General features: G+C 32.1%; 2 pseudogenes; both read left to right on the top strand.

Moving 5' to 3' along the window:
- Nucleotides 1-24983: 24983 nt before the first annotated feature.
- Nucleotides 24984-26824, top strand: LOC114180981 (receptor-like protein kinase FERONIA pseudogene; annotated as a pseudogene).
- Nucleotides 26825-28081: 1257 nt separating this feature from the next.
- LOC114180979 (receptor-like protein kinase FERONIA pseudogene) lies at nt 28082-30926 on the top strand (annotated as a pseudogene).
- The last annotated feature ends 31986 nt before the right edge of the window (nt 30927-62912 follow it).

Genomic DNA, 62912 nt, shown 5'->3' with positions numbered 1-62912 from the left:
CGCCACTTCGACACACACGTCGATGTTCGAAACCCTAACCCACGGGAGGCATATAGGGCGCCATAACCAACTCATCCAAAACAATAAAAAAATACAGAAAAAAAACCATGAACCAGTGGTGATTTCAACGTGCAGCTCGCGACCTCCCTCGTTAAACAACAATAACAGTGGTGGAATAGGCGGTGGACACGTGATCTTACATCGGCGGGAACGACGGTGGCAGTGGATGCGGAGGTAGCGGGAACGGCGCGCGCAGAGGAGGGATCTTCTTTCTCTCAACGAAGAAGAAAATCACGCGAGGAAGAAGAAGATCTGTCCCAATTTTAAACCCTAAATAAATGTTTCTGCCTCGGTTCAATTACAACCGAGGCATATACAACCTTCTGCCTCGGTCTAGTTACAACCGAGGCATATACCACCTTCTGCCTCGGTTCAGTTACAACTGAGGCATAAACCTACTGCAATTTAATTAAAATAGTTTTTATTTTTTTGAAATTAATTAACTTATATGTATCGGGTAGTAGACAACTGAGGCCATAAGCCCTTTATGCCTCGGGTATTTAAAAATCGAGACATAATCTGCAACGTCCAATTTTAAAACGTGAAAAGAGCGGGAGTTTTGAAATTATTTTTCAGGCTTTATGCCTCGGGTGGATATGAACCGAGGCATATAAGCTTTTATGCAGCGGTTATTATTCGAATCGAGGCATAAAAGTTCGCTAAAATTTCAAAAATGCCACCGCGTTTTGATATGCCTCGTTTTTGGGGGAACCGAGGCATAATAGTCGAAGTAAAATGTCATTAATGCACTAGTGATATTGATGATGTATCATAAAGGTATAAAGTTAAGAGAAATAAAGGTAAAAAAGTTTGAATGTTATTTTCGATTTGAGTTTACGTTAGGAACATCCAGGGACATTGAGTCTCTTATTCATACATGATGGATAAATTCATTAGAACAATAGATATTACTACAATTATTTTTAATATTGTACTATAATATCGTGTATATCTAAACAAAAAAAAGAGAGAAGAAAATGGGATATAAGTCGAAAGACCTTAATTTTTTTTCAATTAAATGGAACTTTTATAAGATACACGCGATTATTTTATTAATAAAAATTTTTAGTATAAATGGAGTTTATTCTTATAAAAGTCACCATCTCTTTATAAAGAAAGAAAAGACTATCCTTATATCTATCTTCTCGCTAAGATATCTAATCTTCTATCCATTTGTTTGAAGAACGAAGAGCATTGTAGGACTCTTGACATCGAGATCTACCTTTCTATCCAATTGAATTGTTGAATAAAGTAGATCTTCTTTTGATCCTTTTAGAGTCATTTGTGTTTTGGTATGCATGTGGGGGAAATTAGGTTGCTTATGTGGTTTGGGGGCATTGATGAATGATGAGTGCATATTTTTGCCCTTATTTAATGTTTAATTTTGGGTATTAATGAAATTTTTATGCTTAAAAGATTGATTTAAATAATATTTGTGATAATTGGACTTATTGAGTTTGTGAGATAAAAATGGTTTAAAAAGTGATTTTAGTTGCATAAAATATTCTTGAATATTCTAAACGTTTGTTGATGCAGCTAAAGTTAAATTTTGTTAATTAAAGATGTGAAATTAAATTGTTCCAAGTTAGCCAAAATCAGTAAATTCCAGAAAATTATGTTCTACACCTCGTAATTTATTGATACACTTTCCTACTCAAATGGCATATACAAAATTTGTCTTACACTCCTTTAGCTATTGTTTCCACCCCTCTTACCCCTCACAAAGCAGCCCAACTAGAGAATGTCAGATGACCTATATACACTCACAAATCTATCTAATATGATGTTGACAAGTGTCAACATCTTAATTCACAGAATCATTTTGACACACTATAAGAAAAGTGGATATTACAAATGAATATTTTTTTACAGATAAATCCGTTGATAATTGTTACTTTTCAATGGATTTATCGACGGATATTCAGAGGGAACATTACCGGCGAATTATTTTGTTGGTAATGTGTTTGTGAAAATTGTTTATTTATTTACCGTCGGAATTATCTGTTGATAATGTTCACAGAGATTGTTTACTAATTTACCGACGAAATTGACTTCTTTAACGATGGATTATGTCTTTCGGTAATCTCCTAGCTGAAATCAAAATCATATTTCATTGATTTTCTTCTCCCAAATCAGTTTGGAAGCAAAAATGAAAAACGAAGGCAAAGTGACACAGAGCAGCGTTGCGACAACCAATTCAACCTGATTTTAGAGTCGACAGTGAAGCTGTGCTGACGCGACCTTGCCATCGTGAGTCTTCATCGACCTTGCAGTCACGTTCGTAGGTTGGGTGAAATCGAAATGATTGATCTCTATCTGGCTTGCGTGTTCTCTGTCGATGTCACCGTCGTAGTGGTAAGGCGCACTGTCCGTAGTCATGATTTGATTTGTTTATCCCTCTACCTATTCTCACTTTCGTTTTTGTAATTGGTAAGGTTAAGGGATATCACTATCGTTGGATTGTGTTCACCACCTGCGTTGAAGTTGTCGGTTTTTTGGGGCGTTTACGCGAGTCTGAGCCATTGCTATGTATGAGCTTTTTCCCTTTCTCTCTAGAGCACTAATTGATTGATTGTTTTGTTTGTTGGTTCGATTAAGCTGATTGCTGCTATGTGACACCCCCATTATCACGTTGCATGTATAATATTTGGTTGTTTCTTGATCTGAAGAGATATCATATTCATTTTAGTTAATATTATATAGTTGTTAGTGGAGGAAAAAGAAAAAGAGTAGAGAAATTATGGTGGAGTAGAGTAGAGTAAGTGTAGAGTAGAGTGGTAGTACTATTCTCCCTTCTTTTTCTTCTTATGCTCCTTTGATTGACCAAGAAGATCCTCCAACACCTTATCATCCAAACAAGGAATCTGAAAAACAAGCCTTAGAGTTAACATTACTAGGTGGTGAGTTTGTACAGTGAGGTTTCTGAATGCCTTAGATGCTTATATAAATAGTGTGTGCGTGAAAATGTGTCAAATATGAGGAAAATAGTGAACAAGATAACACGTTAATGAGATCATTTCTGAAGGATTTACCGACACACTAGTCCTTCGATAAATTTTACAGACGGATTAGGGCCGTCGGTAATAATCGGTAGATGTCAGTCGTCGGTAATTACTGATGGACAAAGATCCGTCGGTAAATATTACAGACTAACCTTTTACCAACAGTGTCCAAATTTCGTTGGTAAAACTGCATTACCGACATATATTGTGCTTTTGTGGACAAAATATGACTGTTGGTAATCAATGTTTTTTTTTGTAGTGACACATTGCTAGTGGAAAACGGCAAGTGCACCGGTCGCACTAGCAAGTAATAAATATCGTTCTCTCCATAGGGACTTGTGTAACACATGACAACTCTCGCAATTCACGACTAAATTAGACAACAGAGTTCACAAAAATAGTAAGAAAATATTTTTGAACATTTATCAAACAATTAGTGTGCAACATAATTTTAACATAGAATATTTACAATTGTTAAGACTATATTTCATTCACTTCATTCTCATGTATTCATAAGCATCTCAATTCCATATTCAAGTCATTATCAACTCACAAGATTACTCAAATCCTATTCCTAGTGACTTTAAGCCTATAATAACTCATCAAGTTCCAATTCCTTGAATCCTAAATAAGTGAAATCCTGCATTATTTTTTTCTACGTCATGTGTCAATTTATGTTTTTATTTTTTTTTAAAAAATTGTCACGTGTTAACTCATTGTTGTGTCATGTGACAATAACAGTGTGATGTAGCATTGACAGTGACATGTGTCACTATCACACAAAGTGTCATTCTTTTAAGGTTTAATTATGCCTTTGGTCCCCATTTTCATAGTGAAATCTCAATTTGGTCCCTGTTTTGAGAAATTTGTTGCAATCAAGTCCTTTCCATTAGTGGTACAGTAACAACGTTAAAAGGGGTGCCACGTGTCAGTATTATGTCAGGTGTCATTTCCACATTCTCAATTTGGTCTCTTTATTTTAATTTTTGTCTCAATTTAGTCTCAATTTTTGTAAAAATGAAGCAATTTTGTCCTTCTCCAAATGGAAATAAAATTTAATTTCTATATAAATGTACACAAATATTTCTATCAAAATTGATATTTCAAGTAAATATTTTTAACAAAATTAAATTTATTGAAATTTATATTTTACATTTAACTTTATTTAAAATTGTTTTAAAGTATTAATAGAAAAAATTGTTAATAAAAAAAATTCATAAATTATATTAATATTTTACTACATTGTACTTCAATATTGCCTTTTATTTGAATTTGTATTTCAAATAATTGTATATTTTTAAAATGTGTAAAGTTTAATAATTTCTATACAAATGTTTTGGTTGGTGTAAAAATAACAATTATAAAAATTTTAATTTTTTTTAACTAGTTCATGTAACAATAAAAAACAAATAAATTTAAAATCTGAAAACAATTTTAAGTAAAGTTGAAAGTGAAACACACATTTAAATAAACTTAGTTATGTTAAAAATATATAATAAAAATATCAATTTGAATAAAAATATAAAATTTAATAAAAATATTTGTATAACATTTATATAAAAATTAAATTTTGTTTCAATTTGGAGAGGGACGAAATTACACAATTTTTACAAAATTGGGACTAAATTGATACAAAAATTAGAATACAGGGACCAAATTGAGAATGAAGAAATAACAACTAGCATAATACTGACATGTGGTAGTGTCATTGCCGCATCACTTTGTCACTGCCACGTGGCACGATGACAGCTTGACACATGGCAATTTAAAAAAAAAGTGTTCCTACAGAGAACAAACAAGATACGTTAGGCACAAGCGTCACCTTACCCATGTAGTCCGCTATCTCCTCAGTTGGCCTCTTCCCAGTTGATACATGTCGGCTTGGACCCAGGAGGGGTTACCTGCAGAAGGGGCTTCGAAGCTCAAGTGAGTCAAAGCTCTCAAAAGGTCAAATCAGGTGATTAATTGAGTAATGAATGCGTACCTTTAATTATTGGGGTCCACGTGTATTTATAGAGCATTAATCATGTTTGGCTATGTCGTGGGCCGGGCCCTGGCTTGGGCCTTAGCTTGGGTTGTAAGTGGGCCTGGGCCCTAACCCAGGCCCTTAGGAGGACCCATTGAACACCAAAGGGGCTTGGATTTTATTAAGTATATTGGAGTAGCCGGCCTAGGCCGACTACTTTCCTTGGCGGTTTACGTTGGTCATGTGTTGTCCTGTGCAGGTTGTTCCTCTAAACGTTTAGGTTATCGAATTAGGCTGGTAAGGCTCAGGCCAACTCGGCCTTGGTTGACTACTTGACTGCCTTGGCATATATGTATCATTTTATTACTATTTGGTCAAGTTGGCTAGGTGTGGTACACCAGTCCCCCAGCCTTGGCTGATATAGGTGTCGATCAAGGGTGATATGTGTTAGTATCTTAGCGGGGTCGGCTGGGTGTTGTACAAAATTCAAAAAAATAAATAAATAAAAAATTCAAAAAAGGATTTAATGTTGTTATTGTATCACTAACGGAAAATACTTGATTGCAACAAATTTTCTAAAATAGGGACCAAATTGAGATAAGAAAAAATAGAGGGACCAAATTGAGATTTTGCTACGAAAAAGATGACCAAAGGCATAATTAAACCTTATTTTAATCTCAATTTGGACCCTCTATTTGTTATTTGAATTGAATTCAGTCCCATATTTTTTTTTTTGTAAATTGACCTATTTCACCCATCTTCAAAATGATACCAAATTTAATTTTTATATAAATGTTATAGTGATATTTTTATTAAAATTTAGATATTTATTAAATAATTTTAAAAGGTTAAGTTTATTTAAATTTATATTTTACATCAAACGTTATTTAAAATTGTTTTAAAATTTTAAATGTATTTGTTTTGAATTGTTATAAAATTGTTTTTAAAGTTTACATTTGAATTTATAAAATTTTTATTTTTAAACCAACTTTAACATTTGTATGGAAAATATGTAATTTTACACATTTTAAAAATATACAATTATTTGAAATGTAAATTCAATAAAAAAACAATATTAAAGTATAGTGGAATACAATATCAATACAAATAAAGTTCAATGTAAAAAATAAATTTAAAAACTTTGGCGCTTCAATGTCAACTAGAAAAAGCGTCCGACAGAAAAAAAAATTAACGTAATTGGATTAAAATGACTATTTCCATTCATTTTTAAAGTTTGAGGACCGAAATGTATCAAAGTTTCGGATAGAGAGGAATTCTAATTTTGCGTCAAAGTCCAAGGAATAAAAATACACTTAAGCCTTTATTAATGGAAGGGTTAAATATATTTTAGATCCTTTAACTTTCACTAAAAATTGGAATTAGTCCCTCTTTGAAATTTTAGACAAAATTGGGGTCTTAATTGGGTCAAAGTTTCGAAGATGGACTAATTTCAATTTTCACTAAAAGTTAAAGAACTAAAAACATATTTAACCCTTGATGGAACAACGTAATTGTTAATTTTTCTTAATATTCTATTTTCTTTTTATTTTTTGATTGATTTTTATATTTTATATAATCTTTATTCTCTATCCTTAATTTTTTTTCTTTTGTAGAACTTTTTGTTTTGCTCAAATAATTGTCATTATCTCAATGTACAAATAGTTTGATATTTGAAAAATTGTTACATTTTCAAGGTACTTTTTATCTTATCATACCTTTATTTATACATTTTTCTCCTTTTGAGCGATTTCTTTTGATGGTGTATTTAATCGTTTGTAGGGCACATATGATCACTTTATTTCTTTTCAATATTTTATATGTTGATTTTTTATGATGTAGAATATTGGTTTATTACACTTTATATATATATATATATATATACATATATAAACATTATTTTCTAACTTATTATCATAAATGTAATTTTTTCACTACAATTGTATCAAGACCTTTAATTTATTATAATACGATAATGTAAATCCATTATCTTGAAATTCAAATGATAAAAGATCTATGTCTAAATTCAAATTATTATTAGTTTAATTTTTTTTTCTACATGTGATTTCATTTAAGTAATATATTATAATCTTTATTAATGCGTAAAAAAAGAGATTGACTTACAATTTAGAGAAAGGAAGTAAAGAGACACATTTTAAAATTTTAATTTTTTTTTCTTTTTATAAGATTCTAAAAATATCTTTTAAATTTATCAACTTTATTTCATTAACATTTTCAAAATTTATGGATGTTAAGTTAATTTGAAATTTAATTTATATGTAATTATGTAATAATTGTGTGCTCAAATAACTCACGCTAAACTTTGGCACTAACATTGTCTTTGCGAAAAAAAAGTCTATATGCTCAAATAGCCTACACCAAATGTCATTGCTAACATGCCTTAGAGAAAAAGAGAACCTATGTGCTCAAATAAAGCTTACAAAATAATCATGATTTACCTACCGATTATTACATACGAATACAAATTTATAGGTAAATTGAATATTGCATACAAATATTACCTATCGATTGTTGTCTATACATTATTTAATTAATTGAGTACATTATCAAGTTCTATTAATACAAAAATATGTACACAAATTTACAATAAGGAAGTTACTTAAATATTAGTTTAATACGATATTACCTATAAATCAGATCATTAGGTTATTACCTATGCATTTGATTAATAGGTAATTACCTATAAATTCGTAGGTAATTACCTATTGATAAAATCCGTCGGTAATTATATATTGATATGGTTTATAGATAAGATTCATAGGTAATTCATTCGTAAGTATGATTCGTAGGTAATTTATCCATAGGTAATGTTACCTACGAGGGATTTACCTACAAATTGTCTTTAGATTTTAGTTGTGATGAAGGCTTGATCCTTACCAAGGATGATAGCTCATGACACATGCTTAGAAGAAAGAGAGTTTCTTGAGCCCTTCGTTTGCTTTTATTTTCCTTAGTTTGAATTCCATGAAGTTGACTTAGTTGACTATTTTAAGTTGACTTGTTGACCTTAACCTTAGGTTGACTTGCTAATCCCTTTTTTTACTTGTTTTGTAGGTTGTTTAAGAGGTCATGCAAGAGAGGACAAGTGGCACATTTAGATGGTTTTTGGAAAGCATGTGTGGACGAGATAGAAGGAACATAACTTTCTAGAAACATCTAGAAAGGATGACCACATGCCTTGGCCACCAAGGAGTCTAGAAACATTTAGAAGGAGCATGTACCTTGCCTTGGCCAAGAAGGCTTCTAGAATGTGTCCATGTGCTCCTTTGTTGACATACTTTCTAGACTCTAGGTTTTGTTATTTGAATTGTAATCCTTTTTAGAAATTTGTTCTTTTTCTTAGAGACCCCTAAACATTTCTATATAAGGGGTCCTCTAATACTTGTAAAGGAGCTTGAACATTTTGGAGAATTAAACTTCTTTATGTATCAATCATTTGTGAGAGTCTTTCTCCCTAGGGATTGGATATTTTTAAGCCTTATCTTGCATAATAAGTGGTAGTACACATCCACCCATCTTCAAGGTTTTCATGGCTTCTAGCCTAGCCTTTCCTTTCCATTTTATGTTTTCTTCTTCCTTTAATTGTTATCGGTTTTTATGGTTTATGCGCATTCTATTTCCTTTTTGTTTTGAATCAATTCATCATCTTCTTCTCTTGAGCTTTATGAAAGGAACATTCACATCTAGATAGCATGTTATCTTAATGTCCAGTGGGGATTTCACTTAGCTTTCTTAATCAATTCACACCATATTCAATAATCTTAAAAAGGAACAAGATAATCCTACATCAAGTTGTGAGTAATTGTCTGTTTTCTCGTAGAGTGCTAAACAAGCAATCATGCTAACATAGTGGTCTAACAACTCCCTATCAACGCCAAGGACTAACTCAACACCACATTTCATGTGTCTTCCTCTCAACACCACTATAGTGCTCCCTCTCAACGTCACTGTATCCTTCCATGTGTTTTCATCTCAATGCCATTGTCTACCTCTCAACACCATTGTACCCATGTACCCCCCTGCGTCTTTTTCTTAACCCCACTACCCTCCCTCCACTAGTGCGAAAAAGGGATATTAAATTGGTTTTGAGCGTGTATTAAATTGGTTCAAGAACCGATCTAATATAAGGCGATGTAATATGTTTGTCACATATTAGATTGGTTATTCACAACCGATCTAATGTCTTAATATTAGATTGGTTTTTGATACCCGATCTTACATTCTTTTCCATGAAGGCATCACGACGAAGTAAAGAATTAATTGACAAATTAATTCTATTATGTGACTCATTTGAAATATTATGATGGGTCTAATTGTGATTTAAAAAAATTTAAAGACCTATTGGTTATTGTGGGAAGTGATAATAAAATAAAATAAAGATAACATAAAAATCAACTTGATGGACGTTGGTTTATAAAAGGGAGTAGGGTTCTGTGTCTGGCCAAAAAGTTCTTTTCACATTAATCTATCAAGAAGGTGTGAGAAGAGGAAACAAAGGCAAAAAGATAGATTGGGAAACGGTGGTTGGAGAGCACACAAATTACAAACTAAAGAATGCATGGATGTCATGGATGTCTTATGAGTCAAGGTTTGTGCTCTATTATGTTTTATTGTGTGAGAATCTTACATCTTAAAGATCCTTAATTGTTTTAAATGTGGTACTAGAACTATGTTATGAGATTTATGATTCTCCTATTATGTGATGTTTTTCCTTTATGATGTTTTCTCCTAATGTTACAAATTCTAATTTAAATTTATCCCCAAAAAATTTTTCACGAACCCTAATTATTAATTGAGGGTTTGTGATCAAACTGCCTTTATGAATGTATTCAAGTTGCGTATGTATGATTCCGCTGCCATTGAAAAATTACATCCCATTGTGTTATTATGTGCTTTTCACTGTTACGTGTATGTGATCAAGTGCATTGAAAGCAATTCACAAGTAAAATTCACTGTTACATGTTTTTATTTTATCAATTGCATCTAATTGGCATTTAATGATTTAATTGCAAGTTGAATGAAAGTAAAGTACCGAATATTTACGCTTTTCACAGGTGCATCAATGAAATGTAATTAATGGCATTGTGTTGAATTGGAAACGCACCTCATTGAAATTAAAACATCAACGTGTGCTTCCGAGGTAGGCAAATATTCCTTCCAGTTAGAATATTTTAATTAAAGTAAATTTAAATTAAAATTAATGAGTTTCAATTTATTTATGGGATATAATATTTTTATTATATGAATAATTTTATTTTAATTTATAATAATATGTATGTTTGTTATTTTTAAATTAAAATTAATTAGAATGTTAGGTAAGCTTTATAGCAATTAAATGTGTATTTATTTATTTGAAATCAAGTATGATAAATTTTGTTAGTCACCAAAGTAGTCAAAATTTTCAAGTTTTTTGTGATTTCAAATTATTAAAGATTTTATTTCAATTACCCATAATATGAATGCTAATTTATGAATAATTGATTTATGGGTTAATTGAAGTTTATTATTATAGGACATTTTAGAATCGTCCAAAGGTTGATTAATTGTTCTTATAAGTAATGAGCACATTTGTAGATAATTTTATATGTGTCACTAGTTTTATTTATATACCCAAAGGTAGTAGGTGATTCTAGTTTATGCATATTTTAATTATCAATAATGTTATAATATGATTAGCATAATTATGTTTATGTTTGTGTATTAGTTGATCTCCCAAAGGAGAATATTAGTATGCATAGAATGATTGTTTATTTTGAATTTGTATTTACATTTAGTTTTCTAACTTAAAGCATTAATGTTAGACATGTGTTAATTGCAGTCTCTATTCCAGTATCTTTACACTCGCACGTTACGTCTGTTCTAGTCTTTAATAGGTTGAATTTCACTAACAAGAGTGAACAAGTCCAATTTCACTTAGGTGTGTTAGATCTTCATTTGGCTTTTCAAGTTGAAAAACTGACTACTATTACGGATGCCAGTAGAAGTGAAGAGAAAGCCCATTACAAAGCTAGGGAAAGGTCAAACAGACTTACCTTAATGTTTATGAGGATGAGCATAGTCAGCAATATTAAGTCAGCTATTCCCAAAACCGATAACGCAAAAGATTTTACGAAATTCGTGGAAGAATGCTCCCAAATTGCTGATAAATCTCTTGCTGAGGCATTGCTGAGTACGTTGACCACCATGAAGTTTGATGGTTCGCATAGTATGCATGAGTATGTGTTCGAGATGACAAATATCGTAGCAAGACTTAAGTCTCTAGAAATGGTAGTGGATGAAGGTTTTCTCATGCAATTCATTTTGAACTCATTACCGTCTAAACGGTCCGTTTCAAATGAACTACAACACCATGAAAGACAAGTGGAAAGTGCATGAATTGCACAATATGCTAGTTCAAGAGGAGACCCGACTGAAGAACTTAGGAAGCCACTTTATTCAGTATGTGAAGAATCAAGGAGCTACTGAAAAGAAAGTTATTAAGAAACATGGAAAAAGTAAAGGATCACTGAAGATTGATGAGTCCTCAGACATAATCCAGAAGAATAATGACAAATGTCATTTCTACGGGAAGTCTGGACAAATGTCATAAAGCATAGAGCTTGGTTCGAAAAGAAAGATGAGCATAATGCTTATGTATGTTTTGAATTAAACTTAACTGAAGTTCCCCATAATACGTGGTGGATTGATTTTGGATGTACAACTCATGTTTCTAATGTGATGCAGGGATTTCTTTCAACCTAAACCATAAACCCAAGTGAGAAGTTCGTCTTCATGGGTAATAAAGAGAAAGTTTTAGTGGAAGCGGTCGGGACTTATCGTCTAATCCTTGACACTGGATATAACTTAGACATTATGGATACTTTTTATGTACCTAGTATCACTAGGAATTTAATTTCTTTGTCTAAGCTAGGGATGACAACGGGTCGGGTCGGGTACAGATATTGTCTACCCGCAACCCGACCCGCCAAAAAAAAGTTCGCCTGCTACCTGTCTGTTTACCCGTCGGGTATTCGCTTAAAAAATACTCGCGGATATTTTTAAAACCCACGGGTACCCATGGATACCCGATACCCGCAAATATTTAAAAAATATATATTTTATAAATTCTTTAATATAACATTATAAAAATAAAATATAAATAAAATTAAATTTTATTTATAATTAAATTTGGCATAATAAAATATATTGTTAATTTTAATTTTAATTAAATTTAACTTAATAAAATATAAATTAAATTTTAATTTTAATTTTTTGCGGGTAACGGGTACCCATGGGTACGGATAGTATGATACCCGTACCCGACCCGTTTATAAACGGGTATTAAAATACCCGCTACCCGCGGGTAATAAATACCTACGAGTAGTAACTATCCACAACGGATTTTATCCGCCGATATCCGTGGGCACGAGTATTTTTGCCATCCCTAGTCTAAGCTTGATGTTGCTAGATACTCTTTTAAGTTTAGGAATGATTGTTTCAGTTTGTTTAAGTGTACTTTTATGATTGGATCTAGTACACTTTATGATGGTTTATATAAATTGAATTTGGATAATTTATTGCTGAAACTCTTACGACCTTGCATCACAATGTTAACACTAAAAGTAATTTAGTGGATGAACGATCTGCTTACTTGTGGCATAAGCGTTTGGGACATGTTTCCAAAGAAAGACTACAAAGATTACTAAAGAATGAAATTCTTCCGGATTTGGATTTTACTAATCTAAATGTGTGTGTGTGTGTGGATTACATTGAAGGCAAACAAACAAAACACACAAAGAAAAGGATCCACAAGAAGCACTCAGTTTCTTGAAATCATACACACCGATATATGTGGTTTGTTTGATGTAAATTATTTCAATAAAAGAGAAGTAATTCATCGCCTTTATTGATAATTTTTCGTGTTATGGATATGTCTATCTACTACATGAGAAATCTCAATCAGTCAATGCCTTAGAAGTTTATATAAATGAAGTGGAAAGGTAATTAGACAGAAAGGTGAAAGTCGTAAGGTCTGATAGAGGTGGTGAGTATTATGGAAGATATGATGAAAGTGGACAACACCCTGGTCCGTTCGTTAAGTTCCTTGAGAAATGTGATATTTGTGCTCAATACATAATGTCAAGCACACCACAAAAAAATGATGTATCAAAAAGGCGCAATCGAACCTCACTAGATATAGTTAGGAGTATGTTAAGTAATTCATGTTTACCTATATCATTGTGGATGTATGCTTTAAGAACTACCATGTATTTGTTGAATAGGGTTCCTAGTAAAGTTGTTCAAAAGACTCCTTTTGAGTTGTGGGCGAGTAGGAAACCCAATTTGAGACACCTATATGTTTGGGGTTGTCAAGCAAAAGTAAGAATATACAATCCGCAAGAAAAGAAACTGGATGAAAGAATAATCAGTGGATATTTCATTGGTTATCCAAAAAAATTAAAAGAGTATATGTTTTACTGTCCTACCTATAGTACACGAATCGATGAAACTGGAAATGCTTAGTTCATTAAGAATGATGAAACTAGTGGGGGTGAAGCTTCATGAAATGTGGAGATTAAGGAAGTTAGAGTACAAGTTCTTGTAGCTAGTACTTCTTTATCAAGAGTTGTTGTTCCATATGTTGTAGAAACTCACAACAATCAAGAAAAAACAAATTAATGATCCTAGGGTTAACAATGAACCGGTAGTAGAACAACCACAAGAAATAGTATTAAGAAGATCTCACAGAGATAAAAAGTCTGCTATTTTGAATGACTATGTGGTTTATCTACAAGAGTCAGAAAATGACTTAAGTATTGATAATGATCTAGTTTCATTTTTAGAAGCCATTAATGGTGATATTTCTGATAAGTGGTTAGATGCCATGAAAGATGAGCTTAAATCAATGGCACATAATAATGTATGGGACCTTGTGGAATTGCCAGAAGGATGCAAGAGGGTTGGGTGTAAATGGGTCTTTAAGACTAAGCGTAACTCTCAAGGCAATATTAAACGTTACAAGGTCCGACTTGTTGCCAAAGGTTTTACTCAGAAAAATGGCATTGACTATAAAGAAACATTTTCGCCTTTTTCTAAGAAAGATTATTTTAGAATTATCATGGTTTTAGTAGCTCATTATGATCTTGAGTTGCATCAAATGAATGTTAAAACTGTTTTTCTAAATTGGGATTTAGAAGAGGATGTTTATATGGACTAACTAGTGGGGTTCACTGAAGAATGAAAGGAACACATGGTGTGTAAACTTAAGAGATCAATATATGGACTTAAGCAAGCTTCTAGGCAATGATATCTTAATTTCAATGATACTATTGTGTCCTTTGGATTTAAGGAAAACAATATTGATCAATGTATATATGAAGGTTAGTGGGAGCAAGTTTTTATTTCTGATTTTGTATGTTGATGATATCTTGCTTGTGACTAATGATCTTGGTCTATTAAGTGAGACTAAGAGATGTCTCTTTAATAACTTTGAGAGGAAAGATAAGGGTGAGACATACTATGTGATAGGAATAGAAATATTCTGTGATAGATCACAAAGATTGTTAGGTTTGTCTTAGAAGCATATATTAATAAAGTTTTAGAGATTATGAATGGATAAATGTCCAGCATCTACCATTCCGATACATAAAGGAGACAAGTTTATTCTCCTGCAATGTCCAAAGAATGATTTGGAACGAAAATAGATGGAAAATATCCCTTATGCAACTGGTTTTGGGATTTTGATGTTTGCTCAAACATGTACGAGGCCAGATATTAGCTTTGTAGTTGGTATGCTTGGTAAATACCATAGTAATCCAGGACTGGAGCATTGGAAATCTGCAAAGAAAGTTTTAAGATACCTATAAGGAACAAAGAATCACATGCTTACTTATAGAAAATCTAATCACCTTTAGGTGATAGGTTATACAGATTCAGCCTTTGCCGGCTGTGTGGATACAAGAAAGTCTACATTTGGTTATGTGTATCTTTTAGCTGGAGGAGCGATTTCATGGAAAAGTGTGAAGCGGTCTGTCATTGCTGAATCCACCATGGAAGATGAATTTGTGTAATGGTTTAAAGCCACAGTTCAGGATAATTGGTTGCGGAACTTTATTTTAGGACTTGGAGTAGTCGACATTATTTCCAAGCTGTTGAAAATTTATTGTGATAATTCTGAAATAGTCTTCTTTTCTAAAAACAACAAGTATTCTAAAGGTGCTAAGCATATGGAGTTGAAATACTTTGTCGTTAAAGAAGAAGTTCAGAAACGTAGAGTGTCAATAGAACATATTAGCATAAATCTTATGATTGTTGACCCTTTAACAAAAGGGTTACCGCCCAAATTGTATGTTGGCCATGTAAAGAATATGGGCATTATGTCTACTAGTGAATGTTAAATGTGTTGGTATCACGCAGCGGAATGACTAAACAATGATAAAAAACCAAGAGGGGGGTGAATTGGATTTTTATAAGTCTTAACAGGTTTTAAAAAATTTTCTCAAAATTTAACTGATTAACTTAAAATCACAGTTACTTTAAATGCAAATGCAGATAAATAAAAAAGTTAAGGGAAGAAGATGCACACTGATATTTATACTGGTTCGGATCAAAAGACCCTACATCGAGTTGTTAATCTTTTAAATAAAGAGATTAACTCAATCGCTATAATAATCAGATTACAACAGATTATAAAAGATTGAGGATTAGAAAACACCTCTCTTGAACAACCACAAGAGATGAACAAAAGCTCCTCCTAAGTCACACAGAGGATGACTAGCTTTCCTAGCAACAACACAACACTTAATCTTTTAAGAACTTACTTAGAAAAAGTTATTGCTCACTCACACTAGGCTTTTCAAAGCTATTTTTAAGAATCTCACAGAGCAACACTTTGCAGTCACAACACAAGAACTCTGAATCTTAAAAAGGTGGTTTGAAGTTTGGAAAATGAGTTCTATTTGAAGAGATTTTCGAAAGTTGAGTTAGAAATGAAGAGTTTAACTGAAACTGCCAAGGATAATCGATTACCACTTAAGATAATCGATTATTCCAATGATTTTTGAAAACAAAGTTTTGCAGTGTTAATCGATTACCCAAAATGGCAATCGATTATCTCATGTACATGTTTGAACAAATAATTTCATAACTATTAGTGGTAATTGATTATCTTAAGTGGATTTTCGAAAAATAGAATTTTTGAGTTGGTAATTGATTATTATAAGTTGGTAATCGATTACCATACTGATTTTTGCAAAAATTGAGTTTTTCTCAGAGGAGTTGCGAACTGGCTGTTATTCTAACAATCTTACACCTAACTAGAAAAAGTTAAGTCTATTACAATAAGAATCTTTAAACATAAAATATATTGTCTTCAATATCTTCAAGTATTTTCTTCAGCATCTTTATCATCATCATCAAAATCTTTTAATCAATCTTCTTCTTTTGTCAACAAAATGTTAAATGTTAATGTTTTTAATGTTTATATGACACTTTGAGCTCTCTAATGTATAAGTTTCTAAAATTTATTTTTCTTCTTTATGTTTATACATGCAAATTATGATGAAGAAAACAAATTATGTTATGTTATTATTTTGGAAAAATGACATGTTTGAACCCATTATGGACTTCTCGTTTTAAGGTCATATTAAGGAGAAGGGGATGATATAGTAATACATTGAAGGGATCATGTCGGCCGAATGATGTGTGACCGCCATGACTCTTATTATTTCTATATCTTTAATTATGAATAGTGATGGAACCAATTTATGTAAGGTCCTTTAATGCACATTATGTTTATGTATTAAATCACATAATGTTATGACATCATATGAGTCAAGTGGGAGAATGTTAGAATTGATTGATGAATTAATTCTATTATGTGACTCATTTGAAATATTATGACGGGTCTAATTGTGATTTAATAAAATTTAAAGACCCATTGGTTATTGTCAGAAGTGATAATAAAATAAAATAAAGATAAAATAAAAATCAACTTGATGGACGTTGGTTTATAAGAGGGATTGGGGTTGTGTCTCTGGCCAAAAAGTTATTTTCACAATAACCCATCAAGAACATGTGAGAAGAGGAAAGAAAGGCAAAGAAATAGATTGAGAAACGATAGTTGGATAGCACACAAATTACAAACTGAAGAACGCATATTCACAGGATCTCTTATGGATCAAGGTTAGTGCTCTATTATGTTTTATTATGTCACGGGGGTGGTCATGGATTGGATTTTTAATTATCCAATCCACATCCATTTTAGATCCAAATAATTGGATTGGATTTTTGATCCAAATCCATTTTCCAATAAAACTAGTTTGGATTTTTTTTTTAAATCCAGATCCAAATATTTGGATCAAGATTTAAATCCAATCCAAATATTTGGATCAAGATCTAAATCTAGAATCCATTTTTTTGTAAACGAAATTTAATTTGAATTTTAAAAAACTTGTGTCCTTAAGGCTAACATGATACAATTTGGTTAGAGCTCTCAATTTGGCCCAACCTACAAGACTAGGTCCAAATCCACGTGGGCTAGGGCCAAAAAAGCATACAAGGCAAAAAAGCCCACCCATGGACTTTCTTCTTAAACATGAAAATATATTATTTTTTAAAATATATTATTAATATTTATGTCGTCGGTTCAAGGTTGACAGGTCAAGTCGTTGTGTCAGCCCGACCTCACATAATTGGGTCATCAGACTCGCCTAGCCTGTTAGGGTTATTATAGTCCATCTCAACCTTTAGCCTAACCCAACTAAAAATTGAAATTGAAAATTTGGATTGGATTTTGTGGATTATCCATATTTGAAATTCATGATTAAGAAAATGGATATTCAATCCATAAAATATATAAAATGTGGATTAGATTGAAATCCAAATCCATTAAAATGGATTTTAAATGGATTAGATTTTTAATAAAATAGATTTTAAATAGATTGGATCAGTGGATTGCATCAAGAAAATTAGATTTTTTGCCCACCCCTTGTGTGAGAATCTTAAATCTTAAAGATCCTTAATTGTTTTACACGAAGTACTTTAGATCAGTTATTGTCCAAACCGATCTAATAGGTCATGCATTTTTTAAAAAAAAAAACAACCAACATTAAATCAATTATGGTATTAGATCGGTTAAGGCCATAACCGATCTAATGCTGGCTATTATTTTAAAGTGCGTTCTGTAATTGCAACTAACCAAAACCTATTGCATTCAAAACCAAACAGTACAGACAGTGAAGTTCCAGCAGTTTATACAGTACATATTAAACAACAATTCAAATCCAACAATGGATTTGACCAAAATATATCTTAAGTGATAAAGACAACTAATGCAACAAATGAAAAGATTTATATATAAACTATTTTTTATGCTGCAAGATGCTCGTTCAGCCCTTACTTCATAAATCTTCTCATATCCTAATGGTTGCCCCTGTAATCTTTTTTGTTGAGCCTTAGTGAATTTCTTGTAAGGTTAGTATTTTTCATTCTTTGACCAATGCAATTTTGGGTTTTGTTCTTCTTTTGGTTAATTTGATTGAATTGATTTTTCTTTCATTTTCCTTTTGCATCCATTCAAAGTTAGTTTTATTTTGCTCTTCGAGTAAGATTTGGTGCCTCAACAATGATAAATACCATGTGTGTGTTTCCTGTATCTTGATAAGCTTTGCGACAGTGGCGAAAAAAAATTATATATAGGATTATTGGAGAGCCAAGGCTCTAGATACCATGTTTAAGTAGTAAGAAACTAGGTATAGGGTTAATTCCTCGTGTAAAAAATACACGTAAGATAATATATTTATAATGAAGAATAAAGAAGAAAATATGAGCTAAGTCGATATACATATAATATTGTAACTAAGATAAAATATTGTAACTACCATAATCTTAACAATATCTAACGAACCATCATGTTTCCTTTCACATATCAATTGACAAAGCTTTTGATTTACAAACTTTTCTCTTCACATTGTGCGTTTTGGATAAAAGAATATCTAACTTATTAAATAATTCATTTTTAACATGAACTTTATTCACATATATTAGAAAAATACAAAAAGAGAAAAAAAATTAATTATACTTTATTCAGATTTAACTTTAGATTCAAAATATGATTTTACTATGTTTGGATCGATTTGTTATCCATTTTATTATACATGATCAATTTCTTACAGGTGAATATAGAATCATATAAATTTTAAAGATAATTAGGATCCAAATTGAGAATATCAAGTGATACAACTGTGCTATTTTTTTTGGATAATACAATAATGCATTTCTTAGATTTCATCTGTAGATATTGTTTGTTTGCCAAGATTTGAGACGGTTATGGTCAAATTTGAGGGAATTAGTAAGCCTATTTTAGCAGTTGAAGATGTCTTTATTGTCAGTGTGTATGTATCAATTATTTACTTCATCCAACTCATACCTTTATGATTAGCATAGCTTACCATTTAACGTTTTATGTCTTTAAAAATCAACCACAATTATGGTAGGATATACTACTTACAATTTGATAGAGTTGTTATGCTGCTCTATAGGGGCTCTTTTGATTCTCGACGATAGGGGCTCGTAATGATCTCTGATGAGGTTTCAGTGGTGGCAGTCTTGACAAAGCTGAACGGAGAGGTGAGCTCTAGGTCGATCTCGAAGCTCTAGGCCGACCTTGGAGAAAGAAGTGGGCCGACATCAGTTAGCCTAAAATCTCCCCCACAAGCATGATGCTAGACAGAGAGGTAGACTCTAGACCGACCTCGTAGCAAGAAGTGGGCTGACGTCAGTTAGCCAAAAATATCCCCTCAAGCACAAAGCTGACCGGAGATGTAGGCTCTTTGTCAATCTCAATTGTATCCTCTTTATAAAATTTTCATTTGTATTATTTTACGTAAGATTAAGAGCTCATGAATTACCAATTTTACAAAGCACCAAAAGAAACTCAAACTCGACTGAAAAGAAGGTTGATCATTTTACTTATCTTATGTCAAGGTCTCCCTCAGCCCGACCTCATATGTTGAGCTCTCCTTCAGGCCGACCTCAACTTGATCGTTTTACTTATCTTATGTCGAGGTCTCCCTCGGGTCGACCTCATATATTGAGGTCTCCCTCAGGTCGACCTCAGCTTGATCATTTTACTTATATTATGTCGAGGTCTCCCTCGGGCCGACCTCATATGTTGAGGTCTCCCTTAGGCCAACCTCAGCTTGATCATTTTACTTATCTTATGTTGAGGTCTTCCTCAGGACGACCTCAGCTTGATCGTTTTACTTATCTTATGTCGAGGTCTTCCTCGGGCCGACCTCATATGTTGAGGTCTCCCTCAGGTCGACCTCAGCTTGATCATTTTACTTATACTATGTCTAGGTCTCCCTCGGGCCGAACTCATATGTTGAGGTCTCCCTTAGGCCAACCTCAGCTTGATCATTTTACTTATCTTATGTTGAGGTCTCCCTCGGGCTGACCTCAGCTTTATCATGTTATATATTTACTTGTCCTATACTAGAATATGTGGACGATTTATGACAACTTTTCATCCCAGCAAGTTAAGGACTCAAGGTTGGATGACTGTGTACCGTTCAGGGAAAGGCCGACCTCAACATGCTCATTTGGATTCCGACTCGATAAATATTTATCATAAAACAACGAGTTTCAGTCACAGGCCGAGGTGACAAGCAAATATCCCTAGATTTTAGGAATAACCACCCTATGCGAGATTTCAGGAGAGAATAGTGGAGAAATGGGTAGGTTGGTTAGCTAAAGATCTGGCAGTAAGATAGCAGTTTTAAGACTGAAAGACCCTATATATACATGAGAGATTAAGGAAAGAAGAAGAGAATTTTGGACGGCAATTAATTATCATTATTCTGGTTTGGTCCTTAATTTCAGACCGGAACATAAACTTTGGTCCAATTTAATTCCTCAACTTTAGAAATAGATGAATATTTAGTCTGTTTAATCATGGACTTAGTTCTTTTAACCAAATTTTGTTAAATTTATTTGATGTTTCAAACACGTTTCTTAGCTAATATTGAAGCGAAAATGTGTCAAACTGTATAAACAACTCAAATGATTTCATGAAATGTGTTTGAAACATCAAATTTGATTAAAAAGACAAAATTCACACTCTCTCTCTTCTTTTATCATATGGAACCAAGGCCCAGAGAGGACATATAAATACACATAGTATCATTCATGGAATACTCACTTTGAAAACAATCACTCAAACTCATTCTCTTTAAAAAGATCCTTACTCTCTTAGTGACTTCAATGTCGGAGAATTTTTGCAAGTGTATTTCTCCTTTTGAAGCAACAAGGAATTCAATTTGAGTCATCAGGAGTACTCAAGCCACTACTAAGATCTTACTACCTATACAAAAATCTATGCTTTGGATTCTGGTAAGAACATTTGGTGTCCACTGTAGGATCCCTGTAAAATTTTATCCTACCTCCACATTTTATACTATCATCTCATGTATAAATAGTTCATTGGTACTCACAATTGTCTTGCTTGTACTACTATAAACATTTATAATTGAAATCTTGCAAGGTATTTAATAGTTAACCCTTGTAAAATAACTTTATGATATTTTTCATTTGAGTAACTTTGTGGAGATATGTTTTTCCAAACATTTTGGATAACTAACATGGTTGAACCAGGGATTATGAAATCAAACTTTCATTATACTTCCATTTACATGTAGGTCCCGTGAATTTTATAATTCATTTCATAATTTATACATTCATGGAAAGCTAGTATACTGAGCTACTATTTATCCAAGACTTGCCCTTTATCAAGAACCTGCATAAAAGCGAGATTAATATGGAGGCTAATATGTATGGACGATGTTCTTCAGCCTTCAAGCTTCCATCCTAATCAATTTACCAACAAAGAGAGCAAAAACCAAAGCACAAGAGTTTCTGCAACATTAGAAAGTAACATTGGTGGAAGTGACGTGTCCACTACCAGAAATATCGTATTTATTGACAGATCGATACCGACGGATATATATTCGTCAATAAGTGACCTTTACCGATGGACTTACCAATGGATATCCATGGTTGTCATTATCAACGAATTATTCTATCGGTAATGTTTGTATGAAGTTGTCTTCTTAGTTACCGACGGATTAATCTATTAGTAATGTTCATGTGAAATTGGTCACTTATGCACCGACAATAGTGGCACACTTACCGACGGATGATATCCTTCAGTAAAGTTCTCGCTCATATGAAATCACATTTCACTTTCCTCTTCCCCCAAATTCAATTTCTTTCCAAAACGCGAATCAAAACCCTTTGTTGTTGATCGTGGGTCTGGCTTGTCGCTGTCGTCACCTCTCTGCTGCCACCATGGGTCTAACTTCCACATTCATGGCTTGACATTTAAGCCATCAAGTTGGTCGTCGGTTGACGAAACACAACGGCTCTGTATTCTCATCGGCCACTGCGTTCTTTGACCCTCACCGTCATTTTGGTGAGTTTCATTCATTCTGGTTCTTGCAATGTTGATCGCTGCTACTTGTTCTCACTATGGTTCTTTGATTTGTAAGGGATTGTGTTCGGTCTTCCCACATCTTTGTTGGTCAAAGAGAGCACTGATCTTGTGGTGTGTTTGCGAGATATCGGAGCCATTGTAAGGTGTGACCATTTATCCCTTTCTCTCTATATTTTAAATTCGTTGATTGGTTCTGTTTTTTGTTTGATTATCACTGATTTGTTCTATTTTCAGTTTGATTATCGCTGATTGATGCTTAGTCCAAATTGAAATTGTTTGAATTTTTATATGCATTTGGATAGAATGATGGTATTTGGTAAGATTATTTTTTAATGCATTGATTGGATTATGTGTTAATTCTCTCTCATTCATAGTCATGGTGTAGTGAGGTAGTCACACATCTCCCCCATTCTCTTCCAAGAATTGAAGAGTATGAACCTATGTCACTTAGGTTCTCCAACCTCAAGCCTAAGAAAGGAGAGAGAACCCCCGTGAAAAAGAAACTAAAATTGGAACTGTTTTGGGATCTATAAAAATTGTGTTTTTCACTTAGTTCATATTCTATTTATATAACTACTAAGTACCACTAGTTAGCTAACTGAACTGCTAAGTAAAACTTACTTAAAATTCTCTCTAAATTAACCAAAACTAACTTAAAACACATTCTAAATAGGTTGCATTCCACTCTGGTCCAGCTGGCATGATTCAGGTCGTTTCTTGTGCTTCAAAGCTACTCAACAATTCACCAAATGCACCTCTAAAAGCCTCCCAAATCCTAGCAACAATTTGCTAAAATCTACCTTACTATGCTAAACTTTGGTAGATAAGGGTAGCATGAAATTGGTCCAAGACTCCACCCTATATCCCTCTTCCAGGGTTCTCTTACTTCCAACAAATGTAATTGGACTTTCCACGTATATTCCCAATGTTGAATCAAGTATAAAAGCTAAATTATAAAATGTCAACCTAAAAGTCAACCATACTGGTTTTTACTAAAACTGCTACAAAATTAATTTCTCAGCCTCGGTTTCTTCTTTATTTTTCCTTTATCAACCCTCCAATTACTTGTTGAATGTAAACCCCTGGTTTACTTGCAATGCACCACTTCATATTACACAAAGAATGATGGGAGCCATGAGCTTGTTTGGTTTGAGAAAACATTTATGGCTTTTACTAATAATTACAAAACTGTTGAGGGCCATCTTTAGGTACAACACCTGGTTTAAAAGTTTAGACCTATTCCTTCTTTTTCTCAAAGAGAACTAATAAGAATTGATGGAATGTTGGAATATTGGAATGCTGGATTGTCTGTTGGAAATTTCTATATGCAGGTGTGCTGACCATGGGTGCTCATATGAAAATACACGTAAGCTCAAACATGACTTCGGATCCACTGTCCAAGTACCAGTTTCCTTCTCCACTATGAGATTCTTGATTGACATAGAATAAATGTTGCTCCTGATTATGTTCTTCAGCAAAGTTTGTTTGATGCTTATTTTTATTACGACAATATTTCTCCACGTGTCCAGGCTTCTTGCAATAATGACATATTGGCTTCCCACGATGCCAACAGTCTTTTTCTGCATGACTTGACTTATTGCAAATGCCACACGGAGGATATTTATCTTTCTTGCTTACAGAGAAATTTCTAGAATCTTTGCTTCTAGAATATTCTTCAATATTTTTTTTTCTTCTTCTTCTCTCCTTTTTGGTTGTAATTTGAGCTTTGATTGGAAGTCATTTTCGACTGAATTTGTATCAGCACGATTATTTAATCTTGCTTCGTGCGCTCCAAGGAGACCAACTAATTTACTTATCGATAGAGAAGATGGATCCGAGGAAGTTTCTATGGAAGCTACTATGGAATCATATTTCTATGTGAGAGTGATAAGAATTTTTTCTACCACTCTTTTTTCCTTAATTTCTTTTCCATATAACTTCATTTTATTCACTATTTCTTTTATTCTTCCATAGTATTCTTCAATGGTCTCAGATTCCTTCATTCTGATGGTCTCAAATTCTCTTCTTAGATAGTGTAGTTTAACGGAGCGTACCTGTTCATTGCCTTCAAATTCTTCTTCCAAAATATCCCATGCCCTTTTTGCAGTTTCTGCATCCATGATCCTCCTGGCGATAGTTTCTCCCACAGCTTGTTGAAGAACAAACAATGCTTGGGCATCCTTTTGTTTAGAATCTTCTAGCTTTTTCCGTTCCTCCTCAGATAGAGTCTCAATATTATCTGGTTTTGTATAACCAGATTGAACAATATCCCACAATTTTTGTGAGATAAAATATGTCTTTAGTTTGAGTTTCCAAAGGTCAAAATTTTCACCGGTAAAAACTGGTAGGGGGACTGAAGAAAAGTGAACAATGTTAGAAGCCATAGATTAAGAGAAAAAACTCTCTTCTTTTGGAAGTATAAAAGGAAGGTTTTGGAAGTAATAGATAATTTTTCTATGCCCAATAAATGATCGAACGTAGCTCTGGTACCACTGTTAGTATTTTAAGGTTGTGAAAGGGATAATTGAAGGGATAGAGAAAATGTGTAGATAGTAGAATGTGAAAGTAGTAGTTGGAGAAGTGTATTTTGTAGTTGAGAGTAGTTGTATTGGATGTTGTGTTAGTTGTTCTTCATATTACAAATGGTAGGATACATGGATATTTATAGACCTATAGATTATTCTAGAAACTTTTAGCTAGAACTAATGCAAATACTTCTAGAGTTTTCTACATAGTTAAATGTTCTTGATTTTTCTTTCTATCCTAAGCTTTTCTCCAATACTCTAGAAATTTATTTACATTTCAACGACTCTATCTTATATTTTTCTAGATTCTTCTAGAATTAGCATTATACTTTAACAATAAGAGCGCGTGGCAATCTGAACAAAGTGAGCAATCTCACTTGGGAGTTCCCCGTTGATGCTGGCTTCGTTTACGTTGTCAGACTCTACTTTTGCGAGCTTGATCCCAATATTAATAACATCGGTGACAAACAGTTCTACATTTACATAGCGAGCATGTTGGCTGATGATCGTGCAGATGTAATGAAATGGAGTCAGAAACAAAAAGGTCTAGCTGTGCACAAAAACTACGCCGTTTTTATTCCTGAGAATGGTACTCGGAAAAAGTTTAACCTCTTGCTTCAAATGCACCCTTACGGAAGCAGTGTGGATACGAGATACAGCGACACCTTCCTGAACGGTCTCGAGATCTTCAAAATTAGCGACGCTAAGACTAACAACCTTGCCGGACCTAACCCTGACCCGATTGAGACACCACATCAAAAGGGAAATAGAAGAAGCAGAAGCAGAAAGCAGATAACTAGTATCACAGCGGGGGTTGTTTCTGGTGTCGTTTTAATCTCGCTTCTCGCTTTGTTTATCCTGTTGTTGACCACTTCCAAGTGGAGTGCACTGTTGTTTTCAACAACCAAGTCAACCAAGGGACACAATTTTTCTCTGCCTTCCGATCAATGCCGCAGGTTTTCTCTAGTCGAGATCAAAGCCGCCACCAAAAACTTCGACAACGCCTTTATTGTCGGCAACGGAGGATTTGGACACGTGTACAAGGGCTACATGGACGAGGGCTCAATCCCCGTCGCTATCAAGCGCCCTAGACAGGGTTCCCAACAGGGGGCTAGCGAGTTCGTTATCGAGATCGAGATGCTCTCGCAACTCCGCCACCACCATCTCGTCTCACTCATCGGTTACTGCTAACAACGAGATGATCCTCGTTTACGAGTTCATGGGACGTGGAAACCTCCACGACCATCTCTACGGCACCGATAAACCCCCTCTCTCGTGGAAGCAGCGGTTGAAGATTTGCATTGGCGCTGCGCGCGGACTACGCTATCTTCACAGTGGCGCGAACCACATGATCATCCACCGTGACGTGAAAACAACGAACATCTTGTTGGATGACAAGTGGGTGGCGAAGGTTTCGGATTTCGGACTATCCAGAATGGGGCCAAATGAGATGTCGAAGTCCCATGTGAGCACCGCCGTGAAAGGCACCTTTGGTTATCTAGATCCGGAGTATTACATTAGACGGCGGCTTACGGAGAAGTCTGACGTGTACTCTTTTAGGGTGGTGTTGTTTGAGGGTACTCTGTGCCCGTTCTTCTCTGATCCATTGCGAAGAAATCGAACAGGCGTCACTAGCTAATTGGGCCAGATATTGCTGCCAAAATGGGACAATGGCCGAGATTGTGGACCCCATATTGAAAGAGAGAAGATCGCTCCCGATTGTCTCACCAAGTTTTGTGAGATTGAAAGTACTTGTAGTTCTTATAACAATCGTAAAATTTAATTGTAGTTTCTATAAATTTTTAAAATTTATTCGTCCTAAATTTTAAATTGGTATTGTTAATCCTTAATATTCATTTTAAAAGTAGACAAGTGTATACTTTATATTATGAATCGAGAATTTTTTTTTTAAGTATTAGCATGATAACATCATTTTTTTAAGATATAAGCAAGTAATCTAGTGCCATATAGAAAATAAAATTAATTATTTTCAATTTTAGTAAGATTAAAAATATATTTACAGAAATTAAAATTAAAATTTACTCATTCACATAATTTAAAATATATTTAATCCAAAATGAAAGTTGTAAATGTAACAAAAGGCAACAAAAATAACTAATCCTACGAAAAATAAATTAATCTCCAGAACTCTACCGTCTAGGGAATGACCTCAACATGCTCATTTGGATTCTGACTCGTAAATATTTATCATAAAACAACAAATTTTGGGAATTTCAGTCACAGGCCGAGGTGACAAGCATTTGGACCGAGGTGACCGAGATGACGATCATTTGGGCAATGTGGCCGAGGTGACGAACAAATATCTCTCGATTTTAGAAATAACCACCCTCATACAAGATTTTAGGAGAGAATAGTAAAGAAGTGGGTAGGTTGGTGTCAAAGATCTGACACTAAAATAGTTATTTTAAGACTTAAGGAATTAAAAAAAGAAAAAGGTTTTTCAAACGGGTGAAAGAGAAAAAACTTTTTTACAGCATAATTGATTATCAGTTCTTGTTCGGTCCCTAATTCCATACCAGAACTTAGAACTAGTACCTTTTATAAACGTGAGAATATAAACAAAATACTATTTATTTTTTGTGCAGTGACATCATACTTGAGAGGAATATCTGCTCTCTGAAATCTATACAGCGTTCGGAGTTCCAAGATATAGATGCGTGTTGGACGCAGTGAGATGAGTTTGTGGCTTTTGTTTTGGTCTACGGTCATAAATTATTTTTCTTAGTTAGAGAAATAGATTGTTATAAGAGAACAAAATAGGAAATAGAAAATTATACTATCAATAAATATTATGCTATGACAACAAATAGACTATTCAGTGAAATTTGAAGTATGTACAATTCTTTCAACGGAAGATGATAGTTTAACAAAAAAAGTTGACATATTTTTGACAAATTATCTTTTTAAGTAAAAAAAAATATTAGAATTAATACTTTATTTTGATTGAAAAATAAAAAATTAGTCTATTTAATTCTTTTTATAGAAATTTTGTCAAAAGTTTGTTAAAAAAATTTGTCAAAAATAATTTTCCTTCTTTCAACTGAACATGTTTTCTACTTTGACTGGTCCAAGTTATTCACTAACAAATTCCCAGGTACCAATCATCATAGTAATAAGCCCTTGCAACTTCACTCACTTGCTAACCGCAAACCATGGCCTTCCTCACTTTCACCGCCTCCTTCATACTACTGTTCTTCCTTCTACACTTCGTCACTCACCTCCTAGCTTACACCCCCGAGGAAGTTTTCACCATCAATTGCGGTTCCACCGGAAATTCCTCTGACGGTCAAAGAAGGTGGACCGGCGACGCAGACACAAAGTACCTATCTTTCCATGACGGCTCCGTTTCAGACAACGTGACAACGCAGTCTCCTTCCGCCAATCAAATCCCATTCTCCACTGCACGCTTGTCCCGTTCCCAATTCAACTACTCCTTCCCTGTCTCAGCAGGCACCAAATTTGTTCGTCTCTTCCTCTACCCTGCAGACTACCCTTCCTTTCCCCGCACCGACGCATCCTTCTCCGTTCAATCTAACCAATTTACTCTCCTCAACGCTTTCAATGCCTCTCTTAACGCCGACGCTCAAACCACGGACACTATTTTCAAAGAATACGTGGTCAACGTCAACGACGGTGAGAGGCTTATCCTCACCTTCACTCCCTCGCATCCAAACTCCTACGCTTTCATCAATGGAATCGAGGTGCTTTCCATTCCAACAGATTTATATTATACAGTAGATGACACAGGCTTCACGTTCATCGACAGTAACACGCTGTACAGCCTTGGAACCAGCTTTGCTCTTCAGACTGAGTATAGAATCAAAGCCGGAGGACCAGAAATCCCTCCACAAAACGACAGCGGTTTGTTCAGGGATTGGACTGACGAACAAGGCTATTTTATTAAATACAATCCAAAGAATAATGATCTACCAGGTGACATGGATGGGAAAATGAACATAACAGTGAATCCCGATTACTTGGCACCAAAGGAACTGTTCAGAACAGCGCGTAGCATGGGCAGAAACGCCACTCTGAACAAAATGAGCAACCTCACTTGGGAGTTCCCCGTTGATGCTGGCTTCACTTACGTTCTCAGGCTCCACTTTTGCGAGCTTGATCCCAATATTAATGAAATAGGTGACAGGCAATTTTTCATTTACATAGCGAACCGGTTGGCCGAAGCACATGCAGATGTAATGATGTGGGCTCGGAAACAAAAAGGTCTAGCTGTGAATAGAAACTACGCCGTATTTATTCCTGAGAATGGTGGTCAGAAAAAGTTTAATCTCTCGCTTCAAATGCACCCTTACGGAAGTAGTGTGGATTCGAAATACGCAGACGCCTTCCTGAACGGTCTCGAGATCTTCAAAATCAGCGACCCTAGGACTTACAACCTTGCCGGACCAAACCCTGACCCGGTTCAGATTCCACATAACAGCATTTCCGGCCAAAACGTAAAGGCTCACAGCGGAAGTGGAACGACGATAATTGATGTCATCGTAGGAGTGGGAATCAGTGTCGTGTTTATCTCTCTTGTCATTTTGTTGGTTATTGTGTTGCGACGAAAGAGAAGCACTAAAACAAATTTCAAGGATTACAAATCCAAGTACTTCACAGCCACACAGAAAGCATCCCTGCCATCAAATATCTGCCGCAACGTCTCCCTAGTAGAGATTGAGGCCGCTACCAGGGACTTCGACGAAGTCCTCATCGTCGGCGCAGGTGGATTCGGTCACGTGTATAAGGGTTATATCGACGGCGGTTCCAGCCCCGTGGCCATCAAGCGCCTGAAACCGGAATCACAGCAAGGTGCGCAAGAGTTCTTGAATGAGATCGAGATGCTCTCCCAGCTTCGCCACCTTCATCTGGTGTCCCTCATCGGATACTGCAACGACAACAACGAGATGATCCTAGTCTACGACTTCATGGCGCGTGGAACCCTACGCGATCATCTCTACGGTACGGATAATCCCCCTCTCTCCTGGAAGCAGCGCTTGCAGATATGCATTGGCGCGGCGCGTGGGCTGCACCATCTCCACACAGGCGGGAAGCACATGATCATCCATCGCGACGTGAAAACGACGAACATCTTGTTAGATGATAAGTGGGTGGCGAAGGTTTCGGACTTTGGGCTTTCCAGAATTGGGCCAACAGACACGGACAAGTCCCACGTGAGTACCCATGTGAAGGGAAGCTTTGGCTACATAGACCCGGAGTACTACAAACGATTTCGTTTAACAGAAAAGTCTGATGTGTACTCTTTCGGAGTTGTGCTCTTTGAGATACTGTGTGGTCGTCCAGCTTTGGTTCACAGTGCGGAGACGCAACAGGTGTCGCTTTCTAATTGGGTGAGACATTGTGATCGAAATGGGACAATAGCAGAGATTGTGGATCCCACGTTAAAGAAGAAGATTGCACCTGAGTGCCTGAAAAAGTTTTGTGAGATTTGGAGGATGGGACGAAGCGGCCGTGCATGAAGGATGTGGTTGCGATGCTCGAGTTTACTCTGCGGCTACAAGAAAGTGCAGAGCAACCCGAAATTGAAAAGGGATTGGAAATTAGTGAGGATAGCTTTTCTACTACTGAGTTGAATGTGACTACGACCACTTTCACCAGTGAAGACAATGGCTACAGTAACAATACGGTTTTGTCTTGGACCCCTTTCTCGGAGATTATGGATCCACATCCGCGCTGACCCAATCCATTTAACGCAGACCTCTTCAAAGGATAATATAAAAACCAAAAGATAGTGGGACCGCGTACTACAGTTAGACGTTGCCATTATGATTATGAAAGAATCAATTATAATAAGTTTTGTATACTTATCCAAATATTTAATAATATAACTCCCTCTTAGTCTATTATTCCCTGTTTGAAGATGAATAGAATGTTCAAAGGCCTACACCCAAGTTTTATAAAAAGTTTTCGTTTAATTAAGAGGTTTAATTTAAAAGATATTTTAACAAATGATAAAGGACTTTATATTTTATTATTATTTTTGTATTTTATAACTAAATATTATCATTTTTCTAAAAGATACATGATTTGTAATTTTTATTTTATAAATAGAAAGACACACACACAAAATTTAGTTATTTAGATTAGATTTTGTGACTTAAAGTATTATTAACTTTAAATCAGATTATTTATTTTCTATGTTTGTTCTTCGATTTATGATATTCATCTTTTTACTTAAATTTCTACTCATTGTCACGAGAAGGAAAATTATACTATAATAATTAAGTCCTGACATCTTATAGGAATCATTATCCACCATAAAAGTAACATCAATCAATCATCAAGGTGACTATGAAAACGACAATAAGTCAACAATACAACAAATTTTATAGATCATTTAGGAGTTGCGAGATGGAACAATGAGAGGTGTGTCAATGATACAAGGCTCGTGCTCAAGCAGAACATGAACAATTGCGTAAAGAAGCACATGAGTTGATGCAATGGATTCAAACTCCATGAACATGCTTCCAAAGGCTTTCTTTTCTTCGAGTTTTGATTTAGAAAGATGATAGTTTGATAAAATTTTGTTCGATAAACTTTAAAAATAATTAATTTTGATAAAAAAATTCTTAAATTTTATTATTTTACTTTTTTGTAAGTTTCATAACAAAATAAAAAATTATTCTATTTAATAAATTTTTTATCAACAAAGTGCTTATAAAAAAAATTTCATTTAGTTTAATACGACAAACGAGAACAAAAAACTCTATAAATGAGAATATATAGACATTTATACTCGTCCCAACAGGATGAAGCTTCTAAATAAGCAAAGAATTCGAGATGTCAGGCACAATTACGATAACATATTGTTTAACAAATCTAGATATTAATATATTTAATATAATTTTAATAAACTTAAACATTTTATAGTAATTTCCTAATTTAAATATTTTATAGTAATATCTTATATTAAACAACTTAAATATTTGATGGTAATATTCTATTTCAATTAACCTAAAAATTTTATAGTAATATTTTATTTTAACTAACTTTAATATTCGAGAGATATTTTATAATTTTTTTTTATTTTCTCTTTTATTTATTATAGTGTTTTATAAAATAAAAAATATTTTAGTTTACCCAACTTAAATATTTTAAAATAATAATGTATTTTAACTAACTTAAATATTTTATAGTAATATTTCATTTTAACCAAACTAAATATTTATAGAAAAATTATTTACCTAAATTAAATATTTTATAATAATATTTAATTTTAACTAACTTAAATATTTTATAACTATATTTTATTTTAAGCAGATTAAGTATTCTAGTGATATTTTGTAAAAAAATATTTTTTATTTACTTTTTTATTTAAATATTTTATAACAATATTTTGTTTTAATCAGGTTAAATATTTTAGTGATATTTTATAAAACCTATTTTTATTTACTTTTTTATTCATTATGATTTTTTACATGAAAGTTCTCGGCAGATTAGGAAGACGGAAGAATGGCAAGTGATGCTTGCAAGACTAAAGTGAGTTCATAGCAAATTGGAAAAAACACTTTCACATAATGAAAGTAGTTGGTAAGGGGACATATCAGTTGAAACATTTATTTGGAACTAATATATCGGCCACTTGGAACGCATCTCATTTAAAGTTTTATTATGGTTATAATGTAATTTTTCCTACCTTGGTTTTTTATTTCTAATGGGTACGAAGTTTCACCATTCGAGATAATCTCTCTCAATGCTTGATTTAATATTGGGTAAGGAAGTTTCATCCATACCAAAATGATCCTCTGAATACTTTAATTTAATGGGTAAGGAAGTTTCATCATTCGAGATGATCATTCCCAACACTTGATTTAATATTGGGTAAGGAAGTTTCTTCCATGTCGAGATGATCCCTCCCAATACTTTAATTTAATGGGTAAGAAAACTTCATTGTCTGATATGATCCCTCCCACTACTTTATAAGGAAGTGTCGTCCATGTTGAAATAACCCTAAGTCGGAATGATCCCTCCCAATACTTTAATCTAATATGTAAGGAAGCTTCATTGTCCAAGATCATCCCTCCCCCTGCTTGATTTAATTTATTAGGTAAAGAAGCTTCATCATATTTAGTTTCATCTAGTCAAGTACCTAGTGTTATAGTTTGAAGGAAGTTATTTATGAATGCTTTTGAAGATGAAGAACACATTGTCTATCTAGCCGAGGTAAGAAAGATTCATCTAGTCAAGGTAATCGCATTCAACAACAAAATAAAGGAAATTCATAACACCCAAAGTTTGTCCATATAGTTGATTCCACCAAAAAGACCATAAATATGGAGTATAAGTACTAATCCTATATCTATGAAGTTGTCAAAACAAAACACAACAAGAAAGAAATTCAATTACAAAGAATTCATTTTTACTCAGGCGATGGGATCTTTTTGGTACCCATCAGAGTATCTTTAGCTTCATTAATGTCATTGATGGGTATTTAAGCCCCATTATGCACATCCTTGTCAATATCAAATCTTCATTAGTCAGGGGGACATCAAAGAGATATGATTCTTGGCAAAGAGCTCTATGGAAGCCTTCTTCATAAATGAGAAAGAATATAACCATCCAACACCTTCACGTTCTTCTCGGTCTCCTCTTGACTAGCTTTCATGACTGCCAAGTCTTCACGTTCTATTTCTTATCAGCTTCAATTCAACAAGTCTTCCACGAATTATATTCTTTTAGAAGTTGAGATCTTGTTGATGGCCCAAGTGAGGGTCCAACGTCTCCAACAATTATATTGGGTTTGTTGTAGTGCAACAACATCATATCCATAAGGATTTGGTAACCAGATCAATAGTCTATAATTTCATTCAAAGTTTGGCAATGGAATAGTATATGAGTTTTGGTTTTTATTTTGTTAAAGATAAACTATAGATAAACTAAGTAAATATATCTAAGAGGTGATGTTGATTAGGACGTTAGGATTAAACTTGGCATCTTAACTTCAGTTGTTTGCCCTATAATTATCTCTATATTATGTTCTTTATCTATATACTTGATTGGATCTAAACACTAGAGCAGATGTCTCTACATCTAGTGTCGATGAGGTATGATAATTGGCCAAATCACCACGGAGTGAAATACAAATCAAGTAACCAACACGTAAAGCAAGAACACAACATATATATCATCAAGTGCAATATAGAGAGAGTTTAGAAGTTACATTTAATCCCAACTATAGATGAATTAGTTGCTTATGATGATGAATACAAGATGAACTTGGAGTAGCATCCTTCCTTCCATAGCTAGATATTATGATACTATAATAACTAAGCTAGACTAAGAGTATCTCTATCTATAATAGTATACAAAACTAGCATTTCAATCAACATGAATAAACCAGGGGTCATGCTCTATATTTATAGAATTTCACAGGCGGCTCTAGCTTCCAAACTTTGAAGTTTAGCCATGGAGGTTTCCTTTCAAAGTGGGTTTCTTCCCAAGCTTGGGCATCCATCTTTTGTAGGTTAACAATGGAGGTTTCCCTGCCATGGAGGTTTCCTATTCGTGCTCAGCTTCAAATCTTGAGCTTCATGTTTTTTTGTAGTGAAGTTTTCTTAAAATGTGGCTTAAGCGCCAAATTTTGCTGCTTAGTTGTAGGCTAAAAATTTAACCTTCTTAGTTCATCTTTTGGCTTGAGCTGCAACTTTAAGGGCTCACCACCAACTTTATAATTTCCTTCGTTTTACCTGCAAAACAACACAAAATGTATTAAATTCCACTTTTTATACTTTCTCATCTCCATATTCTGTAATTATGTAAAATAGGACAATTCTACTAATTTTTACATTGATTTAGTGCAAACGTCTAAATGATATGCAATTTAACTAATAATAAACACTTATCAGATCTCCTTTTCTTCACCAAGTCAAACTTACTCAAGGTATCTTTTTTCTCATTGTTGGCAATAGTTAAGGCTTTCTTTAAATCCTCATTTTTAGCAAATAATTTGCTTGTGTCTAGCATCTTACTAAGCTTGTTGTCCATGTAAGATCTACGGAATTTAATTAATTAAATAAATAATTAATGAATGAATGCGCATAAGTAGTGCATTTATGGCATTGAATTCCGATGGATATGATGTGGAAAAGTACTAGCTTAAGTGGTTGAGAGTACTTTGGTTGTGTGAAAGGACTTGGGTTCGAGTCTTATGTATGCCATTGTGTGTTATTTAGTTATTATTATTTTAATAATATGTTGGAGCATGTTTGTATGATATAATACTTGAATTGTGTGAGTTAGCAAGAAACATGTGTTGGCCTAATGGTTAGTGTTGATTTGGCTTTGGCTTGGTTGAGGGTTCGAACCTTGGTAAACTTAAATTTGCTTTCTTTTTGCTAAATAGTTAATATGGCTTGAATATGAAAGGGTAGAGACAACCCTAGCAGAAAGGGGGCAGCCAAGGGCTGAAAATAACTAAATGATGGGCCTTGAATAGAAATTAAAATACCATTAAGTTTATTTTCGTTTTTGCACTTACCACCACTATTAAGGCACCTATAAAAGGTCAGAATTTTGTGAAAAGAGGGTTTCTGCAGTTCTAGTTTTGTATCAATTGTGGGTGGAGCGAATTGGAGAGGATTGAGAGATTTCCTAAGGCCAATTTGTGGCAGTACTAAGGGATTTTCGTGTTGGGCAAGAAGAGGAGCTGTAACCTTATACTTTTGCAAGGGGAAATTACAGGTTAGGGGAGCTGAACCCGAAATTGTATGCCTTTGATCATTTTGCATGATTTTTATGAGTATATGCTATGGATTCTGCACTATATCTGAGATGAATTGGGGATTGGGGTGTTTAGGCACTGTTTTATACGAATTCATACCTAATCATATGATTTTAATGAGATTATGCAATGTATAAGGGTAATTGTGCAAAACTTTGGTTTTGGGGGTCTCTATTATGTCAAAATTATGTCCATATGTGCGTGCACTATTTTCCAAATGAATGGCATGGTTTGGTATGAGTTTTTGGCATGCTTACTGTTGGTCGCATGCGTAAACAGGGAGCCATTATGCAATTCTTGCTCAGTCGATCTAGACTCGCCTAGGCGAGATTCGCAGAGACACGATTACTGGTTCTACTGGAGTGTCTCGCTCGGGCGAGGGAAACTGGTCTTGGACGACAGGCTATCTCGTTTAGGCGAGTGTGCCTCGCTCAGGCGAGAGTCTGTGTGTGCCAGGGGTTGTGGTTGGGGGCTCTCTCTCGCTCAGGTGGTAAATGCCATTTTGGGCGAAGGAGTATCTCGCTCAAGCGTGAGATTGTCGCCTAAGCGAGATATCAAGGCTGATGTGGTGCGTTGCGTGGCTCGCCGCCTAGGCGAGGTTCTTTTAGTTCTGGGCAATGGATGGCTTCGCCCAAGCGAGTATGAGCTCGCTTAAGCGAGATTACGTAGGCTGCAGGGGTTCTAGAGGCTCGCTCAAGCTAGTGAGTCTAGCTTAAGCGAGATAAGATGGATTGGTTGAATAAAGGCTCTTAGTTTAAGCGAGTAAGGGTGAAGATGTACGTTTCAAGGCAGGTGTTTCTGCTGTATTTACGAGATGAGATGGAACTTGCAAGGGGTGGTCTACATGGCTTTTAGAATATCTCATTGGTGGGCTTGTTGGTGTTCCATGGGTTGTGGCCCGGAATGTATCCTTGAGTTGTGGCTCGGAATAGGGGTTAAACACGTGGCATTTTATGGGTTGTGGCCCGGAATGACTTCTCTTGAGTTGTAGCTCGGGATAGCGGATGAACACGAGGAACCTTTGAGTTGTGGCTCAGGTTGGTGAGTGTTGCCGGTGTGAGTGTGCTGGTTGTGGCCAGTACGGACGGGTCCAGATGGATTGCCCTCCTCAGTGTTTTGCTGACGAGTTTGGTAGTCCTAGGACGTTACGGACTATGTTCGTATTTGGGAACTCCACCTGGCATTATGGTGTGTGATCTGTAGCATGGTTTCCGCATGTGCTCTATCGGTTGTGGCCGATAGGTGTGGCAGCAAGGCGCCTTGAGATACTTAATAGAAGAGGTAGACCACTGCTAACATGGTTGTGGCCATGGGGAAGAGCTGGAACGAGTCTCCCTGATGTACATTAATATACACGGTTGTGGCCATGTGGACGGAAGGTAACGAGTCTTCCACGAGATGCATCAGTATACATGGTAGTGGCCATGTGATAGAAATGGAGTAAGTTCAGTGGGAAATGAAAGGATGTTGTGTATGGTTGTGGCCATGCGGTATAAGGGAAGAGTTTTGTGTAATAGATGTGTTATTTTTATCGTTTATACATGTACATGTGTGTTGGTATATTTTATGTTGGTTTACCTTTTAGCTCATCCTATCTACTTGTGTTTTGCGATGATCGTGTACGCAGTACACGTGAGCAGATGATGTTGCAGGTGGAGCTGGTGAGGCTTAGCTGCAGAGAGGGGATTATCATTGGATCTTTATGTTCACGTTTTCTTTATTCTATTGAAATATGTTGTAAAGGCTCATGGCCTATTTGACTAAACTCGCAGTTTTGCATTTATGGATGCTTTAGTAAATTAATAAAAGTTTTAAATTTCCCGTGTTTTGGGGAATGAGGTATTTATTAAATGCAATGTGTTTAATTGCTTTTCTTTATTTTATTAAAATTTGTAATATCCTAACGGGATGTTACAGTCCAACTATCAACCCATAACCATAATGCGAGATTGGAATTCATGGAGTTCATATAACCACATTTTTGGATGAGCATGTGACACCATCTTGACTTCCTCTAGCGTCAAGTTCACTTCAACACCTTCATTTATCTTCAGCTTGGCATCAAAGAAATTTGCGAAGGCTTCATCTATGTTTTCACTCTTCTTGCAGACTTGCTTAAGGTAAGGAGGACAAGGAATATTCGGCAAAGAGGACTTTTCCTTTTGCTTCTTTTTGTTCACAGGGGAGGGGGTGGGTGGCTTAAAATCTCTTATCTGTGTTGCCATGTTCCCGACATGCAATGCCTTACAGTACATTCACCAATAACATTTGTTTTGACTGCTTTTAGTTTATCCTCTTTCTCTTCTCCCAACCTCTTTTTTTCCTTAATTGTTGGAAGACTTCCTTTTGTATCAATCTAGTAACTGCCATGATCTCTACGAGGACACCATAACATTAACAAATGTCAAATACTTATTATGTAAACACAATAAAAATATACATACCAAATAGATCATCACAAGGATGAGGAAAAATGAACATCCTAATAATTTTTTTGAAATGTACCTTTTTTGGTAGTTGATCCAAGTATGAGAGTACATGAAGTTCTTCCAAAGTGAGGGATGATCGACCACTCATGTTACCAAACAGGATTTCGGGTCCAATAAAAGGGAAACTTAGGTATTTTGTTTCTAGAGTAAAAGAACTCTTCCCTAGCCAATTTCACGACTACTCGAAAAAAGTTGCCTTTAAACTTCTTAAAGGATATGGTGTAAGTATTATATCCAGACATGACTTAAGGTCACCAGTGATAACCAACTGACAAGGTTGCCAGGACGTTTAGATGTAGTATTCGACATATTAGCCTAAATTCATGAAGAGAAACCCAACTATTATTAGGATGCAATTGTGCAGGGAAACATTTAACACCCCGAGAACTCCCATGGTAAATTTGTTGAAAGGAAAGTGTACGTGCAACTCCCTTATAAGTGTTGCATACACATAGAAGAAATCATGGGGATAGTTTTCCTCGCCATTGTGCTTGGTACTCATGTGCTCTATGCTTATAATATCCTTATTAACAAGATCTGCAACTATCTCAACACTCTCCTTAAAGGAATCAATAGTTGATGACCACCTAAATCTAGATAAGTGAATTATAACATAGGGATCTACCCACTCATACCCTGAATGACAAAGGGCTGATACCTCTTCATCACTACTAGTGTGAACACTATTAATACTAGTTGAGGATGATTCTGGCTCATGAATTTACTTGTCATCCTCAGAATTACAGCTTTATTTATATATTAAATGGCTTGGGCCATTAATGGTCATCTGGGATACTTCCAATCGTTAGATCACTTCCATCCAACGACTGAAGTGATGTGACTCTTCACTTACCCAGTAACATCAAATGTCAAATCTCACGATAACCTGTCAAGTTTTGTGCCGTCAACATTTATGCTTATGAGAATATGGGCTATTGGAACCCTAAAATCTGACATAAAGTAGACGAAGCCATAATACTATGGAGCAATTCATAGTCATTTCAGTCATTCTTGTTTCAGACTCTCATTGTTAACACTCAATTTCGTCCGGGTGACTAAATAATAAATAAAATAAAATAAAAATATTTTTTAATAATAATAATCTTACTTTTCTTATTTCCTAGACAACTAATTTAAATATGTAGTAAACTAACCAAAAGTTTTAAAATATAAAAGTAAACTAAATAGAAAAATAAGAAAAAACACTTTTATAATGAAAATAAGCTTTTAAAGATAAACAAAAAAAATAGTTTATAATGATTAAGAATAAGAATTAAAAAAAGAGTTTTATAATAAAAAATAATAATAAATTGAAAACAGAAAAAATAGATTTTAAATAATTAAAATAGTTTTATAAAATATATTTGAATTTATAAAAAAGTGAAAATAAGATAACGGTAAAAAAAACTATAAAAATATTGTTTTTAAAAAAATATATATATTAGGCTAATAAGTATATAAAAAAAGTAATAAAAATAATAAAATAATAAAAAGATATATATAGTTTTTACTAAAGAAAGAAGTAAAATTAAAATTAGAAAAAGTAAGAAAATTTCAAAATAAGTGGTTATATGTTACCGTTACTCAACTACATCCTACTGATACTCTCACAATCTAGATTATCTCTACGTTTCTCTCAACCTCCACACATAATTAATATCTTAGACAATGCTAAAAAAATGTCTCAGAATCTCATAGTCTTAGGCACGTTCCTCGAGTTCTTTTTTATTTCTCCGTTTCATTAAAGAGAAGGTTTTCACACAATACATAACTAGACATTTTCTCCTTTATCCACGGTCATCTTTTTCCCAAGGTCAAAAATATCCTTTTTAGATCTCACTCTTATCACCCTCCGTTAATTATCATCCTAGAAGAACTCACACTAAGGGATCACACAACACGGTACCAAACACAAAAGGAGACCACTTGAAAAACTTTTTTTTTTTGAGAGAACGAGTCCAGCGTTTTTCGCGCTGCTACTATATTTTGTACAACTGTATATTTTATACTATAATATGTTTACATCTGTTGACAGTTGTAAAGGTGTGGATACAGAACCACTTACCTATAAATACTCTAAGTGTACATGATACAAGTTATTTTTTCATTCTCAATAAAGTCATTTTGTTAATTCTCTTCTTCTATCTTCTGTTTTGGTTATCTAAGATGGTATCCAGAGCTTTTTTGCGACGATCCAGTTTCTTCTCTGCCTTTTGCTTGGTTCGAAGTGTTCGCGTCTCTCGTTCTAAGCTTCTGCTAGTTCTGATTTGTTGATAGTGTCTCTCTCCTCTGATTTGATCATCGATTATTCACGTTTCTCGTTGTGATTTGGTCCTATCGATGAATCATTCTCTCTCCTCCGATTTGGTCATCGATTGTTCACGTTTCTCGTTGCGATCTTGTCCAATCGGTGGATTGTTCTCTCATTCACTATTCATTGATTAGTGCTAGGTATTCTTCTCGCGCTCGTCTTACTTCGCGTTTTAAATCGGTGGTTGACGATGTTTTGACTCTCTGTTTTGCTTACGTGTTCTCTTCTCATAGCTTCACCTTCGTTTCTGACGTCAATCGCGAGAAAACTTGATGATTCTAATTACTTACACTGGCATTAGTATGTTGAACTAGTCATAAAATCACACAAGTTACAGAGGTTTATGGTTAATCTTGTTGTTCCTGCGCATTTTCTTACGAAATCCGGTCATTTAGATGGCCTGGTTAATCTTGACTATGAAGCTTGGGAGGTCCAGGATCAAACTCTATTGGTCTGGTTACAGTCCACTCTTTTTAAGTTTGTGTTGTCCCACATGCTTGGTTGCACTCACTCGTATAAGTTTGGGCGAAGATTCATGAGTATTTCAACCTCCAAACCAAGTCTCGTGCCAGACAGTTACGTATATCTATGAGAGCTGTTAAACTTGATTCTAAGTCTATGGATGAATACTTGTTGAAGATTAAAAACTACGTGGATGAGCTTGCTAGTGTAGGTGCTCCTGTTGTCATGAAGAGCATGTTGATGCTATTCTGGAAGGTCTCCCTTCTGATTATGCACCAGTAGTTTCTGTCATTGAAAGCAAGAAACATGTCCCTTCTATAGCAGAAATTGAAGCCTTGTTATGCGGTCATGAGACTCGGTTAAACAAATATGTTCAGGACAGACAGTCCTTAGTCACTCCTTCTCTTCATTACACTTAAGGCTCCTACTCCCGTGGTACTCATCAACGCGGTGGTTTTTGTGGTTCTCGTGGAGGAAATAATTCTAGACGAGGTCGTGGTGGCAAGTTTGCCAACTTTTAGTGCCAAATTTGTCTCAAATTTTGTCATATGATAAATGTGTGTCACTTTCGGTTTGATTCCTCATATCAGCCTCCTAAATCTCTAATGTTCATTGATCCCACTGCACAGCAGTCCATCCCTTACTCTGCAGGTTCTTATAAAGCCTCTCATACTTGGACAAATCCAAACACGACATCTACAAATACAAACACGACATCCACTCCTTCTACTGGCCCTAGTGCCATGGTTGTCCAGTTTGATTCTCAAGATTTTCATAGGCAATGGTGCATGTTTGAGTATTTCTAGTGTTGGATCTTCTAAGTTTGAATCTCCTTTTAATTCTCGTGTTCTTTTTAAACTCAATCATTTGTTGCATGTTCCCTCTGTAACTAAAATTTTGTTGAGTGTCAGTCGATTTGCCAAAGATAACTTTGTTTTCTTTGAGTTCCATTCTAATAAATGTCTTGTAAAATCTCAAGGATCGAATAAGGTTCTTCTTCATGGAGGTGTTGGACCAGATGGACTTTACTCCTTCCATAATATTCATCTTTTCTCTCAATCAAACCATCGATAATCACCATCTCTTCTCTTTGTTGTGTCCCCTTCTTTTTCTACTACTTTAAATCATGTAAATAAAGTTGTTTCTGACAATACTAGTGTTCATTTTGGCACACAAGATTAGGTCATCCTAACAGCCATATTATGCATATCGTATTCCAATATTATAATCTTTCATTCCTTAATAAAGTTGATTCTATTTTTTGTCAATCTTGTTGTGCGGGTAAATCTCATAGGTTAACTTCTCATGACTCTAAATATGTTTATTCTCCTTTAGAATTAATTTTTACTGAGTTATGGGGACCTGCTCACATTACTGCTCTCATGACTCTGTCAGTTTTCCAGACTTTTAAACAAGTAGTTGAATTGTAGCTTAATTGTAAAATTAAAAAAGTTCAATCTGACTAGGGTGGTGAGTTTTGTCCTTTCACCAATTATTTATCTCATCATGGTATTGTTCATAGACTCATGTGTCCTCATGCTCATCATCAAAATGGTGTCATTGAACGCAAACATAGACACATTATTGAGTTAGGTATTACCTTATTACATCAAGCATCTCTTCCTATGCATTTTTAGGATTATGCATTTACTACTACAGTCTATCTTATCAATAGATTACTCACTGTATCTCTTCAGTTTGTTGTTCCCTTTTCTATCTTGTTTCATAAAATCCAGATTATCATTTTCTTAAAAATTTTGGCTGCTCATGTTTTCCTTTGTTATGACCTTATAAAAGTCACAAACTTGACTTCAGAATTGAAGAGTGTCTGTTTCTTGGTTATTCACATCTTCACAAGGGATACAAGTGTCTGGCTTCTAGTGGGCGCATCTTTATCTCTAAAAATGTTTTATTTGATGAACAGAGGTTTCCTTATTCTGGGTTGTTTCCTCAATCTCCTAAATTTTTTAAAGATATGAATCAGTATTTTATACTACAACCTAACTTGTCACCACCCGAATCTTCTATGTCTCCTGTTATGGCTTCTCTGATTCAGGTTTCTACTGACAGAACCTCCCTATTCAGCTCAATTATCTCTTTGGAGGCTGAATTTGTTTCTTCTCCTGAGGCACATCCTGGTTCAGATTTTATTCCTGCACTTTGTAAAAACATTCATCCTATGCAAACTCGATCTAAAACAGCTGCCCATCAACATCAAATTCATCCTTCTCTATTGCTTTCTCATTCTAAGACAAAGACAGTTAACCAAGCTCTTAGTTATGCTAATTGGACAACAGCAATGCAATGTAAGTATGAAGCTTTACTCAAACAGAAAACTGGGATTTGGTTTCTCTCCCTCCTGGCAGAAAAATGATTGGTTGTAAATGGGTGTTTAGAGTAAAGGAAAATGTTGATGGCTCCATCAATAAATATAAAGCCTGTCTTGTCGCTAAAGGGTTTCATCAAATTCATGGGTTTGATTTTCATGAAACTTTTTCTCCAGTCATTAAATTGGTTACTATATGTGTTATTCTCACAGTTGTTGTTTATCATAGGTGAAAATTGTTTCATCTTGATGTTAATAATGCCTTTCTCAATAGGATCTTCGATGAAACAATTTACATGCAACAACCACTAGGATTTGAGGCGTCTGATAAATCCTTGGTTTGCAAAGTGAATAAGGCTCTTTATGGCCTAAAGCAAGCTCCAAGACAATGGTTTACACAACTGCAACATACTCTCCAGCAATTGGGTTTTGTCTCTAGCTCTTGTGACACATCTTTGTTCATTTATCAGCACAAATCTGATGTTATCTATCTTCTAGTGTATGTTGATGACATTCTTGTCACTGGCAGCTCTCTAAGTCTGATTCAAACTATCACTGCTAAACTTCATGCAAACTTTTCTCTGAAACAGCTCGGTCAGTTGGACTACTTTCTTGGTCTTGAGGTCAAACATTTAATGGATGGCTCTATTCTCATGACTCAAACCAAATATATTCGTGATTTACTTCATAAAATAAACATGGCAGAAACTCATCCCATCTCTTCTCCTATGGTATCCAATTGTAAATTGTTTAAACAAGGTGCATATTTATTCTCTGACCTAACTTTGCTACTCTCACTAGACTAGAAATTGCCTTTGCTGTCAATAAAGTGTGTCAATTCATGGCTAACCATTTAGATTCTCATTAGGTTGTAGTAAAGTGTATCTTGAGGTATCTTAAAGGCACTTTGTTTCATGGTCTTCATTTTTAACCTGCTGTGTTATCTCATCCAATTCCCTTAACAACATTTTGTGATGCTGATTGGGCATCTGATGTGGATGACAGAAGGTCTACATCTGGAACAACTATATCCAGCACTGAAGCTGAGTTCAAAAGCTTGGCTCAAACATCTGCTGAACTCACATGGATAACTCGATTACTTACTAAACTACAAGTTTCTTTTCAGACACCTAAACTATTATGTGACAATCAAAGTGCAGTAGCTATAATACACAATCTTGTTTTTCACAATTGTACTAAACACATAGAGATTGATGTTTTCTTTGTCCGAGAGACGATTTTGGCTCAACAATTGACTGTTTCACATGTTCCAGCTCTTGATCAGTAGGCTGATGTGTTCACCAAGACCCTATCTTCTACATGCTTTGTTGTTTTTCGCACCAAACTTAATGTGAAGCATTTTTCTGCTGAAAAATCTTCAACTTAAGTTTAAGGGAGCTATTAGAGTATTAGAATAAAATAATATATTTTGTACAACTATATGTTTTATACTGTAATATGTTTACATATGTTGACAATTGTAAAGGTGTGGTTATAGAACCACTTACCTATAAATACTCTAAATGCACATGATACAAGTTAGTTTTTTTTGTTCTCCATAAAGTCATTTTGTTCAGTTCTCTTCTTCTCTCTTTTGTTATGGTTATCTAAGACTCATTGGTGAGATTTCTGCTCTAAGTAACCGTGGCCATTTCTGGTGAATCTCCACCACGCGTTAGCCGCGTAAATACCCTATATCTCTCTTTGCCTACTATGTTCTCTTGTTTTTGTTGTTGTTTGTTTTGATTCAATATTGTAATGATTAGGGTTTGAGTCTGATTGGATATTATCTATTGAAACCCGAGTGGGTATTGAGGTTATTGATTAACTTGTTGGTATTGATATTGGATATTTTATGTTGAAGGATTGTGATGATTGGTGCATTTTTTGTTTAATTTGTTCTTGATAGGGAGGGTTTGAATGCACCGATCACTGTGTTGGTGCTTCGGTTGATGTTTGCGAGAGTCATGGATTGTTCTTCATATGTGAATTATTGGATTATAATTTATTTGGATTGATATTCAGATTGATGATCAAAAATTGGTACTGCTTGTATGACCTTTGTGAGGAAAGGGCTGCGAAAGAAGCTGGGTGGATCACGATGACATGAGTTTAATTTCATAATTGTTTGGACCTTGCGTTTCGTTAATTTGTAGTGCAGGAGATTAGTCTAGGCATTCACATTGCATTGTATGAATAAAACCATTCTTAAGGTTTCATGGGTTAAGGTTTCGTTGGCATAAAGATTCAAGGAGGAAGGACTTCTAGCTTTCTTGTAATGTTATTAGGTTAAAAAAATAATAATAAATGAAGATAATAAAAAGATATGTAAAGTAAAATAACAACAGATACAAATGAAAATTAAAATTTCGTTATGGTTCCAGTTTTAGATTCACATCCTTTTACCACTTGCTTTTGTAGTTTGATTAAGTCAATTTACTTTGTGCACCTCCACATGCTGCACCTCTACTCGGTTGGCTGCTCGTTTATACCCCTATTATTGTTGTTCAATACTCCATGTTTTTGTTTTGTTTCGTTTTGTTTTTACATATGAATAATTCTCTTTATTTTATATCAAAATTACAAAGTAAAATGTTATAAATTAAAATTTTGAAAACACTTAATTTATCATGTCTAGTCTCGGACTTGTTTGATAGATAAATGCTTTTCTTAAATAAAGTTTGATTATCATGTTGAGTCTCAGACTCACTTGATAATCATTATTTTTCATAACTTTAATTATTATGTCAAGTCTCGGACTCGCTTGATAATAATTTTTTTTTCATAATTTTAATTATCATGTTGAGTCCAGAACTTGCTTGATAATCATTATTTTTCATAATTTTAATTATCATGTCGAGTGTGGACTTGCTTGATAATCATTTTTCATAACTTTAATTATCATATCGAGTCCCAGACTCGCTTGATAATCATTATTTTTCATAACTTTAATTATCATGTCAAGTCCCGAACTCGCTTGATAATAATTATTTTTCATAACTTTAATTATCATGTCGAGTCCCAGACTCGCTTGATAATAATTAATTTTCATAACTTTAATTATCATGTCGAATCCCAGACTTGCTTGATAATCATTATTTTCATAACATTAATTATCATGTGGAGTTTCAAACTCGCTTGATAATCATTATTTTTCATAACTTTAATTATCATATCGAGTCTTGGACTCGCTTGATAATAATTATTTTTCATAACTTTAATTATCTTGTCGAGTCCCATACTCGCTTGATAATAATTAATTTTCATAACTTTAATTATCATGTCAACTCTCGGACTTGCTTGATAACCATTATTTTCATAACATTAATTATCATGTGAAGTTTCAAACTCGCTTGATAATCATTATTTTTCATAACATTAATTATCATGTCAAGTCTCGTACTCGTTTGATAATCATTAGTTTTTATATTTTTTAATTATCTTTTTGGGTCTCGGACTTACTTGATAACTACTTTATACAACATACAAAATTTCTCTAAAAATTTGCAAATTTACAAACCCTGCATGCTTACAAACCCTTCCATCTTTTTTAAATAGTTCTTTTCATCTAGAACTACATGATCCTTGATTCTTCATTCTGATTGGAGATACGTAGGAGCAAGGTCAATCCTTGTCGGGTTCAGCTTCCAAAATTCACATCTTTTACAATATTTATTTTCATCTAGAACTTTGTGATCCCTGATTCTCCATTCTGATTGGAGATACGTAGGAGTAAGGTCAATCCTTGTCAGGTTCACCTTCCAAAAATCACATCTTTTACAATATTTTTTTTCATCTAGAACTATGTGATTCCTGATTTTCCGTTTTGAATGGGAATACGTACGAGCAAGGCTAAGTCCTTGTCGGGTTCACCTTCAAAAAAATTAAAATCTTTTCAAAATCATTTTTTTTATTTAGAACTACGTGATCCCTAATTTTCCATTTTGAATGGAAATACGTAGGAGCGAGGCCAAGTCCTTGTCGGGTTCACCTCCCAAAAATTTGAAATGTTTTTAAGATATATTTCCAAATAGTTTTTAAGAACTACATAACCCTACTTCTCCATTGTGAATGGAGATATGTAGGAGCAAGGTCAATCCTTGTCGGGGCCAACTAAAATTTTAAACAATATTTTTTTTACCAATTTGTATTTGTTTGTCTGTTTGATTTTTTGGAGGAAAACTAATATTTTAAAAATTACATTAATTTTGCACACTTAATAAAGGGAACCGTCTTTGGACGGACGTTGTAAGGTGCTAATATCTTCCCCACACGTAACTGACTTTCGAACACAAACTTGGTTTCAAAGACTATTCTTTTTAAGGTTTTTCTATCGTTTTCCTTAATAAACTATGGTGGCGAATCCTCTGTATTTTAAAATATTTTTTCACCGTCTCGTCGTGACCTCGGTTACGATAGATGACAACTCCACTATGATTGTTCTAGACAGTCAATCCTAATTAATTAAGCGTGCAAAATATATGTTTATACATATTTGTTTCCCCCTTTTTATTTTATTCTGCTTTATGTACATTTATCTTCATTTGGCTTGATGTGATTTATATATGCTTTAATGTCGTGATTTATTATATTTTGAAATTATTGAACCCTAGCGTAGATGAAAATTTCTATATTTGTCTATATATGCTTGGGAAGTTTTCTGGTTGTTTTGTAGGTGGGGGATTTGGTAGTTTTAGGCTGCTCCCTTCACACACTACACTTTTTAGGCTAGTTCTATTGTTGTGATATTGGGGCCCTATACCTAGGTTTGAGTGAGTCATAGGGAGTGGAGGTCCAATGATTGTCATGTTAAATCTCGTATCTACTTGGTTATTGTGAAGACTTCATCTAGAGTTTGCTTCCTCTTAACATGTCACATTTGTTAGGTCACCTATCGTTGTGGATTATGTCCTGAGGTTGACTTCAGCTCTAGAGGCTTGTGAGATTATTTAGAGCTACCCATGGAATTAAGAAGCCCATAGACCAGAACATAAGTTTTATCTACACTATTGTAGGACACAATGGGAGAACGTTTTATTCTTGTATATTCATGATACCATATAATTAATTTTCAAATTCGTCATGCTTGTATCAACATATTGTATGAATAAACACCTTTTGAGGTGCAAGCATCCATTGCATTTTACATTTGACTTAGGCATGTCATTTACGTTGCATATCATTCTTGTTTTTTATTGAGTTCATGACCATTTTACCATCACATCATGTGAATAAATACACCTCTTGAGGTGTAGACAAGCACCTCATTACATCAAATAATTAAATTCCATGCATTTTTTTAGTGTATCACAATTTTAGTAACATATCATGTAAATAATTGCATCAGTTAATTGCATGTCATGCAAACCACTTTTAAAATGTGTCACATTTACATCAACATTAGGTGAATAAGTGCCTCTTGAGGCACAAACATGCATTACACATTTTGTCTTCATTCATGAATGATACTTCGTACATACCTTTTCATATTTATAACACCTTGCTTTCACATTTAACATTCCATAATGTCTACCATGCATTCATATGGGTGGCCCTTTGCATTGGCATAATTTCTAAATTCATAATAGCATCTTGCATTCTCATGTTTTCTTACATAATGCCTAATATTTATCCACTGTACACATGCATATAGGTAGTTTTTCAAGTTCATAACATCTTGCATTCATTTTTTTTCCTCTTCATATCCTAAGATAAAAATAAAAACAGAAAAATAACGGCAAAATCATCTTTTTTTCCCTTCATATTCTAATATAAAAATAAAAACTGAAATAATGGCAAAACCACTACGACACCCTTACAGGACTCATGCTAACCAAAGGATCATGGAAGATTGGAAAAAGGATCAAGCAGCAATGAAGGCTCATATAAACCAATTAAAGGACCAAGTGAATCAAATTTTAGAGATCTTAAAAAATTTAAGGACCACGAATGATACTTTCCCCTCTCAAACCAAAGAGCAAACCTTTTCTTATCCTCCAAGATTCTATCCTAGAACTCATGCTAACCTTTTGGTATGTATAGCGAAACATAGCATACACCAACAACGACGAGGAATCCAAGTGCAACCCTTTACCTTACATGGTCTTCCTCCATGTTATTGTAGTAAAAATCAAGCTATACCTACCGCTCATCATGCTAATAAGGCCATTTTCCAAGTCAATGCTCAAGATCATACTCAGATTCATGTTCACACATCCGACAAGATGTCTTTAATTAGTGAGGGAGAAGGAAATAAGCTTGAAGCAACTCAAGCTACTAGGAAGGAAAAGGCTTTGCATATAACCACAATAGAGGATTCTAAAGTGAAACCAACATCTCATATTCTTGTACAATGGATAACAACTAAAGATTCCAATACGATAAGTAAGCTAGAGATCTTAGAAGAGAGATCGAGAGCCATAGAAAGCGAAGGTTGTTCTCAAGGTTTTCACAAGGGAGATTTAGTCTCGCCTATTCAAAACAATCATAGAGGAAAGTTGACTCCAAATTGTAAAGGGCCTTTTGTGGTAAAGAAGTCATTTTCTGGGGGAGCTTTGATTCTTGCCAAAATGAACGGAGAAGAATTACCTTTTCCAATCAATTCTGATGTGGTCAAGAAATACAACGCTTGAAAGAAGTCCCTGATTCTCAGGATTTGCTTGAATTTGCTTCATAGCCAAGTGGTTATATGTTGCCTCTCTTTCTATCATACCAATGTATATTGGTCAATATATACCATCAATCTCGTGTCTCATAGAACACATTTCACGTCATATATTTTGACTTCTCGGAGCTTTATTTTTCATAGAAATGAGATCTACAAGATCTTGGTCGAATCGAGTTCTGAAGGGTGTCACAAAGGTACATAAAATAAAATAAAATAAAGAATAATAAAAATTGTATGTTGGGTTAATTCTATATCTTAAATCATCAAATTCATTATAAAAAAATAAAAAATATAGATAAGTTAAAAAAAGAATAATGTCTTGGAATGTCATGTTTCTTCTTAGCCTAATGTTTTAATTGAGGAGAAAGAGCGTGATGTTTTCTTCCAAATAATCACATGCATGTCTCCTGAAATCCTTTAGCCTTCTTCATCTCCTAAAACAAAAGAATCTTCCTTGTCGATTTTTTTGTGTCATTACTAAAACAAAATCTCATGTTGGGGCAATTTTTTATGCCTTCGCATTATGCCACCTCTAAAAATAAGGAATCCTTAACATGAAACCTCACCCTCAATGAGTCAAAACTGGGGCATTTTTTTGTGTTCGTTCCACCATTGCACTCATGTTGTTATATCCATTGTAGTTTGTCTAACAAGGGCTTCGTCCTTGTACATCATGTTACCCTTAAGTTAGAAAAATTCATATTCGTGCACCATTCTTTAATCTTATAGTTCACCATGGTAAGTCAAAACTGGGGCAGATTTGGTAGTTTCAAAGATAAAATCAATTTCAACAATAAAGACACAGAGATAGAATCAAACCCTAAATTTAAAAATCCCAAATCACAAGAGAACATATAACAAGAGAAGAGGAATAATCAAACTCTAAGAATCTCAAAATCCCAAATTAGTGCTTGAGAATCATCCCAACGGTGGATATATAACAAGACGTATGCAGGGCATACACAACGAAATTGACGTTGATGTCGCAATAACTCCATCACACAGAGCATTAGGATGCAGATATCCAGGACGACGAAGACGTCGAAGAAGAAAATGAGCCATCTCCCGCTCTTGTCGTCAATATCGCCATCTCAAACAATTGAGTTACTCCATTATTGACGCCCACCGCCACCACCATTGTTATTAGTGACTCCTCCAATCCAAAGCAGCAACACACAAAGCCAATCGAGAAGAAAAAGTCGCCATCTAAGGCTCAATCAACAGGGCATTGCTTGGAACTTGTTTATGACTCCACAAATCGATAAAAAAAAAGTTGAGTTGTGACTAGATCTAGGCTTGATTGAAGAAGAGGGTTGAGAAAATGGGAGGGAGAGGGTTTGAACGAAAAAGGGTAAAGTGAAAAGGGTCGCTAAGAGAAGGGAAAAATTAAAGTAATCTCCTTTAAAAATTTTGTCATGATATTGATTTTTTTTTCTTTAGCGTAAGATATAATATTATTTTTTTAGTTTTTATTTAGTCTTCATAATATTTTATTGTTTTTTTCATTTTTATATTTAAGTTGCGTATTGCATTTTTACTATAAAATTTGATATAACGATAGTATCTTCTCTCTCTGATAGACTTTAACAACATTTATTATTTCTTTTTATGAAAAATGTTTACCTTTGCGTCGGCTAGACCGACGATAGCATTTATATAATTTTTCTCGTCGGTCTAACGTCGTTTTAACCAACTCAAATAACGTCCGACGATAAACCCACACAGTATTTTTGACTCTAATCAAGCGCATTCTTGTAGTGATCCTTCTTTAATTATTTCATTTTCATTCTTTGAACATCTTTTAAAACAACAATTGCTTTATTTCTACTTTACTCTTCTTTCTAATATATGTTTTTGCTAACCCTAGTTTACTCAAATTGTAATCGAATTTGCTAGAAGATAACTTTGGCTTGACAAACCTTATCTATATCTACATTTTATTGACTTTTTATGTAATAGTCGATCAAGAACCACATATTGGACGATCTACTCTTTTAATTTGATTGAAAACGACAATGATGACTATTTTACACTTCATTTTAACTATCTTTAATACCCTTTATACACTAAAATTGATTATGAATCCTTTTTTAAATTTCATATCAATACTCAAATTTCACAATAATATCACATAATAGATCCCTACATATACCCTAACTTACTAATATTCCCCACTTTACTCAACCAACAATGTATTTCACTATCTAATAATTCTTATACCAACTTGTAAGGATAGTAAGCCGGATCAAGTGTGAGTTTGACTATACTTATCCCTATCCTCAAAATAAATGTTTATACTCATCCTTACTAACTATGAAATTTGTTTCACATCCTTATCCCCATCGACTAATAGGTATATATGTATCGATGTCCATATTCACACTTGCATTATCCCCAAATATCAATTAATTAAATACTTTTCTTATAAAAAATGAAAATCATAGTAAAGAAAACATGATATTATTAATGATTTAATGTCAAAAGGACACACATTTTTTTCTTTAATATTAAATTCCAAAGAAGAAATTATAATTCCATAACTTTCAAAATAGTGTGAAATAACAATTAAAAAATGTACAATAATCATAAAATTGAGTAAATAATTACACATAATTGAAATGAGTAAGTAGTTACACTTGTTTAGCTAGAACAATTAGCAAAATGAATGACTTAATAGTTTAAACTCTCAAAGTACAAAGATTTTTTTTAGAAAGAACAATTAGCTATCTTTATCCGAAATTTTGATACATTTTGGTCCCCAAACATTAAAAATGAATGAGTGTACTCCTTTTAACCTGATTACATTATTTTATTTTTTTTTACATTCAAACTCATTTTCTAGCTAACATATAAATAATTCAAATACTAACATGAAATATGTTTGACATGACAAAAGAATTAAATGTAATTAGGTTAAAAGGAGTACATATATCCACTCATTTTTTAAGTTTGGGAACCAAAATTTATTAAAGTTTCAAACATAGACGAATTCGAATTTCAAGTCAAAATTCAAAGCCAAAAACATACTTAATCCTTTAAAAAATTAAAAAATTAAAATGTTATAATCATAGACTTGCAGTCACGACTACCCCAATGTTTTTGTTTAAAAAATTTATATATATGTTAAAATTATATTTATATATTATTTTCTTATTTATATTAATTTTGTTTAATTTTTTTAATTTGAAAACTATGTTTTTTTTTTCTCTTTTATTATTTTTTGTTCTCTTTTATTTGGTTTCTCTCTTCTCTATACATCTCTTTCTCACATCTTCTTTCTATCTTAATTTTCACCCTCAATCTCTCATCTTTTTCAAAATCAAATTGCACCAAAAAGAAATTAAGGAGCTATGGAACATTTTGGACCGAAAATTTTTTTCTTTTGAGTAAGTTGATTTTTTTTTTAATCTTTTTTTGTTTGAACCACTATATTTTCCTCTTGTATGTGGTTTTTCTACATTATAGGCAGATCTTTATTTGTTACAGATAATAAAATCATGATCTAATTTCTTTGTGTTGATGGAGTTATTTTAGGTTTTGAAGTTGTGTAAGGGAAGAGCTTGTGTGGGGAAAGAGTAATAATAGGAATCTATTTAAGGTAAGGGAAGATAATCATTTAAAAGTTGTTAATTTGCTTAAAATATTGAGTTTTGGTTTTGAGAAGTAGGTTGTGGTATTCATAATTTTTTATTTTCCTAAATAGGTGAGAGGTGACAAATTCATATTAGAAAAATTATGTTAAAGAGTAAAAAAATTGATTTTTTTTTCAAGAGGTCATCTTTATTTTGAGTTATGCACTGATCCTATTTATTTATTTATACAATTATATGATTTAATATCAAAATAAAACTTTAATAAATAAAATATTGATTATTGTAGTCGGAGGTATGACCTTGGGGATTTAAATGAGTAGTTAGTACTCAATATGAGATGTTCTTCAGTTACTTTGTTGGTCATGATGAGACTCAATTACCTTGACTAGTTACTACAAAATTAATCAAAATCTATATAAAGTAATATAAAGATCCAAGTTTTATGGATTTGAAAGAATTTTTATTTTATTTTATTTTTTTAAGATATGTTATATTCTCATATGATAGTTGTCTCACTTTCCTATTTTATTATTGTGTATGAAAAACAAAATCTTATAATCTAATCGTAGATGTTGCCCCTAACATGCCTGACCATTTCTTCGCCGACATTGTGGCGGTCTTTCCGGGAAATGTTTGGCAAATAAATGCAGTAAATAATTATGTGACATTTCAGGGAACAAGAAATTCCACTATCACCTTCCTAAATGCTCCAAATGCACCGGTTATCTTTGAAGAACAGATTGAAGTCACTTTTTATTTACCCCAATAGTCCAAGTGAATTCTCTATCCATAACATTTTTCTGCAATGTTTAAAGATCAATATACGAGGGAAAAACTGTAAATAAATAATACTTCTTCATCTTCTAGTGTAGAATATATAATGTACCAAATGATGTAAACATAAGATGCATATAATAGTGTAAAATATATAAATATATGTATATGTGAATATTTTAAGTATTTTATATGTTATTGTAAAATTATATGTAATATTTGTTATAATTTACTACTATCACTATAAATAATATTTATAATAATAATATTATTAATAATTAGAAATACTAATACTTATAAAAATATTACAAATAATAATATTAGTTATAATTAATATTATAGCTAAAATCATAAATAAATGAAAAAATAAAAACAAATTGATTTGTTATAATTTACTACTATCACTAAAAAACTGATTTTTTTGACACGTGTCAATAAAAGAAAATGAGTAATGTAGTAATTTTGGTGGTATCTTCTTTTCTTAATATGTAATAGATTTGTTATAATTTACTACTGTCACTATAAATAATATTTATAATAATAATATTATTAATAATTAGAAATACTAATACTTATAAAAATATTACAAATAATAATATTATTTATAATTTGTTATGAATTAATGATTGTCCATTGATTTGATACACTTACTCATATGATTGATACTCATATGATTCATTACTCTTTATGTAAATATTTGTATTAACTTGGTTGATTTGTTTCCTTTATGGATTACATGTTGTATCTATAAATATGACTCTTCCTATCAATAATAATACACACATGAGTTGCTCCCTATTCTATCATTCTCTATTCTCTCTTGTTTCTTCTCTTCTCTATTATTTGTCGTCATTCTCTATGTTATTCGCTTTATTTCATAACATAATTAATATTATAGCTGAAATCATAAATAAATGAAAAAATAAAAACAAATTGACTTTTGTAGGATTTGAACCCGGGTCCTTTTGTACCAGAGTTTTAAAATGACGAAAAAACTAATTTTTTTGACATGTGTCAATAAAAACAAATGAGTAATGTAGTAATTTTGGTGGTATCTTCTTTTCTTAATATGTAATAGATGTAATAGACTATTACATGCACACACGTATGTTCACCTTTTTGTAACAAAAAATAATAAAATTCTAATTATAAAAACATATAACTAACTTTTACAATTTAACTATAAATATTTTTATTTGTTTTACAATTGATTTTTATTTATTTAGTAAATGAATTTTTATTTTTATTTATTTAATTTTAAAAAGTAGTTAAATTTAAAAAAAAAATACTTAAATTTAAAAAATTAGTTAAATTTAAATAAAACAGTAATTTAAAAAGTAAAAGTGAAAAAAAAAATGACACCAAATTTTCTTTTATATATATATATATATATATATATATTACTATTTTATTATCTATAATCTATAATTATATATCTATAATCTATAATCATATATAAAGATGATTGTCTCTTTTTTGTTCACATTTCATAATTTCAATTTTACCCTTTTTATATAATTATTTATTAAATTTTAAAAATTGACAGTTATTTTTATATGTCTTCTATACAACTGTATTTTTACATGTCTTCTATACAACTGTCTATCTTCTTTCTCTTTTTTTTCCTATTCAACAATTATTTTTTTCATCTTTTTTTCATTCATTTCACTTTATTTTTAATAAATATAAATTTATTTTGTTGATAACTTACTAATATAATATGATTCATATTTAAAAATTCTGTACACTCGCACGTGTGTTTATGCTAGTAATTTATAAACATGATTCCATCTTTTGTATCTATATTTCATAATTTCAATTTTATCCTTTACAACATAATTATTTTGTTAAATTTTTAAACATTAACCCATTACTTTTACATGTTCTTTATCAAATTGTCTATCTTATATCTTCTTCTTTTTTTCTTATTCATCGACAGTTATTTTTCATCTTTTTTTCACTTTGTTTTAATAAATATAAATTTGGTTTATATATTAACTTAATATCATTAGAATATCATCATCTACTAATATAATATCATATATATTTTAAAAAAATGCATACACACCGATACGATAGCTCTTGTGCTTAGACTAGTTATATATAAAGAAGATTTTCTCTTTTTTGTACACATCTACTTATTCCTAATTTACAATAATTATTTATTTAAACAAGAATAATTATTTTTACATGTTTTTTTATAAAACTAGTTTAACCGTTATTTTCGTTCTCCTTCAATCATTAATAGTTATTTTATCTATTTTTACTCGTTTATTCCACTTGATTTTTAAGGGTTAAATATGTTTTTAGTCCCTCAAGTTTTAGTGAAATTTGGAATTAGTCTCTTTTCAAAATGTTTGATCAATTTAGTCCTTTAACTTTAAAAATGCGTGAATTTAATTCTTTTAATCAAATTTTGTTAAGTTTATATGACATTTCAACGCATTTAATGATAGTATTTGAATTGTTTACACCATGACACATTTTAGCTTCAATGTTAACTCAAATATTATCATAAAATGTGTTTAAAATGTCAAATAAACTTAACAAAATTTTGTAAGAATGACTAAATTCACGCATTTCTAAAGATGAAGGACTAAATTAATATAAAATTTTGAAGAAGAACTAATTCAAAAATTTACTTAAACTTAAGAGACCAAAAACATATTTAACCCTATTTTTAATACATATAAATTTACTTTATATATATATATATATATATATTAATTTATTAATATTATAATATCATCACTTAATATCATATATACTTAAAAAGTGACTACACACATATGCGGTAGTGATTAGGGATGTCAACGAGGTGGGTAAGGTACAGGTAGTAACTCTCCCGTACCCTACCAGCTAGATAAATATATGCCCCGTACCCGTATCCATATCCGTCGGGTATCCATTATGCGGGTATCCGCCTATTTTTTTCATATCCGCGGGTATTTACAAAATTATTTAAAAAACAAATATTTAATCATAAATTCAAATAAAATAAAATAAAATAAAATATATCAATGTCATAAATTTTAAATAAAGTTCAAATAAACTCAAGTTCACACAAGTACAAATAATTATAAAAGTAAATATAAAATGACATTCAACACAATTAAAATTCTTTAATTAGTGTCTTGATCAAAAAGTCCATCAAAATAAACAAATAATAAACCTCAATTGCCACATGTCAAGTATTCTTATTTTGATTTCATCATCTGACAACAAGCATACCATAAACGTCATTATTTATCTAGGATTTGATGTATATGCCCAATTTCAAATATCAAATAAAGGAAAGAGAAGAATGTCAATGCGTGTACTTGGAAGAAGATAACGTACCAATACTTGAAGTTTGAAGAATGAAGACAGAAGATAAGATGTGCAACTTAGAAAAAATTTGACTAAAATGTTTTTTACTAATATATATATATATATATATATATATATATATATATATATATATATATATATCATTCTACTAATTTTAGTAACTATTTTTTTCAATTCAAGAAATACCAAGATATAGAGATAAAATGAATAACAAAACAAATACAAAAAATAAGTAATTAAAATATGATCTCGTAGTAAATAAAAGTAAAATATGTGTCTAGTTATAATAATAATAATAATATCGTGTAGTGATAAAAAAAATAATACTAATACTACTACTACTAATAATAATATTAATATTAATACAATTAATATATAAAGAGATAAACATCTTTGATGTCTTTTTTATTTTATCAATTTTATCCTCTTAATTATTAAATTTTAAATTTAAATAATTATTTTTCAGTTTTATTATTTTACTAATTTTAGTATCAATTTTTTTTTAAATTGAAATAATTGTTCAAATTGAAAGATAAAGGAACAACAAAACAAATAAAAATGACAAGTAAACGAAACATGATTCCTACATAATAAGTAAAAGTAAGATGTGTATCTAACAATAATAATAAAAACAATAATAATAATAATAATAACTATTATAATAATTATAGTTCTTATTAATAATAATAATAATAGTAATATAATAATAAAAAAAATTATAATTAATAATAATGATAATAATATTTATAGTTGATAGTAATAATAATTATTAATTATAGTTAATAATAATAACTCGTGACGGATCTTGACCAATAATTTTGGAGGAGCCAAAATAATTTATAGTAAAAAATTTTGAACTCATCAATAATTTATTCAGAATAAAATTCTCCATATATTCCTTTTTGAATGTAAATAACCATATTGTGTTCAAGAAATTCATCTTTCATCTTATTCCAAATTTTGTTTTGATAATCTTCGTTGTAGAAAATGAAACATTAAGAGTTAAATAAAATGAATTAGACAATCAATCAAGTAAAATATCTTTAATTTGTTTGTTTTTATCAAAGATTGACATAATTCAATAATGGTGGACAAATCCTTCAAATTTGAATGGGTATGAACATCAACAATGACATTAAACTAATCATATACTTATCAATATACCTTTTTTTTTAAGTTTAAGACAAAAAAATAATTTATCATAACCTAATAAAAATTGAGACGTAATTACTAACAAAAATATATAATAATAATAATATTATATATTACAAATAAGAGTAATAACTTTACCACTAATAATGTTAATAATACTAATAGTAATAATATATAATAGTGAAATATAATAATAATAACAATTATTATTATAATAATAATATTAATATTTGTTATAATTTACTACTATCACTATAAATAATATTTATAATAATAATATTATTAATAATTAGAAATACTAATACTTATAAAAATATTACAAATAATAATATTATTTATAATTAATATTATAGCTGAAATCATAAATAAATGAAAAAATAAAAACAAATTGACTTTTGTAGGATTTGAACCCGGTCCTTTTGTACCAGAGTTTTAAAATGACGAAAAAACTGATTTTTTTGACACGTGTGAATAAAAGAAGATGAGTAATGTAGTAATTTTGGTGGTATCTTCTTTTCTTAATATGTAATAGATGTAATAGACTATTACATGCACACACGTATGTTCACCTTTTTGTAACAAAAAATAATAAAATTCTAATTATAAAAACATATAACTAACTTTTACAATTTAACTATAAATATTTTTATTTGTTTTACAATTGATTTTTATTTATTTAGTAAATGAATTTTTATTTTTATTTATTTAATTTTAAAAAGTAGTTAAATTTAAAAAAAATACTTAAATTTAAAAAATTAGTTAAATTTAAATAAAACAGTAATTTAAAAAGTAAAAGTGAAAAAAAAAATGACACCAAATTTTCTTTTATATATATATATATATATATATATATATATATATATATATTACTATTTTATTATCTATAATCTATAATTATATATCTATAATCTATAATCATATATAAAGATGATTGTCTCTTTTTTGTTCACATTTCATAATTTCAATTTTACCCTTTTTATATAATTATTTATTAAATTTTAAAAATTGACAGTTATTTTTATATGTCTTCTATACAACTGTATTTTTACATGTCTTCTATACAACTGTCTATCTTCTTTCTCTTTTTTTTCCTATTCAACAATTATTTTTTTCATCTTTTTTTCATTCATTTCACTTTATTTTTAATAAATATAAATTTATTTTGTTGATAACTTACTAATATAATATGATTCATATTTAAAAATTCTGTACACTCGCACGTGTGTTTACGCTAGTAATTTATAAACATGATTCCATCTTTTGTATCTATATTTCATAATTTCAATTTTATCCTTTACAACATAATTATTTTGTTAAATTTTTAAACATTAACCCATTACTTTTACATGTTCTTTATCAAATTGTCTATCTTATATCTTCTTCTTTTTTTCTTATTCATCGACAGTTATTTTTCATCTTTTTTTCACTTTGTTTTAATAAATATAAATTTGGTTTATATATTAACTTAATATCATTAGAATATCATCATCTACTAATATAATATCATATATATTTTAAAAAAATGCATACACACCGATACGATAGCTCTTGTGCTTAGACTAGTTATATATAAAGAAGATTTTCTCTTTTTTGTACACATCTACTTATTCCTAATTTACAATAATTATTTATTTAAAGAAGAATAATTATTTTTACATGTTTTTTTTATAAAACTAGTTTAACCGTTATTTTCGTTCTCCTTCAATCATTAATAGTTATTTTATCTATTTTTACTCGTTTATTCCACTTGATTTTTAAGGGTTAAATATGTTTTTAGTCCCTCAAGTTTTAGTGAAATTTGGAATTAGTCTCTTTTCAAAATGTTTGATCAATTTAGTCCTTTAACTTTAAAAATGCGTGAATTTAATTCTTTTAATCAAATTTTGTTAAGTTTATATGACATTTCAACGCATTTAATGATAGTATTTGAATTGTTTACACCATGACACATTTTAGCTTCAATGTTAACTCAAATATTATCATAAAATGTGTTTAAAATGTCAAATAAACTTAACAAAATTTTGTAAGAATGACTAAATTCACGCATTTCTAAAGATGAAGGACTAAATTAATATAAAATTTTGAAGAAGAACTAATTCAAAAATTTACTTAAACTTAAGAGACCAAAAACATATTTAACCCTATTTTTAATACATATAAATTTACTTTATATATATATATATATATATATATATATTAATTTATTAATATTATAATATCATCACTTAATATCATATATACTTAAAAAGTGACTACACACATATGCGGTAGTGATTAGGGATGTCAACGAGGTGGGTAAGGTACAGGTAGTAACTCTCCCGTACCCTACCAGCTAGATAAATATATGCCCCGTACAAGTATCCATATCCGTCGGGTATCCATTATGCGGGTATCCGCCTATTTTTTTCATATCCGCGGGTATCCACGGGTACCCGCGGGTATTTACAAAATTATTTAAAAAACAAATATTTAATCATAAATTCAAATAAAATAAAATAAAATAAAATATATCAATGTCATAAATTTTAAATAAAGTTCAAATAAACTCAAGTTCACACAAGTACAAATAATTATAAAAGTAAATATAAAATGACATTCAACACAATTAAAATTCTTTAATTAGTGTCTTGATCAAAAAGTCCATCAAAATAAACAAATAATAAACCTCAATTGCCACGTGTCAAGTATTCTTATTTTGATTTCATCATCTGACAACAAGCATACCATAAACGTCATTATTTATCTAGGATTTGATGTATATGCCCAATTTCAAATATCAAATAAAGGAAAGAGAAGAATGTCAATGCGTGTACTTGGAAGAAGATAACGTACCAATACTTGAAGTTTGAAGAATGAAGACAGAAGATAAGATGTGCAACTTAGAAAAAATTTGACTAAAATGTCTTTTACTAATATATATATATATATATATATATATATATATATATATATATATATCATTCTACTAATTTTAGTAACTATTTTTTTCAATTCAAGAAATACCAAGATATAGAGATAAAATGAATAACAAAACAAATACAAAAAATAAGTAACTAAAATATGATCTCGTAGTAAATAAAAGTAAAATATGTGTCTAGTTATAATAATAATAATAATAATAATAATATCGTGTAGTGATAAAAAAAATAATACTAATACTACTACTACTAATAATAATATTAATATTAATACAATTAATATATAAAGAGATAAACATCTTTGATGTCTTTTTTATTTTATCAATTTTATCCTCTTAATTATTAAATTTTAAATTTAAATAATTATTTATAATAAAAGAATTATTTTTCAGTTTTATTATTTTACTAATTTTAGTATCAATTTTTTTTTAAATTGAAATAATTGTTAAAATTGAAAGATAAAGGAACAACAAAACAAATAAAAATGACAAGTAAACGAAACATGATTCCTACATAATAAGTAAAAGTAAGATGTGTATCTAACAATAATAATAAAAACAACAATAATAATAATAATAACTATTATAATAATTATAGTTCTTATTAATAATAATAATAATAATAATAGTAATATAATAATAAAAATAATTATAATTAATAATAATGATAATAATATTTATAGTTGATAGTAATAATGATTATTAATTATAGTTAATAATAATAACCCGTGACGGATCTTGACCAATAATTTTGGAGGAGCCAAAATAATTTATAGTAAAAAATTTTGAACTCATCAATAATTTATTCAGAATAAAATTCTCCATTTAATCCTTTTTGAATGTAAATAACCATATTGTGTTCAAGAAATTCATCTTTCATCTTATTCCAAATTTTGTTTTGATAATCTTCGTTGTAGAAAATGAAACATTAAGAGTTAAATAAAATGAATTAGACAATCAATCAAGTAAAATATCTTTAATTTGTTTGTTTTTATCAAAGATTGACATAATTCAATAATGGTGGACAAATCCTTCAAATTTGAATGGGTATGAACATCAACAATGACATTAAACTAATCATATATTTATCA

The sequence above is a fragment of the Vigna unguiculata genome, chromosome 4 (genome assembly GCF_037176805.1).
Source record: "Vigna unguiculata cultivar grain cowpea cultivar isolate G323 ecotype 2 chromosome 4, ASM3717680v1, whole genome shotgun sequence".
NCBI classification, from domain to species: domain Eukaryota; kingdom Viridiplantae; phylum Streptophyta; class Magnoliopsida; order Fabales; family Fabaceae; genus Vigna; species Vigna unguiculata.
This window is presented reverse-complemented; position numbering and strand designations above follow the sequence as displayed.